Source organism: Lygodium microphyllum, chromosome 10, assembly GCF_053477565.2.
Source record: "Lygodium microphyllum isolate KBCC chromosome 10, Lygodium_microphyllum_v1.1.10, whole genome shotgun sequence".
Taxonomy (NCBI): Eukaryota; Viridiplantae; Streptophyta; class Polypodiopsida; order Schizaeales; family Lygodiaceae; genus Lygodium; species Lygodium microphyllum.
In genome coordinates, this window is record NC_141144.1 from 65,313,790 (window position 1) to 65,385,878 (window position 72,089).

At 40.5% G+C, this 72,089-nt stretch overlaps 1 protein-coding gene across 1 annotated transcript; it reads left to right on the plus strand.

Annotated features, from left to right (window-relative positions):
* Positions 1 to 26,840: 26,840 nt before the first annotated feature.
* LOC148030103 (uncharacterized) lies at positions 26,841 to 35,264 on the plus strand. Its single transcript, XM_087686364.1, has 2 exons — positions 26,841 to 28,249; positions 34,333 to 35,264. Exons 1-2 carry the CDS (start codon positions 27,325 to 27,327, stop codon positions 34,731 to 34,733), a joined length of 1,326 nt encoding a protein of 441 aa, XP_087542490.1. The 5' UTR covers positions 26,841 to 27,324; the 3' UTR covers positions 34,734 to 35,264.
* Positions 35,265 to 72,089: the final 36,825 nt, after the last annotated feature.

A 72,089-nucleotide genomic window follows, 5' to 3' on the forward strand; every position in this document is an offset into this window, starting at 1 on the left:
CATCTTTCACCCAGTCAGAGTTGTTGTTCCAGCTAGCCTTAAGCTCTTCACCTATCTTCTGTCTAGATCACCATCTAAGCTTCACACAGTGGAAGTGCACGGGTGGACAGAGCCATCTTTGTATTAGTTATTTGGAGCTAAAGAATTTACTGATTCTCCTCTTATCTGTTGTGTACTCTCTATCTCTTTCTCAGATTCTGTTCGCTGCGCCGTGTAATTTTTACATGGCATCAGAGCCCAGGGGGCTCTAGAGATCAGAGAGTGTGCAAGAGGCAAAGGCTTCAACAACAAAGAGAAACTATGTCGACTTTCGGAAGCGGTTCTAGCGCATCAGGAAGCGATGCAGGAGGTGGTGTTGCTGTACCGGCTATTCAAACACTGAGGATTCGTCCACCAACCTTCAATGAAGGCAAGTTAGATGATACAAACTACACCTTGTGGAAGTTCAAAATTACAACTATCCTTAATTCTTATGAGCTTTTGGAGACTGTGCTGGGGATTGACACAGAACCACAGCCTACCCCCGACCCATCAAATTCTAATGTGATGATTTCTCTGAATGCAGATCTTCTACGAGCTTGGAAACGAAGGAATGCAGATGCATTGTGTGCCTTAGTTACAAACTGTTCTGACAGTGTTTTGACTTTGATTCAGCATACAACCAAAGCGTCAGAGGCTTGGAATGTACTAAGGAGTCAGTATGAAACACGAAACCAAACTAGGATTCAAAACTTGGAGAATCAACTAGCAGCGGAGAAGTTTGCTGAAGGAGAGATGGCTGAACCATTCATCACTCGGATTAAGAATCTGCGTGACCAGATGGCTGGCGCTGGGATACACAAGACTAGCAAAGAGCTAGCTCGGAGGTGTCTTCGGATTTGTCCACAAAAGTTTGATGGACTAGTAACTGCCCTTAATACTCAGGTGAGACCTCAAGCTTTGACTTTTGAGGAGTTTTGTGCATTATTAATGGAGGAGTTGAGGCTGAAAGCTCGAGAAGGAAGCAACAATGGAGATGCTGCATTCTCTGCCAATGCAAAAGGCAAAGGTGGTTCCTCCACAATAAATGATGGTGACAAAAAGAAGAAGGGCGGAAAGAAGAAGTTTCAAGGAGAGTGCTTCTACTGCAAGAAGAAAGGACATGCAATTGTAGATTGTCGTGTCAAGAAGGCAGATGAAAAGAATGGTACCCTTAAAAGTAAAGGGAAAGAGACAGCCAATACGGCTGAAGCAGAGCTGGAATTATTCATGGCGACCATTGAGGAAGTGTGTTCCTTGGCGCAAGAAGAATCTACCACTGACTCATGGGTGTTGGATAGTGGGGCCTCTCGTCACATGACCAACAAGAAAGGCCTATACAGTTCTATGCAGCCTCTACAAGAATGCATCACTGTGACGGTTGGAAATGATGCTAAATGCCTAATGCGGGCACATGTACTATTTCTTTTGTTGCTGCAAATGGTGAAGTCAAAAGATTTCAAATGTGTTGTATGTTCCCGAAATTAGGAGAAATGTGTTATCAGTTGCTGCCATAATTGATCTTGGTCATGAAGTGAGGTTCAAGAAGACAGGTGCAGAAATTCTTGATAGTGCTGGCACAATTGTTGGCAAAGGAGAAAGAAGGAACAACCTGTATGAGCTAAGTGCTCTTACAGCCACTGTTGGAGTGGGTACAAGTAAGCTTTGGCATGAAAGGTTTGGACACATCGGATTTGCAATGTTGAAGGAGATGCAAAAGCAAGGTATGGTTGCTCACCTACCTACAATAACTGAATTGAAGGAACCATGTGAAGCTTGTATGATGGGCAAGCAACAAAGAAAGGCATTTCCACAAGAAAGCAAGAATAGAGCACAGGCTCCTCTAGAGTTGGTGCATGATGACTTGTGTGGTAAGATGCCTACACAGGCCTTGGGGGGATCTTCTTATTTTATGTTGATTGTCGACGACTACAGTAGGAAGATGTGGGTGTACTTCCTTCGTGATAAGGCTCAAGCTTTTGGTAAGTTTAAAGAATGGCTAAAACTTGTTGAGAATGAAATAGGGAAAAGTGTGAAGAAATTTAGAACAGATGGTGGTGGTGAGTTCAACTCAAAGGAGTTTGAAGGCTTTTGTAAGAGCAAAGGGATCAAACGTCAATTGACGATGCCTCACACACCTCAATAGAACGGTGTTGTGGAACGCAGGAATCGCACCATTGTAGAGATGGCAAGATGCATGCTAAAGGGCAAGGGATTGCCTAACCATTTTTGGGCTGAAGCTGTTAATACTGCAGTCTACATTCTAAATCAGAGCTACACAAAGGCTCTCAAGGGAAAAACACCTCATGAGGCTTACACTGGTAAGAAACCATCTGTCTCACATTTCAGAATTTTTGGATGTGAATGTTATGCACATGTTCCAGATGAGAAGAGAAACAAGTTAAAACCAAAAAGTAGAAAATGTATCTTCTTGGGTTATAGTGATGAGCAGAAGGCTTACAAATTATATAACCAAGAGGCAAAGAAGATCATCGCGAGCCGTGATGTGGTGTTCAAGGAGGAGCCACATACAGTGGAGGAGGAGAAGGCAAGTTCTTCCACTTTATCATCAAGCGAAGAAGTAGTCCACTATGAACCTGTCCCGAGAGCTATCCCTATCCTTAAGGAGGAGGAAGCATCATCTTCAGATGATGAGGAAAAAGTTCACCAACCTAACATCACCCCACCGGAAAAGCCATTGCCGCGCTGGGTGAAGCATCTCTATGACCACAATAATCCTATGTCTACATCTGTTGAGGAGAAGGTAGACGGACCAAGGAGGTCTCAGAGAATAGAGGAGCAAAGGAGGGATTCTACTCACATAGTCAATATGGCATTGATGGTTGAGATTATGAGAGAAGTAAAGGAGCCAACTGACTTAGAAGAAGCACTTGCAGATCCATCATGGAAGGCTGCTATGCAGGCGGAGTATGACAGCATAATGAAGAATGACACTTGGGAGCTAGTGGATTAACCAACAAAGCGGAAGGTTATTGGCACCAAGTGGATTTGGAAGGTAAAGTACAAGGCTGATGGTACCTTAGAAAAGTACAAAGCTAGACTGGTTGCCCAAGGATTTTCACAAGTTGAAGGGTTTGATTTTCAAGAGTCATTTGTCCCAACTGCCAGAATGACCACTATTCGCATGGTACTTGCAGTGGCTGCCCACAAGAAGTGGCCAATGTACCAAATGGATGTTAAGTCTGTGTTCTTAAATGGTGACCTCAAGGAGGAGGTGTACGTGGCTCAGCCACCAGGGTTTGAGGCCCCCATTCTGAGAACAAAGTGTGTAAGTTGAAGAAGGCATTACATGGGCTGAAACAAGCCCCCAGAGCATGGTACCAGCGGATAGGTAAGTTCTTTTTAAACCTAAACTTCAAAAGATGTGCCTCAGATGCTAACTTCTATGTTTATATGGATGGTAAAAAGTCTGTAGTGATTGTCCTATATGTGGATGACCTTCTTATTACAGGTGACTATGAATGATGGAACCTAGAACGGGCCGGCACTGGCTCGTGCACTAGCCGGACCTCTATCTCACGCGCTCAACAACCCCACTGCCTCGCGGCCAGGAGCATTGATGACACATACATTGCCTTCCTAAATGTCTTGCGTTTGTATTATGTCGTTTGTAGTCCACTCTTCTCTCACCCACTACTCCTCAGAGGGAGTCCCTTAAACATTGTCTAATGGCACAAAGCATAGACATAGGGGGTCCTCCAACGGCTAAATGCCGCCACCCCTCTGTGACTCTCCTACACCTTGGGGATTGGCCCCTCGATGCGTCACTCAACATATAAACATGTCGCACAAAATCCACTCAAGGTACCATTTAATCGTATACAGGAATATACAATTGTTCTTAATTTTCTTTCCCCTAGACCCCACGACTAGCCTATGGCTTAGGGTATCCTGTCTCTCACTCAACGTGGGTCAAGATCTTAATGAAAACAATTGCTGTGCATCCAGAATTTCTGATACCTTTAAATATTTTCATGATTTATGCATATTCTGGATGCCAAGTGCTCAAACAATTATAAAATCAATATTGTGCACATGTGGAAAACATCCTTTTAATGATTTTCAACTACCGTTCTTGTGCGCTGTTGCACGAACCTAGCACCAAGGAAACCCTCGTGCTACTAGGCTCTCATTCTATAATTATTCACCAACCTATATGGCATGCAAACAAAAACCAGCAATCTTTTCATCATTTTACTCCACATTTAGACACATTTTAACCACTCTACCCTTCCATCGATCAAATGTTGCATTGTGGTATGGATTTATAGGGCATTTTGCCATCATTTTATGTGTAGAAAGCGGAAAAAATACACTAGAACAAGAAGGTGGGGTTGAACTGAGGCAAATCCTCATGCTTCAGTCCCCACAAACATTCACAAACATTGTTCTTAATTTTCATTAATTTTCCGCACCCAAAATGTATTTTTTCCCTATTTTTGTGGTTTTTCTCTATTTTTTTGTATTTTTTCTTATTTTCTACATTATTTTATTACTGAAAATTCAAGATAGGTTATGGGCTGTGGCCCTTAGTTCCTTCTTGCAGCAAAAATGAAAATTTAGTTGGTGTTCCTATTCATTTTCCCATTTTTATGTCCAAAAACATCATTTTCCCTTGATTTTCCATATTTTACGTGTTTTAGTGTATTATTTTGAGCCACAAGATGCATATTTTTCTGATTTTTTGATTATGATCAACAAGTACTCATGGAAAACAGCAACATAAACAATTTTTAGCCCACATGAACAACATTTTATCAATCAAAAGCCATAAAATCTCAAATTTCCTTTGAAAAAATTGAATTACCGCTTATTTGCGTGTTTGGGGTTTCATGTCCATGGCTGCAAATCTGAAAATCAACAGCACTTCATGCTCATGATGATCACAAATCACCATTTCTAGCCCGTGGAGCAATCTGATCAATGCTAGACAAGCCTCCATCATTCTTTCTTCTTCCTTCCTCTTCCCACATGAATTCCCCTTAGAAGAGAGAGAGGGAGGAGAGAGAAAGAATAGATTTCTATCTCAGCATTCAGGCCATCAATTGAGGAGAGAAGGACGGCGATAGAGTCCACAAACAGAAGGGAATGAAGCCCCATAATCCATTAGGCGGGGTGTTTGTAACAACCATGATGCCCTCTCTCCATCCATGGCACATTTTTCGGCGCCCTCTATTGGCCACGTTTTTTCCTCTCTCTCATGCCCACGATTCCTCATATTGCATGCTTTTTGGTTGGGGGGTTAAAATTCCCCCAAAGGGCACCCCCTCTTTGGTCCATGTTGTGGCCACCCTTTCAAATCTTGACCAATTCTTGGCCATTTTCCCGTCCGGACTCGAAATCGAGCTCTCAAAAATCCTGGGCGTCCAGCTTGGCATCACGCATTGGCCAATAGCTCGTGTCAACCTGCACGACTGTCTAAAAAATTATGAAAAATCAACAAGTGTCGCTCGGGCACCTTTAAAGCACTTTGACGCTTAAAATCGTCCTAGATCGAGCCGCCGCCTTTGACAGTGAATATTTTTCCCTTGATATTCATAATTTTTAGCTATTTTTAGGCAATTGCCGGCACCAAAATTTCGCTCTCATTGGTGACCACGGGATAGGGTGACTCAGCCCGTCGAATCCACGAACATATCTGCACATAAACAACCAAAGGAGCATCAAGCTGATACAAAACAAATATATAATAAAACTCAACACCATGCTCCCCCTACCCCTGGACAGAACCAAGGCATGACATCCACAAGGAGTAGGTCTAGCATCATCTAATAGAAGATCCGAAGTGAGTCACTGGCCAACTGCTCCAACACAGCCAAACTGAAAAACGTATCAAAGAGGTTGCCCTAGTGGTAGTCCGAACTACTTACCAACTAAAGAAAACACAACTAGGAGCTCCTACAAGGCGACTCCTATAGCCTGATCAAGGAGTATTTTCTTCTAATACATTTCTTCTTTGAGGATTTTTATTTTATCCACGCAAGGCGACACTTAATCCTTTTCTAATGCTCACTTTTATTTTCGCTCCAACCTTCCTTGTTTTGGTATTATTTTTCCAGCAAGAAGCCACCCCTAGGAAGACAAGGTATCGACCCCGGGTCTAATTCGTCCCCAGGAACCTACCAGGCCTTCGCAAGGCAATGATCAACTGCCTATACATTTTCATTTCTTTTCTTTTCTTTGATAGGGGTTAGAACCCCTTTTTACACACCTTCGTATTTATATTCATCTTTTAGGATGTCCAGGGTTTCTTGGCATCATCATTATTATCTTCTGGCAGGCTTCTCTAACTGCCTCACTACTAACAAGAACTCCTAGGAGGGCTGCTTAGCAGGCTAGCAGAACAGGGCCACTAAGACTTCCTTCTAAAACAGGTCTTTCGATGCCTGACAATGTCTTTACAGGAGGCAGTGACTACTCCGACCTCCCTCAAACATACTTAGCCTAAACCTAGGACTTCATGCCTTGGTTGCCGGTCCCCAACAAAAGTATATCCCCTTGACAAGTACAAATACATATAACAGGAAAGAAAGGTACTCGTAAAGGAGAGATATCACCTGGATTGGCCACAAGAAGCTTCTATCGCAGCAAAGGCTCCTCCAGGCTCCACCAAATTCCACGAACCATGAAACCTGTCCAACACAACACTTAAAACAAAAACCCAATTAAGCGCACCCGCACTAGACAGGGAAATGGCCCTCTTGGCCTAATGAAATCAAACATGACTACGCATAACATCCTCCTGGAAACAACTATGATAGACAGCAAAGCATACCATTCCCAGGGGAACAGAGGCTCGTAGCCCTAAACTGGGTGCATTAAATTATGACCCATCCCTCCTGCGTATATCACAAGAGGTGTTCGCATCACATGTCGTCTAATCAATCTGTGGGTCCAAGATAGTAAAGGCAGATGAGTCTCGTCTACCCTCTGCATCACCCAGATCAACCATCGTCTGCCAAAGAGGGCATGTTCAGAAAGCATACCCCACAAACGACCAGGTCTTGTCTCACCATCAATAGATATATCGGGACAAGGGCCACAATTAAAGAAGAGGTCTTCTTCATACGCAAAATTAGCCAATGAATCGGAAAACTGATTCCAATTCCGTGGAATCAGCTGAAAAGACACTCTAACATATTCGTCTAGCAGGGCTATGGCAGTATGATGGTGCATGCAAAGGATGGGGTTTCGTACCATATACGTCCCATTGAGTTGATTTAAAACCAACTGAGAGTCCCCTTTCACCAATAACTGGCGGATACCACCCTGCTTTGCAATATTCAAATCCATAATCAGGGCTTTGTATTCTGCCATATTATTGGTAAAATTCTCCCCGAGATAAGCAACTAACTTCATGACATTGCGTCGTCGGGGGTCTCGGATGACAACTCCTACACTTCCTTTTTTACATGCACCCCTGGACGCCCCATCAAAGTACAAGGTGTACGTCCATAAAGGGTTTACATATCCCGCCATCCTGAACTCTACTCGTAATTATGGTAATCGAAATTCAGCATATTCAACGAGTGGACTGTAGGCTCCATCCCTCCATCATCATTAAATTCAACAGGGATGCTCGTCAAAATTTGTAGGCAGTGATGGCAGAAAACCTTGATCTCCCAAATAAATGTCCCGCCTTCTTGCTCAATCACCTTGTATCCTTTGCTCCACCAAATGAGCTTTCCCTGATGATACCTCTGTTCTAAATATGGGTGTTCTAAATAAGGGATCAGACGACCCATCAACCTCTATCACGATTTCCTTGCAGATGTTTGATCGATCTCTCCCAGACCTGCAAGGTAGTCATAGCATTAGTGCAATCAGAAATAATAAGGTTTAATCTTATTTTTAAATTCTATCTCCTCAAGGTCAGCTAACAAGACTGTGGATTTATTCTTTCCTATTCTAACGATCCTATAGGGCCCGTCCCATTTGGGCTCGAGCTTGCCTGGAAATAAATCACGTCGTGCATCATAATACAGAACAAGCTGTCCTTTCTTGAAGGTGTATTTCTTGGCTTTGAGGTCGTGTAGCTGCTTCATTCGGCGCTTCGCCACTTCTTGGTGCAATAAGCTCTGTAGCTTAAGCTCATCTAAATGTGCCAGTGTCATCAAGCGCTCAAAAAGTGCGTCTTCATCACTCAAAGAATGATTGATGGCAAACCGAATAGTCGGTAGCTCAATCTCTAAAGGCAAGACACACTCCTCCCCATATACTAACTTGAACGGTGTATGGCCAATGGCTCGTTTGAAGGTCGTATTATAGGCCCACACTGCCACGTATAACTTATTATCCCAATCCCGTTTCTTTTCCGATACAATTTTGACAGGATGCCCACAAGCTGCTTGTTGGTGCTTTCAACTTGCCCATTGGCTTGCGGATTATATGGGGTTGTCTTGTTATGCTTGATTTGCCACATCTCTGTCAAACCTTTGATCACCTTATTCAAGAAATGGGTTCCGCGGTCCGACACTAATTCTTTCGGCGGACCAAAACGGCATATTATCTGCTCTAAAAGGAAACTAGTAGTTTCTTTAGCGTCATCTTTCCTTGTTGCACGTGCTTCTGACCACTTTGTGAAGTAGTCAATTGCTACAATGATGTACCTCTTTTGCGTAGTCAACGTCGAAGTAATAGGACCCACAAAGTCTATTCCCCACTTCTCAAATGGAAGTATTGCCATAATAGGGGTGAGTGGTCGTTTCCTATTCTCTCGACTATCATGTCGTTGACAAATATCGCATCTCTTAACATACACAAACGCATCCTAGAAGATGGCAGGCCACCAATAACCTGCTCTTAAAGCCTTTTGTGCTGTGAGCCGTCCAGCAAAATGACCCCCGCAAGCAGAATCATGGCACTCTTCCAAAATGAATGGCACCTCATCAGGCATCACACATCGGCGATAGATGTCATCAACCCCTTGCCGATATAATGTACCTGCGATCAAGGCAAACTTTAACGCTTGCTGCTTAATTTTCCTTCTCTCAGCTTTAGATAGTTCAGATCCCGCCTCTCCCGTTGATAAATAATGCGTTATTGCAGCATACCAGGAGGGAATAGATGCCGTATCTATTTTAAATAACAACTCCATGTCACTGCCTTCAGCCACAGATTCTTTCGACTCCCCAAAGTCCACTAGACATTCCACGATGCCTTGCAACCTTGGTGGCTTACTCCTGATTTCATAATCAAATTCCTGCAAAGTGATCAACCACTTTGCTAGATGATTAGGCGGCTGTAGCTTATTCATCAATAATCGAAGCCCCTCCGCCTTCGTATAAAGCACGACTTTCTCATAGAGAATATAATGCCTGAATTTCTTGGTCCCAAAGACCATCACTAGACACAACTTCTCCATGTAGGTATAATTGATTTCGGATACCCCCAGCTTCCGACTAGCAAAAGCAACCGGGTGGTACCACTTCTCTTCCCAAATTTGGGCTAACAACTGATACTATACATGGTGCCTGCCGAAAATATATAGAACACCTCACCTCTTTTAGATGCTTTTAAAACGGGCACTCTTGCTAGCTCCTGTTTCACATCCTCGAATGCTATCTTACAAGGGTCACCCCATACAAACGAACAGCTAAAGGATAATAAATTTGTAAGCGGCAACGTTCTTTCTGCCAACGCGTTTATGAATCTACGATAATAACCAACCGAAGACAGAAAGCTATGAACTTCTTTCGGAGTGCGTGGTGGACCCATGGCAACTATAACTTTGACCTTCTCGGGGTCTGTCGCAATTCCAACCGAACTGACCACATGACCCAGCAATAGCCCATAAGGTACTCCAAAAACACACTTCCGTGGATTTAGAGCAATGCAAAATTTTCTACAGCGCTCAAAGCATTTTCTTAAAATGATCAACTACCTTCCTCTCACGGTGGCGGCCCCTAAGTCATCAATAAACACCTTCAACTCTTCAGGGGATATGTCACCGAATGTCTTATCTGCTATTCGTTGCCACGAACCAGGCGCATTGCATAAACCAAAGGCCATCACATGGTACGCAAAAGTACCAAATACAGTAATAAAAGTTGTTTTTAACTTGTCCTCTTCTGCAATTGCCATTTGGTTATATCCTGCAAAGCAATCCATAAACGAATATATTTCCCTACCCGCTAATTGATCCAAAATCTAGTCAATGAATGGCAATGGGTAGTAGTCCTTAACTATCTACTTATTCAGCTCTCTAAAGTCTACACATAATCAAATTTGATTATTTTTCTTTTTCCTGATCACGACTGGCGAACACCATTCCGTGTGTTGCACAGGAAAAATCAAACCTGCTTTCCAAAGCTTCTGTAACTCTTCAAACAGCTCGTCCCTCAGTTCGAAAGGCATACGCCTTACTTTCTACCGTACAGGACGACTGCCCTCTTTCAACGGAATTGTATGAACAGCAAGACTAGGAGGAATGCCTCTCAACTCATCATAACTCCAGGCAAAGATATCACGAAATTCCTGAATCAAGGCCACATAATCCTCCCTTTCTGCTGTATTGAGCATAGAACCTAATTTGATTGGCCGTGAATCATCAAGCGTACCAAGGTCTAGCTCGATAACATCTGCATCTCTTATACGATCTTGACCCTCTATCGGCTCGTTCAAAGTGATCTGATAGATGTCTTCCATGGTGGATCCCTCTTTGGACTCATCACTCGATGATGTCTCACTAGCTGATAAATCTTCTAATGTCTCCAATTCTGTAGAAGATAGAGGAGCTCTCTCACTCTGCGGGGACTCAGGATAAGCATCAACCACCACATGCTGGGCACCTCTACTGAATATTAGTCGACCAACAGGTATATCTACTTGGCAGTCCGCTTGCAAGATCCAAGGTCGTCCGAGTAATACTTGGTAACTTGGACGGCCTGCAAAACGAATCACCCTAAAGTCCAACAGGCATTCTACATTTGCAACAGTGACATGGACCTTAGTAATGCAGCCTTCCGGCTGCCTCAAGCTATCATCTGCCATTCTGAGGATTGTGGAGGTATCTTTCTGGATCGCAAGACCCAACCTTTCCATCAGTTCAGAACTCATAATGTTAACAGATGATCCCGTGTCGACAATGGCATAATCTACTAATATCCCATCGACATAGGCTGCAACCCTTGGGCAATGCTTCTCAGCATGCTTGAACCAGTCATCACCAACTCGCGCAATACCCAAAGGTTCTACGATATACCCGGTACGTAGGATCTTCCTAAATTCCTTGCGTACTCCTGGGGAAAGCTTAATAAGCTGTAAAAGATTCACATCCGGCTTGACTTCGCAAAGAGAGCTCGCCAAATCGAATTCATGATAGTTCGATAGAGCTCACTTTTCACGCCAAACCATCCGCTCTTTAGGTCGCTGAACCGGCTTTATTGCCTCTTTCTTAACTTTCACCTTCTTCTTTGGTGGTTCCTTATTGGCTTTACTCTCTACGGGCTTCAAAGGTCCCCCGTCCATGGCAGGATCCAAAACTTGTGTTCCTTTGTCGCCTTGTTTAGGGTTTCCGTCGACAAGCTTATCATTGTCAGCTTCTCTACCCTTTTGACCTCTTGTAAGGATAGCTCGTAGATTAGAGGTTTCAGCATCATTAACACATACAGCCTCAATCAAACTAATCCCACTACCACTGGGTAGCTCCTCCACTGCAGTCTTTGGTCGTTGAAGTATTTGTTTAGGCCCATCTTCTCGCTGGGAATCATTTCCTTGGGCACGATGATTAACAGGCCCTGGTTGCCGACTACCTCGCTGGAGGGAACTGATCTTACTCCAGCAAGTAGCTGCTAAATGGCCGGATTTTCCACAAATGTCGCACTTAACATTTGGGCAATTTCTTGGATAGTGCTTCCCACCACACCATTTGCAACTAAACCTCAACAGTGCACCCTCATCTGGGTATCTACTTCCTATCAAATTTTGTTGTTTTTTAAGGAAGTTGACATCAACGGCTATTTGCCGATATTGCTCCGTAATCATGTCGGTATAATGCTTCATCATGTCCTTTACCTCGCCAAGAACATTAGAAGCGCTAGACTCATAGCCTTGGTCATTACCATGTCGTTCCATCGGCCTAACTATTCGATTAGGCACTGGTTGTTGAGCCACAGGCATGGTATTAGAATTGACCGCCTGGCCTCCACCATTTGGAGCCATTTGATTGCCCGTAGGCATCGACATGCTAGGGGGAGCTGGTAATAAAGGGACATTCTGCATCATGTTTCCTCTCCCATTAGGGTTAGCCATCGCTATCCCTTGACCACTACTATCATTGGCCATCGCCATATTGTTTCCCAATACTAAACCCATATTCGAATTGCCTCGAGAAGCATAGGCTGCTTGTAGTCGGGATTCCACCTCTTGTGCTCGTGTAATGGCAGTATCTATATCCCCCAAGGGGACACTACTCAACTGCAATTGGATGTTAAAGTCCAAACCATGTAGGAAATATTGCAATTGGGCAGCTGCGGGGATAGGAATAGAGGTGTCCAGCTTACGAAAAACTTCTTTTATTTTCTTCGCATAAGCACGGATATCCTTGTGTGGTTCTTGGTGGGTCACGTTGAGTACACGCAACCAATATTGCCCACCCCTTTCAGGGGCAAACTCCCTTCGAAAAGTTCCATAAAATGCATCAATATTCAATATGGTTCTGGCTTCTAAACCATGATATCATATAGCGGCTCTTCCTTTGAGAGTCATATTGAAGAACATCATTAAATGTCCTTCTTCTTGAATGCAATAGTTAAACATCAGCTTTTGAAACTCCCTAATGTGGAGTTTCGCATCTTCCTCAACTAGCCCATTAAAAATGGGTAGTAGGTAACCTAGAGCCGGCAAATCCGTCGTTCCTGCTGGAATTGCAATAGGCTGCGCCATAACGAAAATTGGATTTGCACTACGAATAGGGGACAGTGGGGTTGCACCTCCCGCACTTGATGTAGACTGGATTATGGAAGGAAGGGGAGCACTAGAGCTTCCACCTCCTCCTAACTTACTGCTTGTGGCACTAAGACCACTAGATCCACTCCCTCGTTAGGGTTCAGCACCGCTACGCTTAGGGGAATATCTCCTAAAAATTTCAGCACGTCGCCTAGCTTTTTCGTCTCTCTCTTGCTTTTGGATTTCTGCTAGACGATGCTTATCGCTAAATAACGGATCAATCACAGTATCCTTTGGTATAAACTGCTAGTTAGTCCCTAGACAACCAGGATTCGAGGGCCTTCACTTTTAAGCGGCTCCCAGCAGATGCACCACTGATGAAACCTAGAACGGGCCGGCACTGGCTCGTGCACTAGCCGGACCTCTATCTCACGCGCTCAACAACCCCACGGCCTCCTGGCCAGGAGCGTTGATGACACATGCATTGCCTTCCTAAATGTCTTGCGTTTGTATTACTTTGTTTGTAGTCCACTCTTCTCTCACCCACTATTCCTCAGAGAGAGTCCCTTACACATTGCCTAATGGCACGAAGTACAGACATAGGGGGTCCTTCAACGGCGGAATGCCGCCACCCCTCTGTGACTCTCCTACACCTTGGGGATTGGCCCCTCGATGCGTCGCTCAACATATAAACATGTCGCACAAAATCCACTCAAGGTACCATTTAATCGTATACAGGAATGTACCATTGTCCTTAATTATCTTTCCCCTAGACCCCACGACTAGCCTATGGCTTAGGGTATCCTGTCTCTCACTCAACGTGGATCAAGATCCTAATGAAAACAATTAATGTGCATCCAGGATTTCTGATACCTTTAAATATTTCCATGATTTATGCATATTGTGGATGCCAAGTGCTCAAACAATTATAAAATCAATATTGTGCACATGTGGAAAATATCCTTTTAATGATTTTCAACTCCCGTTCTTATGCGGCGTTGCACGAACCTAGCACCAAGGAAACCCTCGTGCTACTAGGCTCTCATTCTATAATTATTCACCAACCTATATGGCATGCAAACAAAAACCAGCAATCTTTTCATCATTTTACTCCACATTTAGACACATTTTAACCACTCTACCCTTCCATCGATCAAATGTTGCATTGTGGTATGGATTTATAGGGCATTTTGCCATCATTTTATGTGTAGAAAGCGGAAAAAACACACTAGAACAAGAAGGTGGGGTTGAACTGAGGAAAATCCTCATGCTTCAGTCCCCACAAACATTCACAAACATTGTTCTTAATTTTCATTAATTTTCCGCACCCAAAATGCATTTTTTCCCTATTTTTGTGGTTTTTCTCTATTTTCCTTGTATTTTCCCTTATTTTCTACATTATTTTATTACTAAAAATTCAAGATAGGTTATGGGCTGTGGCCCTTAGTTCCTTCTTGCAGCAAAAATGAAAATTTAGTTGGTGTTCCTATTCATTTTCCCATTTTTATGTCCAAAAACATCATTTTCCCTTGATTTTCCATATTTTACGTGTTTTAGTGTATTATTTTGAGCCACAAGATGCATATTTTTCTGATTTTCTGATTATGATCAACAAGTACTCATGGAAAACAGCAACATAAACAATTTTTAGCCCACATGAACAACATTTTATCAATCAAAAGCCATAAAATCTCAAATTTCCTTTGAAAAAATTGAATTACCGCTTATTTGCGTGTTTCGGGTTTCATGTCAATGGCTGCAAATCTGAAAATCAGCAGCACTTCATGCTCATGATGATCACAAATCACCATTTCCAGCCCGTGGAGCAATCTGATCAATGCTGGACAAGCCTCCATCATTCTTTCTTCTTCCTTCCTCTTCCCACATGAATTCCCCCTTAGAAGAGAGAGAGGGAGGAGAGAGAAAGAATAGATTTCTATCTCAGCATTCAGGCCATCAATTGAGGAGCGAAGGACGGCGATAGAGTCCACAGACAGAAGGGAATGAAGCTCCATAATCCATTAGGCAGGGTGTTTGTAACAGCCATGATGCCCTCTCTCCATCCATGGCACATTTTTCGGCGCCCTCTGTTGGCCACGTTTTTTCCTCTCTCTCATGCCCACGATTCCTCATATTGCATGTTTTTTGGTTGGGGGGTTAAAATTCCCCCAAAGGGCACCCCTCCTTTGGTCCATGTTGTGGCCACCCTTTCAAATCTTGACCAATTCTTGGCCATTTTCCCGTCCGGACTCGGAATCGAGCTCTGAAAAATCCTGGGCGTCCAACTTGGCATCACGCATTGGCCATTAGCTCGTGTCAACCCACACGACTGTCTAAAAAATTATGAAAAATCAACAAGTATCGCTCGGGCACCTTTAAAGCACTTTGACACTTAAAATCGTCCTAGATCGAGCCGCCGCCTTTGACGGTGAATATTTTTCCCTTGATATTCATAATTTTTGGCTATTTTTAAGCAATTGCCGGCACCAAAATTCCGCTCTCAATGAAGATATGATCAACCAAACTCGAAAGGCTTTGAGTTCTGAGTTTGAAATGACAGACTTGGGCTTGCTGCACTATTGTTTGGGGATTGAAGTCTGTGGCAAGAGCCAAGAAAGATCTTCATCTCTCAGAAGAAGTATGCATGGGAGATATTGATGTGGGTGCTCAGATACTTGAAGGAAACTCTTGACTATGGTATCACATACAGTTTCGGAACTTCTCTTGTGGGGAACTGTGACTCAGATTGGGCAGGAGACAGTGATTCCAGGAAGTCAATTTCTGGTTATTGTTTCTCGTCGGGTTCAGGAATTTTCTCCTGGATTAGTAAGAAGCAGCCAACAGTGGCATTGTCTTCTACCGAAGCAGAGTACAAGGCAACTTGTTTTGCTGCATGTGAAGCAGTATGGTTGAGAAGGATTCTATGGCATATGGGAGTGCAGGATGAAGAACCAACTATGCTGAGATGTGACAATCAGAGTTGCATCGCCATTGCCAAAAATCCAGTGTTTCATGCATGCACCAAACATATAGAGATCCAGTATCACTATGTGCGTGATTTGATGGAGGATGGGATAGTGAAACTAGTCTACTATCCAACAAAGGAGAATGGAGTAGATATCTTCACCAAAGCACTTACGAAGGATCTGCTTCAAGTTCATCTTCAGAGACTCGGCATTGGGCCCAGGAGATAGTTCACCTATGGGTGGACATTGAGGGGGGGTGTTAGATATGATCAATGCCCTACCCTCATTAGGTGCCACCAATGATCCATGGTGCTCAAAGTTGTAAGGCCCCCATTATGAGGAGAAGCCAAATGTGAGCCCGAACATTGGTTGAGTCGTGACTTGTATATCAGATGAGGTCTATGTGACCGAATGGCAAAAAGGTGACCATTGTGGGTCTAATCTTTGGGTTAGACTGAGTGGTTAAGCTGGTAGCAACTCGATGGTAAAGGAAATATTCCCTGGCCTACTAGTGGAGGCTCATATGGTAGGTCGGTTAGCAGGCCCGATCAGCAGGCCGACCTAACGACCTTCGCGGACTATAAAAGGTAAACCCCTTCACAACCCCATCGATCACTCATCTTTCACCCAGTCAGAGTTGTTGTTCCAGCTAGCCTTAAGCTCTTCACCTATCTTCTGTCTAGATCGCCATCTAAGCTTCACACAGTGGAAGCGCACGGGTGGACAAAGCCATCTTTGTATCAGTTGTTTGGAGCTAAAGAATTTACTGATTCTCCTCTTATCTGTTGTGCACTCTCTATCTCTTTCTCAGATTCTGTTCGCTGCGCCGTGTAATTTTTACAATGCTCACATTGAATAAGTCGGTGTTTAGCTTAGTTGTCTTTGGTGTGAATGGTCATGTTGTGACCTTAGGTTGTCAACGCTCTTTTTAGATATGTGTTATGGATAATGAAGAAAGGTGTGTGAGCTCTCTGCTGCTCTGCAATGTTGGCTCCCTTCTCTCACTTTCATCAATGAAGATGTTTCATAATAGCATTTTTTATTTCCTCCTTGAGTTAAATTTCTTTGCTTTTTGTCACAATAGATTCCTACTTACAAGAGCTAAGGAACAAGCTAGAAAGCAAAAATATAAGAAGTTATACAATAAAGAAGACAATGATTTGGAGAAGAATTTTCAAAATCTCACACATAAGGAATTCAAACGAATGGTAAATACTTTCCTTTTCTTTCTTTTTTAGTATATTCTAACCTTTTTCCAAAAAGAACCCTCATCTTTCTAGTCTGGTGTTTACAAAAACTATTTTTGACAAACTCGATATAGAACATTCATTTTAAGACATAAGGCCAACAAGTTCATCCACCAAGGTCCATGCTGATAGACTCACCAAACCAACTAAGGCCACATGCACCACAACTACTAGCAATCCAAACTCTATCCCATAAAAAATATTTAAAGATAGTGAAAATCTTGTTCTAGTGTCAAAGCCATAGGGAGCTTTGTAGTTGAGGCTTCAGTTTCACCACTTGCTTAGTCCTTCACATATTTTCACAAATAATGCAAAATCATAGGATTCGATCCTTGTTGAAGTTGATAAGTTGACCTCATCCCTATGAATATTTTATGTCTCACTTGTTTGTTTATTCTCCTCCATATTATGTTCAAATTGGCTTAGCAATGACAAACAATCTCCTAATCTTCTTTTTTTAAATTTTGGATTATCTAATAGATTACATAACTTTAATCAACTTAGTGAGCTTTACATTTTTTGGCATCTTAGCTTTATTGGAAAAATATTTTTTGATAAATTCTTGTGTTTACAATAAAAAAATTGGAAACCTATGTTGAATGTAAGGAAAGAGGGTCCTCATCTCACCTGCTTTCATTTGTGACTCTAAAATATCCCTTCTTTGTGACCTTTTTTTTGCTCGACTTCAAATTTTTATCTTCTTCTTAAGTTCTTCGATTGGATAAATTCATTTTTAAACAAAAAATTTAACATATATTTATATGGATCAACTTGGGAATGTTGCAATAAATGTGTAATCCCACCAATGCTCACAAATTCTCACATATTGAAGCACACATCAATTTTGCAATAAATAAGTGATCTCACACTCACCTCATGATGGTCATTTGAAATATATAATTATTATGAGAGATTAGCTTAGGTAACAATGAGGCATATTTTTCTATATAAATTGATGAATAAGTCAAATATGATATAGACCACAAAGACTTTGAGGTAGTGAAAATCACAAGTACACAAATATATCTATCGATCGGTGCTTTCCCATTGCAACAACAATCATTTGACTTTGTAAATCTCTATAATTGAGGTGAGTCTCTCATCATGGGTCACATAATATGGCATGTGATTATTATACATCTATCAATTGGTGCTTTCCCATTGCAACAACAATCATTTGACCTCATACATCTCTATAACTGGGGCGAGTCTCTCATCATGGGTGACATATATGGCATGTGATGATTATACATGTCTACTAGCACAACAACTTGATTCTTTTAGTCCTTGTAATATCACTAGCTTTCTAACTCCATAATAGTTATCAATTATGGAAACTCCTCCAACATCTTCTCTATCCCCTCCACATGTCTTTCATTTGGACATAGTGGTAGTACATTATTAGATCTTGTAGTTCAAGAAATCCTAATGAATCTATAGAAGGAAACTCAAACTATTGTTAGATATGCTCAATGCCCCACCCTCATAAGGTGCCACTAATGATTCATGGTGCTCTAAGTTGTAAGGCCCCCATTATGAGGAGAAGCCATGTGTGAGCATGGACATTGGGTGAGTCTTGAATTGTATGTTAAATGAGGTTTATGTGATCGGATGGAAAAAAATGTGACCTTTGTGGATCTAGCCTCCTTTGGGTTAGATAGAGTAATTATTAATTATGTTGGTAGCAACTCAAGGCACAATGCGTTGAGTTATGAGGTGTGGGAGTTATCAACCCCTATTTTAGGGTCTAGGGGACTGTGAAAGCAGCCCCTGGGTTTAGGGGGTTCTCAAGAGGCCAACCCCCATTTGGGGGCAATGCCCTAGCCTCGATAGTAAAGGGAATATTCCCTAGCCGACTAGGGAAGGTTCATCGACAAGCCGACCAAACTACCTTCTTGGGTTATAAAAGGAAGCCCCTCTAAAGCTATCATCTATCAATCTTTTACCCAATTAGAGCTCTTCTAGCTACCCTTAAGCTCTTTGCCTATCGTCTATCTAGATCACCATCTAAGCTTCATAGTGGAAGTGCATGGATAGATAGAGCCATCTTTGTATGAGTTCATTATAGTGGAAGTGCATGGATAGATAGAGCCATCTTTGTATGAGTTCATTTAAAATTGAAGTAGTCTCTATTCTTTTTATATTTGCGATGTGTTCTCTACTCCTTGCTCATATTCTATCTTTTGTGCCATATAATTTCTACATGGTATGAGAGCCCAAGGGGCTCTAAGGAGTGAAGAGTACATGGGAGCCAAGGGCTTCAACAACGAAGAGAAGAAATGTTATCTGCTATATTAGGAAGCGGTACTGTCACATCATCAAGTGCTATTGTTGTTGTTGTACCAACAATTCAAACACTAAGGATTTGTCCACCAACCTTCAATGAAGGTAAGCTAGATGATACAAACTATACTTTGTGAAAGTTTAAAATCACAACTATCCTTTATTCCTATGAGCTTCTAGAGACAATGTTGGGTACAAAAACCACAATCCACCCCCCACCCACAAAATTAAGTGTTATGAATTCTCCAAAATGCAGATCTTCTACAAGCTTGGAAATGAAAGAACGCAAATGCATTGTGTGCCTTAGTTAGAAGTTGTTTTGACAATGTTTGACCTTGATTCAACATACAACCAAGGCATTAGAGGCTTGGAACATATTGAGGAGTTAGTACAAAACACAAAATCAAACAAGGATTTAGAACTTGGAGAATCAACAAGGAGTAAAGAAGTTTGTTGAAGGAGAGATAGTTGAAGCATTCATCACTCAGAATAGTCTATATTCTCAATCGGAGTTACACAAAGACTCTTAAGGAAAAAACTCTTCATGAGGCCTATTCTGGTAAGAAACCATCTGTCTCACATTTTAGAACTTTTGGATGTGAATGTTATGCACATGTTTTAAAGGATAAGAGTAACAAGTTAAATCCTAAAAGACAAAATGCATCTTCTTAACTTATAGTGATGAGCAAAAGGTTTACAAATTGTATGACTAGGAGGTAAAAAAGATCACAACGAGCCATGATGTGGTGTTCAAGGAGCAACCACATAAAAATAGAGGAGGAGAATATAAATTCTTCCACTTTATCATCCAACGAACAAGTAGTTCACTTATGAACCTTTTCCAAGAGATGTCCCTATACTAAAGGAGGAGGAAGCATAATCTTCAGATGACAAGGAAAAAGTTTACCAACTTGCAATCATGCCCACCGGAAAAGCCATTGCGGCAATGGATGAAGCAACTCTATGATCCTAGTAATCCTATGCCTACCACAACTGAGAAAAAGGTAGATGGACCAAGGAGATTACTAAGAATAGAGGAGCAAAAATGGATTTTTCTCACATAGTCAATATGTCCTTGATGTGGTTGAGATTATAAGAGAAGTAAAGGAGTCGACAGACTTTGAAGAAGCACTTGTGTTGATCCAGTATGGAGAGTAGCCATGCAAGTTGAGTATGACAACACAATGAAGAATGATACTTGGGAGCTAGTGGATTGGCCAAAAAAGAGGAAGATTATTGGCACCAAGTGGGTTTGGAAGGTAAAGTACAAGGCTAATGGTAGATTAGAAAGTACAAAGCCAAATTAATTGCATAGGTATTTTCATAGGTTGAAGGATTTGATTTTCAAGAGTCATTTGCTCCAACTACTAGAATGACAACTATTCGCACAATACTTGTAATAATCACTCATAAGAAGTTGACATTTTACCAAATGGATGTTAAATCAACATTCTTGAATGGTATCCTTAAGGAGGAGGCATACATGGCTCATCGAGTAGGGTTTGAGGCCCCCCATTCTAAGAACAAAGTTTGTAAGCTGAAGAAGGCATTGTATGGGCTTAAAAAACACCTAGAGCATGGTATCAACCGATAGATAAAAAATTTTAAGACTTGAATGTCAAAAGATGTGTCTCAAATGCTAACTTGTATATTTACAACAATGGTGAAAAGTCTATAGTGATTGTCTTACATGTGGATGACCTTCTTATTACAAGTGACTATGAAGATATGATCCATCAGACTCAAACAACTTTGAGCTTTGAGTTTGAAATGATAGACTTGGGTTTGTTGCACTATTGTTTGGGAGTTGAAGTCTATTGGCAAAATCTTCATCTCTCAAAAGAAGTATGTATGGGAGATCTTAAAAGCATTTGGCATGATCGAGTGTAAGGCAATAGCTATACCTATGGAGGTCAATGTGGAATTATATTGAGTGAAAGAAGATATCTATACCTATGGAGATCAATGTGACGTTATCCATTGAGGAAACATTAGCATTTTCAGACATCGGGAGATGTAGAAGATTGGTTGGTAGCCTCATCTATTTGTGTAAGACCATGATAGATATCAATTTTGTCGTTGGTGTTTTGAGTAGGTTCTCAAACAAACCACAAGAAAGTCATTGGAAAGTTGGGATGCGAGTGCTCAAATACTTGAAGGGAACTCTTGACCATGGTATCACATATAGTTTCGAAAGTGCTATTATGGGAACTATGACTTTGATTGGGCAAGTGATAAGATTCTAGAAAATCTATTTCTGTGTATTATGTCTTTAGGTTCAAGAAAATTATCTTAGATAAACAAGAAGCAACCAACTGTGGCATTGTCTTCTACTGCAGTAGAGTACAAGGCAACTTGCTTTGATGCATGTGAAGTGGTATAGTTAAGGAGGATCCTATGGCATATGGAAGTACGAGATGAAGATCCAATAGTGCTAAGATGTGACAATCAAAGTTGCATCATCATTGCCAAAGATCCAATTTTTCAACATGCACCAAACACACAGAGATCTAGTATCACTATGTGCATAACTTGATCAAGATTGGATAATAGAGTTGGTGGTCTACTATCCAATGGAGGAGAATGGAGCTAATATCTTCACCAAAGCTCTTACGAAGAATCTCCTTCAAATTCATCTTTAGAGACTTGGTGTTGGGCCGAGAATGTAGTTCACCTACGGGTGGACATTGAGGGGGGGGTGTTAGATATGTTCAATGTCCCATTGTCGTAAGGTGCCACCAATGATCTATGGTGCTCTAAGTTGTAAGGCCCCCATCATAAAGGAGAAGCCATGTGTGAGCATAGAGTTAGAGTTCTTCTAGCTACCCTTAAGCTCTTTGCCTATCATCTATCTAGATCACCATCTAAGCTTGACAGTGGAAGCGTATGGGTGGACAAAGCCATCTTTGTATTAGTTCATTTGAAATTAAATTAGTCTTTGTTCTTCTCATATTTGTTGTGTGTTCTCTACTCCTTGCTCAGATTCTATCCACTATGCCATGTAATTTCTACACAGAAGGTAAGTCCAAACCTCAAAGCTATTGTATAGCATAAGTTCAAACCTCGAAGTTAGATGGCTCTTCCTTTAATGGCACGACCATTAAAGGTGAGTCACATATTCTATCATAGACAACTTATCAATATGACTCTAGCTCTATTGTTGGTAAGGCACAATTGGAGAAAAGAGGTGGGCACAATCCATTAATTTGGAAGATTATGACTAGCTCCAAGTGTAAGCTTTCCTTCCATTAGATGAAAAATGGAAACCATGAGCCATGAGGTTACATCCAAGTGATGCCACTCATTTCCTTGCATATCTCTATCAAAGGAAAGCCATGACTCTTCTAAAAAGGCTAGAGCACTTTTTTGAGTCAATGCTTGAAAAGAATGCAATGGTCCTTTTTTGCATTTACATGATGATGATAAAGGATGTAAGTGGCCAATCAAGTGGATCACCTCAAAAGTGTTCAATAATGTATATTTGGGTTCTTTTACAATTTTACTTAACTTGGCATTCCATCCTTTAGTAGTTAATCTTTATTCAAGCGAGTGGTCTTTGAGAATTATTCATCGCTAATGTCTTGGTCTTTTAGCTTATGGTTTATCACAAATTTCATCATGTTAGCCTCTTCATTATTAGCAAAATAGATATTTCTCCATCAATGGTTTTTGTAGTTGAGAAACATAAACTTAGTAGCACATTGATCCATTCTCATCTTTGCTATCGAATGATAGACCCACCATAATAACAAGAAGACAAATTGTTATAACTCTAGGCATATTCCAAATTGCACCAAAGTAGGTAATTGTTTAAGGTGTTTTGGGTTTTTATAGATAACATTCAAAGTGGAAATCTCTTGAATTGATAAACCCAGGAATAGTTACTAAGAGATGTTCATAGCTAAATTTAGCAATAATATCTAGAGGTCTTTTATGGAATTAAACTACCTGATTTCATGATTTTTTGTGGAATACTACACCTAATTGTAAATGCTTCATACTGCACCCTAATTGTAAATGCTAAGGTCCATATAATTCAAAATTTTTCTCCCTCTTTGAAATCTTCCCCTGTCCACAAAGTAGAGGCTTCCCATTAAAAAAAAAACTTTCTTATGGGTTTTAGATAGCTCTTACACATATTTTGGAGCACACTACTTAAGAAATCCTTTTGACTTGTGTTGCCAATATTTGATGTCTACTTTGGCTATTTGGATTAAATCTCTCATGAAGTAGCTATGGTTTAGTTTAATCCCATCTATATCTGTTGAGGCCTTTTAAGTTATCGAAGTTTCTACATTTCTTGTGATTCGCCAAATTTGGATTCACAAGTGAACATAGCAAGGAATGGTTTGCAAAGCTTACATAAAAAAATTGATGATGACATACTTGCTACATTTTAGTTCTTTAGCTCTATGACTTAGCCAACTCTTGGAATTTTTTTTTCAATTTGTTTTGGCATCCACATAATTTATCTTGCTATTAATTTGGACCTAATGACCGATGCACTTCTCATCAAACAAGCTTCTTCTAAAGTGTACAAATAAACTAAGATGGTATTGTGTTCTTGCTAAATATAGAGCAATTTATATGATGTTGCTATTACCATAGTGCCTAAGCATTGCTAAAAAAGACAAAGCATTCAATATAAGTAAAACATGTATGTGTGTAGAGTATCCTTGCACATTAACATTTTATAGTGTAATACTCAATACAAGTAGGCTTGTACCCTCTGAATTGAGATGTTGCTCTTTTTCTTCCTTTTTGGGTTTTAAAAGAATCAAATGGTCAAGATTTAAAAAATGTAAACTATCATCTCCCCATTGAAAATATTCTCAAGCATCTTGTTGTTTTCCTCACTTGCTTTCATTCACTCTATTGATGTTTTGGTAATCCCCTATATATAGGTGTGTGTGCATTTGCATCTCATGCATGTGTACATTAAGGTATTTTGTTCAAATGGAAAACCATGTACATATAAATGTATGGTGGTGTGGGTGTATGTGCACACATGCACACTCACCCACACATGCACACATGCACATGCATGCATGCCTACTTGCATGTATGTTCATACAAACATATGCAAGTACATACACACAAAGGTGTCTATGTGTATATATCATATGCATATACACACAATAATTGTATATCTAAATTTGTTATTTTTCTTTTCTTTATTTCTTCTTGTTAGCATGTTCATGTTTATAGACATCCATACCTTAGTCAATATAGACAAACATGCAACAACCTTTTTGTTCTTATAGCCTTTTATAAATAATTCAATAGTATAGCCAAAAGAAACCTAGCAGCTTCTTTTCCTTGGCTTTATGAAGGTTTTGTCGAGGGACTTTGATCTATAAATATATCATGTTGTCCCAATTGTAATAACTTTTCCAAACATTTATATCTCTAGTTGTTCCACATGAAGTTGTTTGCTTTCATCTTGCTTTCATCTGTCTCTCCTTTGACATTTTAAATCTCTTTGGTTGTGTGTGTGTGTGTGTGTGTGTGTGTGTGTGTGTGTGTGTGTGTGTGTGTGTGTGTGTGTGTGTGTGTGTGTGTGTGTGTGTGTGTGTGTGTGTGTGTGTGTGTGTGTGTGTGTGTGTGTGTGTGTGTGTGTGTGTGTGTGTGTGTGTGTGTGTGTGTGTGTGTGTGTGTGTGTGTGTGTGTGTGTGTGTGTGTGTGTGTGTGTGTGTGTGTGTGTGTGTGTGTGTGTGTGTACGCGCGCACGCACACCGCCGCACACATACACACACACACACAGAGCTATAAGGAGATAAATATGCAAGGAAAAACTATTACATCAACTTAAACTTTTCTTTCTCAAAGATCAAGGAATTATGGGATGTTTTTTGTAATTGTTGCTACATTGAAATTGGAAAAAAGCTTTCCTGTACTGTGGGAGTTCCAGGGGTTTTGTGGAGTGCTTTACACTAAAGCCATGATTGTTCATATGGTGTTCTTGAAGTAGGATGATTTCTCTTTGAGTTATTTTATTTTATGGTACTCTTCAACTGTAAAAGTTAGTAAATGTTTGTGCCTATCATATCACAAATGATTGACATTCCAAAAGCCTAAGGTGTATTGGTCTCAATATTTGAGCCATCATGTGCACATTTTATTGCTTTAATCTTAACAGATTTAGCATTGATGTGTAAGCCATCCTTCACATGTGAGGATGTGCTTAGTATCAAGTGTGGGGCAATAATTACATTGACTTCACCTAGAAAGCCAAGTAGAAAACCCTTCTACTTTATGCTTTTACTCCAGTTTGAATAACTATTTTTTAGGTTCTCCAAAAGTGAATATAACTATAATATTGGCTTTAAAAAGTTTTTTCTTTGTATTTTATAGCTTATTGCCTCACAGTCTACAAGCCAAAATCTCGGTCAAAGTAGTTAAGTTAGTTATTTGTGATTGGGGGCTATAGTGCAAAAGTGTTGAAAATGGACTTCTAGGCAAGTTGTTCCTTGATAAGGATTATGCATTTGTAGATTAAGATGGACAATCCATGTTATCACTTGTTTGGGTGCAATGAGATTTGTGCCAATCATGCATGAGGTGTATAATAACTTGGCCAATATTTCCTGTGATTGTATTGCTTTGAGTATCAAGATTCTCAAACTGGTGAACTTTTTTCCGGGGGCTTGTGTGGGTTGTAGCATTTGCATTTGATTGATTGAGAGCAAGGTCTTTATGACCGATGATTGTGCAACCTTGGCCAAAGCAACCCATGAGAGAGATAGATGCATCACACATGAGACCAAAAGAAAAGGAGGTGTTTGGATGTTGGCACCTCCTTTAAGCTTGTCAATGTAAGGGGAAGAGTGTAAAATGGGAAGCAACTAGGCTAGTCTCTAGAAGGGGAACATTATATGAGAATTTTTAACTCCCACCAATTTCTTGTGGATGTGTGGGTGGGAATCTGTTGTTGTCACACATTGTAAGTTTTAAGGCATGAATGATAAAAACACTTTGGCCTTAACTGCAGGGTGCTTGGTCATATTCTTATTTTTCTGCAGATTGGCAGGGGGTGACCATGAGTGGCCATTCATAAGGAAACAGCTTTAAGGGGGGTGTAAGGGAAGGGGGAGGGGAGGGGAGGGAAAAAATTTGGCAACCTTTGTCTGGCAAACATCTTTACCATGGCCAAAAAGGCTGATGGTGTAAAGAGGACTGTTTGACCGCGGTCAAATCTGGGCTTAGGGGGAGGACCGAGGCAGGCTAAAGGGTAAGCATGACTGGGAGGGGACGGTTACAGGCCTAGGCTGTGCAGTCTGGCGACTGCTAATCTCTCTCTCTCTCTCTCTCTCTCTCTCTCGGGTATTTTCACCCCACCTTAGGCCTAGCACACACTCCCCCCCCTCCGCCCCCCCCCCTCTCTCTCTCTCTCTGCGTGTCTCCTCAGTCCCCCGCCCCTTCCTTTCGTCTTTTGCTGCCCACTTAACTCCATTGACCACCCCTGGCCTGCAATATCATTCGAGCTCCCCCGCCCCCTTCCTTAATTGTTTTCTTTTCCCCTGCCTCCAATTTGTATTTGTACTTCAAAATTTGAAGTGCGTTTGCCTGCTGCCACACCAGCTCCTGCCCCAAGCTGCCGCAGCAGGACTGTGGTCTTGGCCAACCTTTTCCTTTTGAAAGCTCACAGGTTGGCCGTTTCTCTGAGTCTCTATCCCTTCATCAGGTTTCTTCTTCCTCTCCTTCTCTCTCTCTCTCTCTCTGTTTCTCTCTGATGTCCTGAGGATGGAGGAACGGCCTCGTGTCACGTCACGGGCGACCCTCCCTGGCACTTCAGCAGAGCGTGAAGCCAGGTCCTGAGTTGCAGCTCAGTCTCTTATGGCACTGTCGCTCGAGTGAGGTTTGTGCAGCAGCGCGTAGACAGAGGAGATGCTCTTGTGGTGATGGCAGAGCCCAGCAGTTCAGCTCTTGTCGCAGCGCAGGACACAGGGGCAGCAGCAGCAGCAGCAGCAGCAGGAGGAGGAGGAGGCGCAGCTGCAGGGGGAGCAGGGGATGTAGGGGGCATGAGAGAGTATCGCAAGGGCAACTGGACATTGCACGAGACAGTGGTGCTCATAGCAGCCAAGAAGATGGACGACGAGAGGAGGCTCAAGGGGGGAGACAGAGAGAGGAACAGGACCGCAGAGCTGAGATGGAAGTGGATCGAGAACTACTGCTGGAGGCATGGCTGCCACAGGAATCAGAATCAGTGCAATGACAAGTGGGACAACTTGTTAAGGGACTACAAGAAGGTGAGGGATTATGAAATGAGGGTGGCTCAGAATCAGCAGCAGCAACAACAGCTACAGGGAGCTGGAGAGGGGAGCAGTACTAGTACTAGTCAGGGCGGAGGACAGGCTCTGCAATCTTACTGGGTCTTAGAGAAGCACGAGCGCAAGGAGAGGGGCTTGCCGTCCAATCTAGTGTCCCAGGTGTACGAGGCCCTACACGAGGTTGTAGACAAGCGCTACCCTCCTCGGCTGATTACTTCTCCTACTGCTATTGCTACTACGAGTGGTACTTCTCAGCAGCAGCAGCTACAACAGCTACCTGTTCCTCTGCATCCATTGCCTTCTAATTCTCAGCTAATGCAGCAGCAGCAAGAGCATCCCCTCTCCCAACCACAGCAGCAACAGCTGCTCCTTCAACAGCAGCAGCAGCAGCAGCAGAGTGTCTCTCTGCAAGACAAACCTACGACAATGGTACCTCCCCTTCCTCATCCATCTCTGGTTCCTGCAGCTCAAAGCAGCCTTCCCAGCACCTCCTCTCATCATCACCTCCCTCAGCATCACATGCACCACCCCCCGATCCACCATCACCCTGGCGCAGGTAATATACTCTCTTCTCTCTCTCTCTACTCAAGCACACTGTTTTTGATGGTTCACATTTGCAGAATTGTACTGTCCGTAGGAACCCTCGATTGTTGGCTCTCTGCCATGCTTAATAAGATATACATATATATTCCCCAAATGATGGATCCCAGTTGCTTCGAATCAATCCAGTGCGGTGCGCCTGAGAGACAGAGCCATGCATGCAGAGCATTCTAGAAGGGACCGTAGTCGCACTTTTCCCACACATTCAACTCAGATACACGAACTGGACTAGATGGGATGGGGCTTAGAAATACCGGAAAGGCTGGAGTGTCATGTACTCGCCTTAGCGCCCTGACGGTCCTCGTCTGTCCTGTGCTCGCGATTCAGTATTGGCGATACATCATCATCATCACACATTTTATGCTCTTGAAGTAGCAACATACTTAATGTGCGCTTTTTGCAATTTAAAGCGGGAAGTCTAGAGAAGCAAGCTAGCTACATGCCACTCTGAACTCCGCCACACGTAGGTTTTTACCTTGTGCGGCGGGTAGCGGCGCAGTCTTGCGTTGGTCCCATCACACGCACAATACGTTCTCGACTGGCGATGGAACTCACTTGATCATAACATCATTTGGTAGATATAAACGATTATGATTATATATATATATATATATATATAAATATAAATGTGGCCCATCCATTTTGTGTTCGTCGTATGTTGTCAACTTGGCAAAGTAAAGTCCGTAACCTCTCTTCTTTAGGGTACTTTGTCAATTTCTCAAAGTTTTTGTGATTGACAAAGTGAGAGGTGTATAGTATCCATCCCCACCTAGGTTAAGGTTGATTGATTAAGTCAAGTCAAGGCAACTTGGGCATGTCATGAGCCTAAGACTTGCCTAAACAAGCTTGCCTTAAAAATATGGCCTCCTCAGATACGAGGTATACGAAAAGCAAAAGCCAATGGTTCTCTCACAAAGTCCTAAATTCATAGTAGAACCCCTTAAACACCTTTGAATCTTCAAGGTCATAGTAGATCCCCTTCAACACCTTTGAATCTTGGCTGGTGAATAGACCAGGAAGAAGATGAGAGTTATTGCCACCACATATAGCACTATTTGTTTTTTCTTCCCTACAATCACATGAGTGACTTGAGAAGGTAAGGTAGCCATGATTTACCTCTTGAGATTATTGGCACTTAACAAGGCAAAAGCTTGCCCCCTACCATGGTCACATTGGGCACAAGTGTTTGTTGTATCATAGTTGGCAAGACGAAGTAAGCTAACAAGTCTCTTTGTATCTCTCTCTCTCTCCATTGGTCATCTTTCAGCTACTTGAGCATAATGGAAGCTTTTATGGCTTTTGAGCCATTGATAGTGTAGAAGTCACTTGACAAAATCTAGTAGAAAGAAGTGACGGGACTTGTAAGATTGTACCAAATTTTGATTAACCTAAATACTCACTAACCCTCACATGTCCACCATGTTTCATGCAAGACATGATCTCTCCCATGCTATTATCTTTCCATGTGTTGCACTTTGTGTTGTAAGGACAAGCATGGGGGGATCCAAGAAAGGGGGGTGTGTTAGGGAGAAGAAAAAGTATCAATGACATGGGCCAAATGTTGAGAGTCGAGCCAATGCTAGGAGGTGTGTTAGGGAGAAGACAAAGTATCAGTGACAAGGGCCAAAGGGGGGGGGGGGGGGGGGGTGTGTTAGTAGGGAGAAGACAAAGTATCGATGACATGGGCCAAATGTTGATAACACAAGAGTCGAGACAATGTTGTTGAGATTGGAGCCAATGGCAAGGGTAAGATGCCTACCATTGAGATGATGAATTTGGGATTGTTATTTAGGTTGTAATACTGGATGAGCATGGAGATGAGGGGAGACCACTAGTCTAAGTGAAGTAGTGAAAGTATTAGAAGTGGCCCTTTCTCATTGGCCATCGCCATAACTTGGTTGGACTAGAAAAGATTTTGGGGGCTGAGTAAAATAATGCTTCTCAAAATAACTTCTTATCATTAGTGTGGTTGATGTGGGATTTTAGTAAGTCCAAATAGTGGTTGTGGGGTTCAACTCTTGTATATGTTTGTAGCCTAAAGAACTTGCTTTAATATGTAAAGTACAAGTTATTCTATGATCTTCACATCTCTTGTAGTTTTTGAACCAATTGATAGGAGATGTACTACTTGATTGCAACAACCCTTTTCTTCATGGCCTTTGGTCCTCCAGTCTACCATATTAAATACTATTTTCCTAGTGGTTTTAGTGGTTATTACATGTGGATCCAACATTACAAATATGAGTTTGTTAAAGATGCTTTTATGTAGCCTAGAATCGAATTAATAGTGTGAAGGTGTAGTTATGCATGGATGAATTGTTATAAGGCTGCTAACTTTAGACACTTCAACCCATGTAGAGCTATGGTTGCAAATCTTGTTTCAAGGTTTGTCCTCATGAGATGTGAGTCAAGATTGATCAATTTGTTGTCCTTTCCATAGTATCATATCTTCTTTCAAATGAGAGGTTTGATATGAATTGGCTTCACCCAAGCCCAATCAACTTATCCATTGTCAATATGATCGAGGTTTTAAAGTTTGCAACATGCAACAAAAGTTAATCCATAAATTTGTGGTACCAACTTTGGGCGGTTACACTATTTCTACCATCACAAGAGAGTACTAATTGGATGTCTTTTGTAGGTTGAGATGGTGGTTCCACAAATCCCCTTTTCCATATAAAGCCTTATCGTCTAAGATGGTTGTATACTCTTCTAATTACATGATGATGTGATAGGTCTAGGAGAAAATCTTCAATCTTATGTGGGTAGGAGATATAATGATCCATCACATGACCAAGTTTATGATGTGAAAAGATGGATCAATTCTTAAGATTACCACACACCACCTATGTAATATCTTTCTACATGATTGAATAAGGTAGGCATATGGGTTTGGCTTGGCTTGTAATAGGAGTTTGCTTGCACTTATCCATGACTATAGTAATCATGCTTTTGGCATAAGCATATTTGGCCTCCCCTTATCTTGAAACTATTTGATGGGTTCACATGAGAACTAGTGTATCAGAGGGTGCCGAATATCTTAGAGGTCAAGTCATTGGTACTTGTTTTGATTGCTCAATAGTAGCTGACCGTACTTGCATGTGAGATTGGATGATAAACTCTTTCATCAAGACCAAGGTCAAATCATTATCAAGAAGTCGATTATTTCCACATATGTAGGATCTAATACTTCATGCAGTTAATGCTTTGGAAGGAGAGAAGTAACTCCTTATGAAAACCTTATTCCTTATTGAGAAAGGGGTTGTACATAGGAAAATAACAAAGCTCTATGATTGTATCATGATGCTTGCAAAAGATGCATGATATTGCAAGAGTTGTCATGCAAGATGCTAGTTGATGGTAAACACATTTCTATGCTTGCAAGAATGTTCGTCTCTAGCTCTTGATCCAACTAGTATGGTTCATGACACAGGGTTTTAGAAATTATTTTGTAGAACTAGTCCCTATATCTTCTCACTAAAACTTGAAAGTGTCACTTAACTTGTTTCTTTCATCAAGCTATACAACCATACACCTTTAGTAGTAGCTAGTCTTGTTTAGCGTTTACTCTACTTAGAGGTTTGTGATATGGTTCATGACACAAGGTTTTAGAAATTATTTTGTAGAATTAGTCCCTATATCTCCTCATTAAAGCTTGAAAGTGTCACTTAACTCGTTTCTAGTTAAGTGACACTTAAGAAATTATATTGTTCAATTGTTTTGAGTTGTGTTTTGTTTTCTATGACTAATGAATGCATGTGGGACTTGAGCTTACATATTGATCATGTATATAGATGATTTTTGGTGTAGCTAGAATTGTGCATTAGATGTGAAGGCTTTACTGATACACATTTTCATATATATTTTTTAAAATGTAAGAAAATATTCATTCTGTAAAGTAGTATATGCAATGCTTTCAAGGGAAATGTCAAAATGCCTTATAACTTGATTCCTCTAGTTTATCTAGGGCTATTGCAAAGATGTTGAAAAATGTGCTTTAAATTTCACCTTCACATGGCTTACTTTTGTTATATGGAGTGCCCATTAAGGTAATTGTGACACTTGTGTGCTCGTGGCTTGTAGTTTGCATGAGGTAAGAAATCGATGATTTGGAAAGTTAGATATGTTTTTCAATGATTTACTAGGCAACTATGTTAGACTTGATTGATTCTGAAAAAGGTAAAGTAGAAACCTTCTATGAATGTTCTTGAACATGATTCAACCAATAGACAACATTAAGTTATGGTATAGTATGGCTAGTAGTCTACTCTTAGGTAAGGGAGACCTCCTTTAAGGGGAGGCAATTTCATGTGTTAGTAGCCTCAACAATGATGCTAGGAAAAAGTTCTCGTAGGGCTAAGTATTGCACTTTGTCACTATTTGGTCTACGTGGGTGAAAATGTATGTGGAGAATGATGTTGGCCTAGATCTACATGGTGATGAGTATCCCCTAGGTGGGTGTGGAAAGGTGGAAAGCAAGCTTGAGTTCATCTTTGACTTGCAAAAATGGATTGTTGACGCGAAATTCATTTGTATAGTAGGTGCCATAGGCTGGGGTGGTAGTGGTATGCTTGAGACACATGTTTTTCAAACCCTTTAAAATTAAGCTCAACTATGCATGTAGTTGGCTCTTGTAAGTATTAAAAACGCATATGCCATAATCAAAAGGCCTTCACTTTATAGGCAAGATCAAACTTGAAGTAAATTTCACACTTTCAATGAGAAAAATTACATCACAATTTGCGCACTATGAAGATTTTTAGGGCCCTTGTTCAAAAGTTTAGCTTAATGCGGATTTTGTGAATTGTTGTGGCATCCATGAGTTGGATCCTTGCCTTTACCCATGGAGGCACCAAACTAGGCTGAAGGAGCCACCCACTTCTAGTACACCTAATGAAAAAGATGCATTTTTAAAAGGAGGATCACATTTTGACATATCTTTTTAGATTTGATGATATGAGTAGATACCTAGGTAATACCTTGAGGAATTGAAAGAAAGAGTCCAATATGAAATATTTGCTTTCAAACCTTACGCACAATTGTAAAAGTACACTTTTGGAGTAAGTTGCACTTGTGACCTCATAGATGTGACACTTTTTTGACAAGTCACAAATGGACACATAAGTAAGATTCTCCATGTGTTCCTTTTCTTAGAAATTGCAATGCTAGTCCCCCAAGGGATGTTCTTTTCTGCAATCTATCACACAATCGGACCTCTCTGGCATAGTAATAGCACCTTGCCTCCTTTGTGTCCATGAAAACGATTATTGAAAACTGATACAAAAACCATGAAGAAAATTGTAGGTTATCTCATAAGCTTGGGCATTTGACAAAAGCATAACTAAAGTTAGATCAAGTTTGTTAGTTTTGAAGCCTCCTCTTGGAAATGTAGATGTTAGTTTTACCCAAATTTTGCAATTTTATTAACACTTACCTCATTCTTTTGGGGATGAGCTCCACCCTCTTCATGCAAGAGAATAATATCTTCTCTATCTACTTTCTTTTTGTTTCCTATATATATATTTTCTCTCTCTCTCTCTCCACTTTGGATGCCTTCTAAGGTACCTTGGGATTGTTCTAACTTATAGTTTGATCAAGACACTTGCAAAATCTAAGCAAAAACCGCCATTCATTTGCTTTGAAGAATGTTTCTTTCTTTTTGGGTAACATTTGTGGCACTCAGCCAAGAAAGGCTATGAACGACCTAGTTTGCTTTTGATTTATTTAGTTAAGGTGGGTAGGAAGTACGCAAGGCCAAAAAATCCAGTACAAATTCCAGTTTTTCTTTTCCGAAAAGTTTTATCCTTCCATGGTTAGTCCCGGTAATACGGTTGTAAAATGTTTTCTTTCGCATTCATTTAGCTACAAAGAGGTTGGAAGGACCTACGCAAAGCGGAAAAAGAGAAGGAAAAAAAACCTAGTACAGATTCGAGTGTTCTTTTTTCTTTCCCCCCCCCCCCCCCCGAAAAGATTTATAGTTTCATTGTTTTTATTGAAAAAAAGATTTTGAGAAAGGATTTTCTGGTGGTGGTGGTGCAGGAGAGGCGTCAGAGAGCTCGGAGAGCGAAGGGAGCGAGATACCGCCATCGCCAGCGAAGAGGCAGAAGGTGGGAGGGGGGGAGCAGCAGCAGCAGCAGCAGTATTATCATCATCATTACGGGGGCGCGGGCCCGGGTGGTGGGGGCCACAGCGGGGGCGTGGGGCTGGGGCTGGGGCCCGCGGTGGCGCAGAGCACCACCGAGCTGACGCAGACGCTGCTGGCGTGCGAGGAGAAGAAGGACCGGCGGCATCGGGACCTGCTGGGCGTGGAGGAGCGGAAGCTCCACATCGAGAAGACCAAGGCCGAGATCAGCCGCGAGGGCATCGCCGGCCTCATCGCTGCCATCAACAACCTCTCTAGCGCCATCCTCAGCCTGGCCTCCTCCGACAAGCACTCTTAAAATAACTCTCACAAAGAAACCCCCGCCCCGCCCCGCCCCGTCCCGTCCCGACCCCCTTCCCTTTCTACACTATAAAAACCCTTCACCACCCACCCACATATAAGAATCTCTTCTCTCACTTCAAGGGAAAGCATTGGGCCTGATTTCCCCCCTCCCCCCCAACATACATACTTAGAATATCACGAACAACATTAGAACCCCTTTTACATGTCCCTTAATGTGCTCTATGTCCCCTCTAACCCCTCCCCACGGTACCACCCCCTCCTTGTGTGCAGCCATGGCACCCACCCATTTGCCGCCTGAGTGCATTCCTCGGCCTAATAACTGCCTCTCCCCCCTTCTTTCCACCATGTCCCTACCCAAATTTTTTGTTGTAAGTATTCCCGTGTATCTTTACATCATGGATACTCTTATCATCTCTTGTAGGGCAGAGCTCTAGACTTAGAGCGACAAGTGTGCTAATTGACCAAGCGTTCACATTCAAAACTAAAGAACAAAGCATTACCATTTGTACGTTTGCATCAAACCTTATCGAGCAATCAATGTTCCTATTTATCAACTTTGAAATAACTTATGGTTAATCACTTCAATCATAGTCAAAGCTTCACAAAGTACTCCTGGCATAAAGGTAAGATAGAGGCATTAATGCCCCTTATTAAGTGAAAGTCAAATAATGCTAATTTAGAGTAGTCTTTAGAATCTTAAGTGGCAATATTTGGCTCTTTGTGAGATCTATAGTGATATGTTTAAGGTTTTGGGTTCTACCTTGGATGGTTTGCAATCATAATTCTTACATGTAATGATCTTGCTATTGAATGTAGCGGTCTTATTATGTGTTATAGTATCCATTTCTCCTTTTATGTCCATACTATTTTTAAGTTCCACATTTTTGGTAGGACCAAGTGATATTCTTGTATGTTGCATTTCCATCCCTCATTGCTCGGTGCAGGACCATAATTAATCTTTGGATCTCGTTAAAGGAGTGCTTGGAACAACCAACAAAATATGCGTACATGGCAAAGCTTCTTGGCTTGCCTTCATTCGAAATAGATTATTATATGATGGGAAAATACATGTGTAAAGAAGACCTTTGGACCAAAACAAATGGATGAAACTTTGGTTCTTTTGCAAAGTAATAAAGTAAGATGAGAATAAGAAGAGGAATGAAAGAACAATTGAAGCAAAACAAGGAAATGAATGATGAGAATACAACACGTAATGAATAATATGGGGGAAATAATGGGGAAAACATGGGAATTATTTGTGATGTAAAGCCATATTTCTACTTGCCCTATGAAGGGAGATTTAAGGACATCATAATCTTGATGGTAGAATTGAAAAAATGGGCGCTATATTGTTGGGGCCTTTGGATAGCATATAAATGGGTTTTGTAACTAGGAATATATACAAAGATTCACACACAACAAGCTCATGCTCTCACTTTTGGTAGGCCTCCTTGCAACATGCTTATGCTAGTTTCCTTTCAAGGGATACAAATGCTTTAGGGGCTTTTAAAGGGTTTAGTGGCTATACTAGCTTAAATAGAAGGGCTTAGACAAAATGGAATGCTTTTTGGTATGATGCTTGAACTTCACATTATTATAACAACCCTTCTCCTTTTGGATTGAAGAAAGATGTAAGGAATAACATAAATCATGATCCATATTGTTGAAATGACACCCCACAAAGAAGAGGACGAGAGGAGGAACAAAACACAATTTTGACAATCTATTTTTAAAGATGATCCCTCTTTATATGACTTGGAAAAAATATGTGGTCAACTTACTCATTCCAAACTTTCTATGGACTAATTGCCAATAAATTAGAATGTAAAGGGTTATGTAATGTCCACCAAGAATGCCACATTTGGCTTAAGTGGAGATGCGCCTCTTGCTTGTAACCCCAAAAGATGGGACTTGGCAATGTGGTACTCACTATTTGCATATGCTAGTTTGGTTGGCCTTTTATCAAAGCCATCATTATCTTCAATTGAGGATTCACTTGTGGATGGCGAAGGTACAATAAGTATATATTGGGTAGGATCTCTTTATTGGATTACTTGCAACTCGAAGAGCTATTTGGCTTTGTGTCTCCCTCTTTAATGACCTCAAGTAAATGCATGGGTGCTAAATATGAACCTACATCCTTAACAAGGTTGGATAGGGATTTCTTGGAGTCCATGGTATCCTCAACATCTTGACATTAGGAGAAATATAGACTCTCTTTTTTGCCCCTTAAGGGGTTTCTCTCACCTCTCTCTCTCTCTCTCTCTCTAAAAAGAGATTCCAAAATAATATTAGAATAAGAGATCTTCTACAATCAAGCAAATCTCGTTTTTGTATTTTCAATAGATTTCACCTATTATTTTATTCTCAAACTGTAAGATAAGGTCACTTTTTCTCAAAATCCTCATAACTAAAAAAATACAATTCTATTTTCTGTAAAAACGGAGCCAATCATTTAATATACAACTCTTTAATGTCCTCATGACTTTTCAACATGAAAATATATTAGAATCATTCTCATTATTGGTTATTAAAATGGCCGAAGTTAAAAAACGATATAAAATGACGTACACATCATATTTTAAGTTTATTTTTTACCCATAGACACATTTTTGACTCGAGAGTTTCCTTGTAAATTTTTATTGTTTTTGGACAAGTATATGCTTATTTCTAGGCATTTCTTCATTCCCTCTCAAAGCTCTAGTTTTGTCTGAAATTTTGTGTACTCTTCTCATTCCCTCCAGAATATGGTTTCTTGCATACGAATTCTTTTGAAGCAACACTCAGTACTATCTACAACTCTCTCTACCCTGCTACAAGCAATCTCAGGAGTGGTGTTGATAGCATTTCCTGAAATCAAGTAATCTCTATCTACAACAATCTCTACCCTACTACAAGCAATCTTCCTCTTCAGTACTGTGCTATAAGATATCTTCCTCTTCAACAGTCTATACTACAAGCAATCAAGTGATAATGGAGGTATCTTTAATTTTTAAATCTCTGTGATGTTATTATTCTTCATAGTTGTTGTTTAATCCTTAAGTGTTAATTCATAAAGAGTGAGAGGGGCGAGAGAGAGAGAGAGAGGGAAAGAGGGTGAAGGGAGGGGGAAGAGAGAGGACGGTGTGAGATAAACTAAGAAAATAAGTGATAGAGAGTAAATTAGGGTAGAAGATAAGATGATATTGTTCTCCACTAGCCAAGCTTCTGTATAAATGTGTTTAAATATCTTTGATCCATTCTTATTTTGAGAGAGAGAGAGAGAGAGAGAGAGAGAGAGAGAGAGAGAGAGAGAGAGAGAGAGAGAGAGAGAGAGAGAGAGAGAGAATATTTTGGATAGAACAAAAGATAAGAATGGATGTTGCTTAGAGGTAGATTAAAAGCTAAGATTACAGGCAGATTAGGGGTTGATTAGGATCTATCATGACTGAAATCAAGAGAAAGAGACAAGATCCAACTGGGTAAAAAAGAACACATATATAGTGAATCAAAGGGGTGTAATGGTGTGATTTGAGCCGATCCAGATTTAACTGCATGTTGCTGGATTGATGTTGCTCCCATATATTTAGACGTTCTTGCTATTGATCAGAAAATTGGCATCGACTCCTTAGCTTACTATTAATCAAAGGGGTGTAATTGTGTAATGTTAAAATTGGCATATATTTTTCTTTACAGGATGCAGGTGCAGGACGTACCAAGAGAAAGAGAGATATTAACTTTCAATTGGAGGATTAATATGCACTAATATTCAAAAGAACTGTAGAAAGGGATGATGCAATAAGATATAGGATGCAACAAGAAATAAATGCAAGGAAAAAAAAACGTGGACCTTTGGGTTGATGACCCGATCCAGTCACTCAAAGGCCACCACAATTTGAAGGGCTTACATAATTTGTAAAGTTCATTTGTGAAGGCAATGAAGGATTGTATGGATACACATGCAGACTTGTCACACAAGGATTAGCAGGGGCTCATCAAGCCTTGACAAATATGCAAACAAGATTACAAGGGCATATGTAGTCTTTGATGGAAAAGGATAGATTATTGGCTGAGAAGGATAGGGAGAGCCAGAGCCTACAACAAGCAATGTCTGTCATTGAAGATGCTATGCAGGCTACACATGTGCAAAATATGGAGTTATAGTCTAAAGTTATGGACTTGGAGAAGGAGAATCGAAACATAAAGAGGAAGCTCACAAAAACTTTGGAGATATGGCCCACTTTAAAACCCAAAGAAGCATGTCGGCACATCCGATTAGTTAAACCAATTCACTAATTAACCAAAGAAAGTGGACAATATCATAGACATATACATGCTCAATCTGCTACAATGAGAAATATGTTCCCTCATACAGAGAATGATACTATTGCCAAAGTCCTCAGCAAGGATATGGTCAAAAATGCATTGGAAAATCATAAATTCAAGGACATTGTAGATGGTATTGCAAGTGAACATCTTAGGGATGTGTGCAACTTGTTTATTGCTATAGATGCTTAGGGATTATGTGACAAGGTGGGAATGAGTTCTAAGTCATATAGTATGCTCTATCAACAATTGGATATATGATTTAAGCAAGTCTTCAAAAATGAGCGAGTAATTCCTGTACCAAAACCATTTCACGTGAAGAAGGCTCGAAAACAACTAAATGAGAGAGTTTTAGAACTAATTGGTGAGCCAACACATCTGGAAAATACACACATACTGAAGTATGGTTCCAAAGAAGTTACATTTGTATTGAATGTATCCAATACAAAGTTCAAATTGCTATGGTCAAGTTCTACAATATGTTTATGGAAGAATGTAGAGGCAATTGTCCTCAAACTTGATGAGAGTGAGATTATTAAGGGGCAAAAACTTGAATTTGTGAGTATAACACTTATGAATTGAGCATTGGATCCCAACATCGATGAAAACCATCCTTTATACTTCAATGTACAGTTAGAGAATGAAATATTGTGGCTTGCAGCATTTGAAGTACCAAAGGAGGACCATGAAGTACTTAAAGTTTTTTTTAACCTCACTAATATACCCATTGTTATTCAACAGCAAAATAATGGAGTAATTTTACACATTGAGGGATTTGGGGACTATCAAGTTGAATGGCATCTTGCAGGTGATTTAAAAACATTGAAGTGTATGTTTGGTTTATCAAATGCAGTGAATGCAAAATTTCCGTGCATATATTATATGAAAACTAGGAAGAAAGGGAAAGATGGAAAGAAATAATGGCTTGCCAAGGTAGGAAAACAAGTTGCTCCAATACGTGATCAAAAAGTCATGAGAAATAAAATGCTAGTTCTAGTGGATCCAAAATCTAGCGCCCTATTTTGGAAATACCACTAACAAGGGTTCTTTTTTGCACATTGCATTATTTGGATAGAATAATTGAGAAGCTAGTATATAAATATATATGCTTTGCATACAAGATGTAGCTTGTGTTAGAAGCTGATGCTACATGAAAGAAGGTAGAACGAGTCCTCTCTAAAGTTGGATTGCACGGGGGCCAAGTAGAAATAAAAAAGGACGAGAAAAAATTAGAAAAGAGTGGAAATATCCCTTGTAAACCATGCTTTGGTGGACCCAAGACTAGGAAGTTTATATCTCCACCTCGAGATGAGGAAGGTAATATACTTGTAAACCAACCAGAGAAGTATGAAGCATGGAAAAAGTTGCACCTTATTGTTCCCAATTGGAGCAATGGGGGACGAACAAGAATTGCAAAGGTAGAAGTGTGGATACACCTAGATAGATTAGCAGCTCTCTTATAAAAGTGGAGGTTTAGGGATGGTGATGCGAATACATTTGAAGAGACAGTTGCTAAATTTCATAAGTCCATGGTGGAGGCATGGACTACAAACAATATAACACACTGCATGGTCAGTATTGTCACCATTACAAAAAAATATTATCATTTCGAATTAGTTTGTGTTTCTAATCTCTATTCTTGTGCAACATATACTTGAAGCACATGGTCCATACTTTGCAGATCAAGGAAGTTTGGCAGTATGGTCAACTCAAGGCATGGAATGATCTCATTGGGAAGCTCGCTGTGCTTTTCAAAAGGTAATTAATCATGGAGGTGGCATCAATGATTCCAATTCTATGGGGCAATTATTACAATTGTGGTATAGGAGATTAGAGATATGATATGAGAAAAAAGAAAAGAAGTCCAAAACCTCTCAAGCATAATTTATAAGTAGGGCAATATATGAAGTGAGAAAAGCAAGATATGAAAACAAAATAGCTAGACAATGCCACGCAGAATGGTTGGCAACCCAAGAGAGAGATGGCAAGAAATGGAGACCTAGATAAAGATAATACTTTTGATGCATTTAGAGTCCATGAGAGAGCATAGATACCCAGGATATGACACATCAATACTCGAACATGAGATGTCTTGCAAATTTTGTTTAAAATTTCGAAGGTTTGTCACCATGTTTTTCAAAGTTGATTTCGAACTATGTTTTTTGATTTTAAAACTCATTTACACCACCATAGTAAGTTTAAAAGTTTCGTACTTAAGTCAAGTCTCTCCTTTCATTTTTTCCCATTACTCTTCACTCTACCCTCCACCTTTCTATCCTTCATTATCACAACCATGGCACATTCCAAGCTTCCTATCAAGAAGGCACCTGCAAGAGCAAGAGCACAACACTCTTCCAAATCTATTGAGCATACTATGAGTGACAAAGGTCCCTTGGTGGCCGACAATGGTGGCCCTACTCCAGTTAATAATGGTGGTGCTACTGTGTCCAACAATGGTGGCCCTAGTGTGGTCAATAATGATGGTTCGCCATTGTCCAAAAATGGTGGCCCACATGCTCCAGTTGCTCCACCTCCCACTACTGCTCTAGCTGGTAATACACGTCCTCCAATACATAAGAAGCAAAGATGGAAACCAGACACAGTTGCGCTACGTGAGATAAGGAAATTCTAGAAGAGTGCCAACTTGATTATTCCTAAGACACCATTCTCTAGGTTGGTGTGAGAAATACTACAAGATTTGCAGTTAGGGCATCATCACAAGTTATTTTCAAGGAACCAGGCAATGAATGTGGGGCGATGGTCAAGCCAAGCCTTGCTTGCTCTCCAAGAAGCAACTGAAAGTTACTTGATTAATCTAATGGGTGATTCTCAAGTTTTAGCCATTCATGCCCAACGTATCACTATTAAGCCCATAGATATGGTTCTTGTTCGTAGGATCCGCAACAACAAGGATGCATTTAATCTTAATGTCAACAATATGCTTTGAGAAGCTACCTTGTAATTGGATCTATGTTAACAATATTCTTTGAGAAGCAACCTTGTAATTGGATTTATGTTTTTAGCACAAGTTTGATTGTAGATTGTAAGGATCTTAGATTTGGTTTATCTTTCCGGTAGACCTTCAAGTATTTGATAGCATTGGTCTACAAAATGGAGCTTAATTTTGCCTAGTTCTAGTTGTCCTTGGTGCAATGCACTATCTATCGTGTATTTCATGGTTTCATAATGCAAAATTTGATATTTGATATTCTATTTTGCCATGATTTGCATTGTGCGTATTTCCAAGCTTCTAATTTTGAAAGTAGTTTTGTTAAGGATAAATTCAATGCGCAATCACACACACATCAGTGATAAGTTGTACATGGGCCAATGCACCATATCTTTATTGTATTTAGCGATTTGGCAACACTATATCCGATATACGATATTCCATTTGACCCATGACTTATTTTTTGTGAATTTTTAAGTTTCCAATATTTCACGTAGTTTGATTGACAACACATTTAATATACAGTTGTGTACACTCGGTGCGGTGGTGAGTTGTTTGTTATCAGTGAAGGATAATCCAGTTAATGCATTTTCAAAAAATGATTGAACCGTCAATTTTATAAATCAAAATCTAGTGAAAATTCACCCATATGTCGGGCATCATAAAAACTCATGGATATTAAAAAATTAGCCCCATTAGAAGTCTCTAGGACACCTGTCCAAAGGTTTGCGTCAGGGACACTAAATCTAGGGATTCAAGGCCCTAGACGCAAGCCTCCAGACAGGTGTCCTAGAGACTTTTGATGAGGCTAAATTTTTTTTGGTAGTTGATGTACCCTAGGGGAGTCCATATGTAAAATTTCATGTCAATCGAATCACTGGTCATATTTTTCCAAAGCCTGGATACATTAATTCAGGTTTAAGGGCTTTTTGAAATTTTTGCTATAAGTTTAAAGTTTCACCTCATTTTACACATTTCACTTTTGAGTTTTGGGTTTTCTCTCCTAGAAGACATGCACGCACCAAGCAAGTAGCCCGAAGACACCCCCCCTAGAAATCCTATGAAGAGGCCACCTCCACCAGCTCCACCACCACCACCACCACCACCACCATTCACAAGCATCAATGGAAGCCAGGCACGGGAGTCCAAGTCCAATGTTAGTGATGGCTTCTTAACAGTCCATGAGAAAGAATGCTTGGAGTGGCTGGACGGCAGACCCAAGGGTTCAGTCCTCTACATTGCTTTTGGGACTACAGCTTGGCTGAGTACCGAAGACTTGCACGCGCTTGCTCGAGGCATAGAAGCAAGCCAAGTTCCGTTTCTGTGGGTGTTATGCTCCGATCTTCTAAACGGATCAGGGTTTGCGCCATGTCTCCCGCGGGATTTCTTGGAGAGGACCAAGGGATTGGCATACTTCACGCCCTGGGTACCTCAGACCCTGGTTCTCTCTCACCCGTCTGTCGGAGCTTTCTTGAGCCATGGTGGGTGGAACTCGACCTTAGAGGCCATATGCTTTGGTTGGCTAGCTCCACTAACTCTAACCCCCCTAGCCCATTTTAATTCCCCACATCATGCTTAGGGCACATTAAGGAAAGGACATACGTAGGGAGGTAACACTCTAGACCTATCACCCTAAGCTACATGCACCACACCTTCCTTATGCAAAAACTGGGTCCTCAAGTGTGAGACAACACCCAAGTTTGCCTGTGGTCATAGACCCAGCTCCCAGTTTCACTAGCATGAGCACAATACATCACATAGTAAGGTAGACACTCCTCCTAGGTGTAGCACACTTTTTCTCTTTTCACGCAATGCTAGATGTTGCAAAACCATCAACATTGGAGGCCCTCACAATCCACTCGACATGCCCTCGGCCTCCAACAATGCAATCATTGCTAAGTCTCTCAACCAGCAACAATCCACGCAATGCCCCATCACTAACTAGACAACCACCCTTCCAAGAACTAAGCCCTCATCACTAAAGACCTGCAAGTGCCATGGGACTAGCACTTGTTTAGGAGGAGGGTAATCTTAACCCCAGCTCAAGATGAAAGAAAAAAAAGTAAAATATGGATGTAATGGAAGAAGCAAGATAGAGAACAAGTGAGGTGTAAGGGTAGCCTTAAAATTTAAGTCAAAGGCAAAAAGTGTATTTTTAAATGCAAGGCGCCCTAGAAACTATTGTAAAAGAGCACCAAGCTCCCTCTTGTGAAAAATGTAAAAGGTACACATGCATAGGCTAAAGAATAGGGCAAGTAGAATGAAAATGGAAAAGAGGACCTTGCCACAATGGCTAGTCATGTAAAAAAGGGATGGGTGTCCAAGGGATTTTAGGGCGTGTAAATAAACTCCAAAAAGTGAACGAGAGCTCATTGTTTGGTGTGTGGCAAAGTGGACTCTTCATTTTCTCCCCTTCTCTTCTCTTGCTTGCTTACTTGTGAGTTTGAGGGAGGGAGTGTGAGTGAGTGTGTGAGGGTGAGGGATCTTGGAGGTGAAGCCCTCCACCTCTCCTGTCTTCTTATTCTCTTCTCTCATCTTGCACGTGGCTATGGAGGATAGAGCTTGGAGGAAGAGGCTTGAGGATTCTTGAGCTTGCATCATGAATTGTGGAGCTATCGGAGTTCTTGAGGGAGGAAGCAACTCAATCGGGAATCAAGGTAAGCTCACTACACTCGTAGAGAGGGATAGTGCATCGGCTATGTGAGAGGTAGCCATTAGTGCTCACTTGAAACACTTGAAGGAATAAGCAGTCCTTGGGTCTTGGCGGCGATTGAGCGAGAGCTCCCTTTACATAAGTTGCAATGAAAGAGATGGAGGTAGACTTCTTAGGATCAACAATGCCTTGAGTTTCATAATCAAATTTTGTGACATGATCACCAAGATTTCAATTACTTAAGTAAGAATAAAAGTGAAGATACAAAGTATTGTTTAAGGGGCTTGCAAGTGTCAATGGGGAGCAAGATGCGTTAGATCATTACCTAGTCAAATCCGAGGGTTTCTTGGTCATCTAAATTTTTATCAATGATTTATTGAGTCATTTGCAGTGGTAGCTTTAAACCTTAACAATCTTATTTAAAAAGAATCACGCTTATGATTGGGTTTTAGCATGCAAGTTGCATTTGAGAAATTGAAAGCTAAGTTGGTTGAAGGCCCAACTTTGGTTTCACCTAATTGGGCTAAAGAGTTTCATATTCATGCCAATGCTTCTATATGGATATAATGTTGTTCTGTGCCAAGTAGACGATAAGAACATAGATCATCCAATTTATTATGCTAGTCAAAATCTAGGTGATACGGTATCATGCCACTATGCAGACACAATGTGAAAAACTCTAGAGTGCATCGTCATTTGGTTTTCTTGTTGATCTAGAGAGTCAATGCTATATTAGTCATTAGTGTCAATGTCTGTAGTGTGCATGGTTCAAAAATACTAGATTTTTGGACAAGTTTAGCCTATTTTTGATATTTTTGATATTATTTCTTGTAAATATCCAAAAGATGTAGACAACTTCTAGAATAGGATGAAATAAAAAAGTAAGTGTCTTTCAACCATTTTTGGGCGATTTTATGTAAAAAGAAGGATTGGCAAAATTGCACAATGCATGATTGTAGTTTACAAGTAGTAAATATCACTCCAAACTAGGAGGAGTGATCTGGGAGAATTATGACCAAGTGTCCTGGTATTTTACCCCCCTTTCAGAGTCAACGAAAGCATCAAATTGTGGGGTCTGGACAACAGAGAAGAAACTACTGTTTGATGCACGTTTTTGGTCTATAAGGAATTTATCTTCTCAAGATGTAGAAATCAATTGACAGGCCTCACCTCTATGAGTATTCTTCTACATCTTCTATTTCTTCGAACCCCTTCTCTTTCATCAATTGCTACCCTTGAATCTCCTTTCACCCTACTATCTCTTACCCCTATGGTAGACTTTTGACCCCAAACCCTCCGACAGTGGTAAAACTGATGTGAAGGTCATTAGTAGGTATGTAAAGATGGGGGATTCTGTAGGTTCAAGTGGTGGTGATGCTTTACAATAGATGATTGCTTTGTTTGCAGCAACAACAATAGCAACAATTGTTGTTAGAATAGCAGATGCAAAACTTGGCAGGAAGTAGAAAGAATTGATTCCTTAACTATGAATGCATTAGAAGCAATGGGATAGGAATTGAAGTAGTTTAAGGGTCCAAATGTTTCAACCTTTATCTGGTTGTATGAAGAAAATATGTTGTTTCATGGGGTACCGCATTATGCATGGAGTCAGTATTTCTCCCGTTTGGCCATGCATGCATTGCATGATCGGATTAATGAGCTACATAGAAGAGATGCTGATTGGGCAGCTTTTAAGAAAGCTTTGAGAGAAGAGTTTTTCTTGGAAGATGCAGGATTGGTAACTAAAAAGGCATTTACAGATTGTATTGAAAAGCCCAATAAAGGGTTGACTGCTACAACTTTGCTCTGTGGATTCGAAAGTCAGTATGCACAGTTGGATGCCGATGTGAGCAGCAATCATTGGAAAGTCAAAAATTTGATTTGTTTTTAAAGGTTGCACATCCTATCTTTTAGGAGAAGCTGATTGATCATTTAGAATATGTCTCTTCTGAAACAAGGCTTGGGCTAATGTAATTGAGGCAATGCATATCTTGGTAAAGAGAGAGAGGATGAAATTAAAATGGGGTACAAACACCACACCTGCCACTACTCAAAAGGGGGTTGAAGTTGCAACCAAGGCGCCTGTGGCTATGGAAGAACAACTGGCTATATCTATTGGCTTTCAAGAATCACGTGGTGGGGGACTTGCTTGAGCTGCTGTGCCAAACACACAGTGTATACACAAGAGGAAGCTCACTCAAGAACACAAGAAGAGAGATGGAGGCCAAAACGTTTTCTTGCTAATTTTTTCTTCTTCTTACACTATACAATATACACAAAGTATAGATAAGATACAACATAAAGGAGAGTGGCCTTTTAAGTCAAAAGTGTATAACCAACTACACTAATCGACTTGCACTATATCTTTGCTAGCTGTAGGTAGGTATAACAAACTAAATATAATAAGTGATAAGTCAGTGGCCATGTGAGTATCATAATGACCACCAACGTGCTAATGTAGACGTGCGGACTCTAGACGTACTGACTCATCTAGCTAGGTAGTTCATTATCAATATCCGCACGTGTTGAGCTTGCCATCTCAACACTCTCGCTCAAGCTCAACTCTATCTCTACAACTCCAAGTAAGCTTTGGAACTTTTGAAGCTTCTCTGCACCCAATGCCTTTGTGAAAATGTCAGCTATTTGATCCTGTGTGCTAATATATACCAAGTCAATCTCTCCTACAAGTACCTTCTCTCTCACAAAGTGGTAGTCCACCTCAATGTGTTTTGTCCTAGCATGGAACACTAGATTCCTAGCTAACTATGTGATGTTCATGTTGTCACAATGAATGACAACTGGACCATCTCCCTGCATATCCAAATCACCTAATAAATTTTGCAGACATATTACCTCACATGCTATCATAGCAGCATCTCTATACTCACTGTCCGTACTCGATAAAGCAACTATAGGTTGCTTTTTGCTGCTCCATGTAACTACTACACTACCAAGGGAAAACATGAATCCACTAGTAGATCTTCTGTCTGACATGCTACCAGCCCAATCTGCATCTGTGTATCCAAAGACATGTACATCCTTACCTGCCTCATAAAAAAGTCCATAATGTAAAGTGGACTTCACATATCTCAATATATGTCTAACTGCATCCAAATGAGGCTTTCTAGGCATTTGTATAAACTGACTGACAAGGCCAACAACATAGCTCATGTCGGCCTTGTGATAGTCATGTAAATCAAACTCCCTACTATCCTCTTGAACATAGTAGGGTATTCTATCTCATCCCCAACATCGGCACTCAACTTCACATTTTGCTCCAATGGTACTAAAAGAGGCTTACATGTTGTCATACCATACTTGGATAGCATATCCAAGCCATACTGCCTTTGGGATAGCCATATACCATCATCACATCTGATCACCTCAATACTAAGAAAAGTATCTCAGCTCACCCAAATCTTTCATCTCAAACTTCTTCTTTAAGAAGTCCTTAACTTCAGCAATCCCATTTTCACGGTCACATTTACTAATCAAGCCATCCACATAGATGAGTAAGATTACCAAACCTGCATCTCTCTTTTCCACATAAAGTGAGTGATCAGTATCAGAAATACAAAATCCAATATTGACAAGATACTCTCCAATGTTGTCAGGCCATGCTCTAGGTACTTGCTTTAGCCCATAGAGCGCCTTCTTTAACCTGCACACATATGTGGGATGCTCTAAATCCTCATAACCTGTTGGCTACTCCATATACACTTCTTCTTGCAATTCACCATGCAAGAAGGCATTCTTAACATCCATTTGCTGTAAACTCCAACCTTTGGATGCTGCCAAGGAAATCACACACCTAATTGTTTTCATCCTAGCAACTAGATTAAATGTCTCTTCATAATCTACACCATATGTTTGAGCATAGCCTTTTACAACCAGCCTAGCTTATACTTGCTAACAGATGTCTCTTCATAATCTATCCCAAGTATTATTGGCTTCTAATACAGCCATCTCCTTATCCATTGCTGCATCCTAATGAGTATGACCAATAGCATCCTCAAAACAAGTGGGATCAACATCCTTAACTAGTTTGACCATATAAGCATAATGGTGAGCTGCATAACCTTCAAAGCCAAATATTTTAAGAGGGTATTTGACCTTGCTAGACCTGTGTACCATGGATCACTCAATGGAGCCTTTACATTACTATGAGCTCTCTGTACACCTAGTGTCGTGACTGAAGGAATACCAAGCTCATAATCCAAACTCTCTGAACCACTAGAATCTCCATCAAATCCCAAACGACTAGTAGATCCATCATTACCATCCAACACTTTCTTCTTTCCTTTGTCCTTCCCTGCAACACTTATAGATCCACCTGAAGATGTGGGGCTACTCCTTAGTCTCCCAAACTAAGGGCTCACTGTAGGTATAGTACCAGATGATGTTTCTGGTCCACTAGGACTCCATGATTCTTGTGTTTCTTTCTACACATAGCTATTATGATCATTATCATCATCTAATACATCACCAATAGGTGCATACCAGCTGCCCATCTCATCAAAGATAACATCCCTACTCACTCTGAACTCACATGTGACATGGTTATAACAGGGATACCATTTCTACTCAAGAGTATCCAGTAAAAATACATTTTTTTTCCTTTGGATCAAGCTTCTTCCGTAGCTCATCTGGCACATGAACATATGCAACACATCCAAATACCTTCAAGTGCGATACATCAGGCTTCTTGCAGTAAATAATTCTTCAAGAGTCATCCCATGAACTGTAGATGTGGGGGTTCTGTTCATAATATAGACATCAGTATGTACAGCTTCAAACCAAAATGTTTTGGTATATTCTTTTCAACCATTAATGCCCATGCAACTTTTGCAATATGCCTATTTTTTTCTTTTTGCAACCCCATTTTGCTATGGGGTATACTTGCAAGTAAATTACCTCTTTATCCCATGAGTCCTCAAGAAGCCACTAAACTCATTAGAGAGGTACTCTCCCCCTCCATCTGATCTTAAGCACTTCACTTTTAAGCCTATTTATGTTTCACCAACTGCCATAAAAGATTTGAAGTGCTCAAACACATCACTCTTTTCCTTCATGAAGTATATCCATAACTTCCTTGAACAGTCAATAAATGTGACAAAGTATTTGCTGCCACCAAGAGATACATTCTATGTAGGCCCCTAAACATCTATATGCACTACATCAAGTATTTTTCTACTCACTTTTTTGTCATGCGAGAAGGGTTGTCTTGCCTGCTTACCAAACTGGCATGCTTCACAGACTTTATGCAATTCTACAACTCTAAAAGAAGGCAACCTTGTAACTAATCCTCTGGAATGCATTAATTTCAGCCTTTCCACATTTTCATGTCCAATATATTTATGCCATATTTCAATATCTACAACTACTCCTTTTCCTTTAGCATACATATGTTGAGATATCGAGCTCCACTCGTGATATGCCAGGGTGACTGTTGTGCATTTATGTCACTGACTTGTCAGTTTTGCAGATGTGGTTGGTACACCGCCCATGAATAATAGCTAGATGACAGCTATCCTTATCTACTCTAGTTCGTGGCTCAGTTAGTATGCCACCTTAGTTAGTTGAGTTTGGTTTGAGATCCATATATAGGGTTCTTTTATTTCTATGTACTTGAGTTCTTTTTGGCTTACACAACTAAGAAGAGGAAAACTGTTTTCAGCCTCCACCTTTGTGTGTATTCCCCCATTGTGCAAGCAAGAAAGCTACAAGTGAGACTCATTCCTTCTCTCCCACAATCTTGACATGGTATCAGAGCCTTGTTCATGGTAAGGAGCTTACGAAAGCAAACCAAGTTCGCAGTATTCTGGTAAGAGGACCAGTGTTGCTTTCATTTTTATGTTTTGGGAGCAAGTCTTTGCAAGTAGCACAACCGAAAAGTGCAAGAGTGCATTGTCTCAGATTGAAACGCCCTTCGTGGTGTAGCAAGAGGGCAGTATATGTTGCGGGTTAGGGCTTTAGCCCTTGGTTGCTCTGTTTTTTTTATTTGAGGCCATTTCGGGGCCTATTTTGGAGGCGGAAGTTTTTTGCATGCACTCAAGAAAAGGCCTTGTTTTATGTTGTGCGACCACTGTTCTACAGGTCGGTGAAAAGTTACTGTAGAAATTGCATCGTATGCCTGTGCGCAGAGACATTGGGAGTTACAGAATCATCCTTGTTGCCTGTTGATGCAAAATCGTCACTAGGAAGTGACTGTGTGGTCAAATACCACTTTCGTCAGTTTTGTAGATTTGCCCTTGTGAGGCTGAAGCTGTGTTCTTTGCAGTGATAGGATTTTTTGCAGTGTTCTGTAATGGCGTCTGATTCTCTTTCACAGATTATCACTGAAAAGCTTGACAAGAACAACTTCCAAGCATGGAAGTTCAGAATGACGAATTTCCTTATGGGAAAGGATATTAGGAATTCGTTGCAGGAAATGAAGAAGAACCAATTCTTCTTGATGTTCCCAATCAACAGCAAATGCACGCATTTAAAGCATGGCATGAGAGAGCCAGGAAAGTTATGTACTGGCTGTCTATCAGCATTTCAGACTCTATGATTGTGCGCATTCAAGATGCAAGTACGCCAAAGGAGGCATGGGATACTTTGTCAAAAATGTATAGCACAAATATGCAAGCCAGGAAAATGCAGCTCAAGCAAGAGTTGCACAATGTGCAAAGAGAAAGTATGAGCATCAATGATTACCACATGAAGGTGAAGAAGATTGTAGATGCACTTGCTTCCATTGGGTTGCCAATGGAAGATAATGATTTAGTTTCTATGACCTTGAATGGTCTAGGAAAGGATTATGCACAGTTCCGAACATCCATTTCTGTCCGTGAAAGATTTCTTGATTTTGAGGAGTTGATTGCTTTTCTAATTTCTGAGGAGCAAAGAAATGGTGGTGCATCTTCTTCAGGAGGAACTTCAAAAGAAGCTGTCTTCTACTCAAATGCTGGAAGAGGTAGAGGCCGATCTGGAGGCCGTGGTAGAAATCAGAATATGCAGCAAACTCAAAGAAACCAATCCTATGGAGGAGGACGTGGTAACTCTAGAGGCAGGGGGAGCCAAAGAGGTCGTGGTGGATGGCAAAGAGGCCAAAATTCAAACAGCAATGTTGAATGCTACTACTGTGGTAAAATGAGTCATATGGCTAAAGGCTGCTATAAAAAGAAAAATGACATCATGAATGGAAAATTGCAACAAGGGAATTATGCATCCTCTAGTAGACAAGGCGATGACAGAAATGAGCATTTGTTTATGGTGCAACATATGACCAATTCTGTGATAAGTACAGAAGAAAGCAACAATGTGTGGTATGTTGACTCAGGTGCATCAAACCACATGACATGTCATGCAGAATGGATGTAGGATGCAAGGAAAATGGAAAAACCAGGATTTGTGGAGACTGGTGATGATATTGCACATCCTAGTGTGCAGATTGGAAAAATTCTTTTGTCTATGCAGGATGGGAAAAAGAAATACCTATCGGATGTATTTCATGTCCCAAATATCACCAAGAACCTAGTTTCTATTGGTCAAATGGTTGAGCAGGGCTTGCAGGTCAGATTTAATTCTCATGGATGCTTTGTTGAGGATATGAAAAATAAAGGTCGCTTGATAGCAAAAGGAAAGAAGAAGGGTAGAATATTTACGTTGGATGTAGACATGCTTGAATTGAGTGCAGCAATGTTTGCACATGGGACCGGTGTAGTTGCAGATATTGATATTTGGCATAAACGCATTGGTCATATTAATTTACAGTGACAGAAAAAATAAGGAAAAAATGGATTTTGAGTGCCGAAAATTAAGGAAAAATAAGATTCATGTTTATGGATGTATGGGGGGTCTGAAGTATGAGGTTTAGCCTCAGTTCAGCCCTACCTTTATGTTTTAGTGAATTTTTATATCTCTTTATACAATAAAAACATGGAAATGAACCTTAAACCAGTCAATAATGCACAACCTAAATGGGTGAGGGGGTAGAGTGTATAAAAAGTATTTAAATGCTGAATGAAATGATGAAAAGCTTGATGGTTTCTATGCATACCATTTAGGTTGGTCGATAATTAAAAATTAAGGACCTAATAGCACGGGGGTTTCTCAGTGCTAGGTTCATGCAACGCCGCATATGAGCGATAGTCAAATGCATTGAAAGAATGCTTTTGCACTAAACATAAATGCTGATTCTTCTTTGTTTGAGTACATGGGCATTCACAATTTGCATGAAGCATGAAATTTAAAAGGTATAAGACAATACCTCCTGGATGCATGGCAATTGCTTTTTAGAGGAACATGACCAACGTTGAGTGGGAGACAGGATTTTCTCTATTTTTCTTGTATGTTTTGCAATATTAAATAACTAAAAATTCAAAATGAGTTGTGGGCTATGGCCCTTAGGTTCATTTGCAGCAAAAACACAAATTTAGTTGGTGTGTCTTACTATATTTTCCATTTATATATCAAAAACACCCAATTTTCCCATATTTCACGTGTTTTACGGGTTTTACACTATTAATATCATTCATAACACTTATGATTTTCTGATTTTTTGAGCATAAACTAATCAAACTCATAGCAAACAACATTATAATGCATAATCATCCCATGGGAACAAATATTCATGAAACAAGTTGCATAAAACATCAATTTCCTTTGTAAAAATGAGATTACTGTTCTTTGCAGGTTGCGGGTTTTTATTTGCCATATCTCAGGACTGATTTCCAGCCACCATTAATTCTCATGATAGTCCACAATCAGCAATCTTCCTTCCTCTTGAACCACGGAGCAATCCGGTCTTCATTGGACAAGCATCCGTCATCCATTCTTTTTCTTCTTCTTTACCACATGAATCTGCCTTTAGGGGAGAGAGAGGGAGGAGAGAGAAAGATTGAAATCAGAATTCTTCACAGAGACCACCATTTCTCGGGCGAGAGGCAGCGATATGATTGGCATTTAGGAGGGAAGCAAGGGCAATGAGCAGTTGGGGGGGTTGTTTGCAACAGCCATGATGCCTCTCCATCCCATGAAGCGAAATTTGCGACTACTGCTCCACGCCTTCTCTCCATGTTTTTTTGCATGCCCCCTCACCCAAAATTTCATGTGACATTAAATTTTGGGCTCCCAAAGGTCACTTGCCCATTTTGGCCAAATTGTGTCCACCCCTTCGCAACTTGATCGGTTTTTTGGCCATTTCCCCGTCCGGACTCTAAATTGAGCTCTGAAAAATCTTGGGCATCCGGCTCAGCATCCGGCATTGGCCAGCTACTCTTGTCAACCCACACGACAGTCTGAAAAATTATGAAAAATCAACAAGTGTCGCTCGGGCGCCTTTAAAGCACTTTGATGCTTAAAATCGTCCTAGATCAAGCCGCCGCCTTCGACGTTGAATATTTTTTCCTTGATATTCATAATTTTAACTATTTTAAGCACTTATCGACACCAAAATTCCGCTCTCATTGGCGATCATGGGATAGGGCGACTCAGCCCGTCGAATCCCACAATAGATCTGCACATAAACAACCAAAGGAAGCATCAAGCTGATACAAAATAGATACATATTAAATATAGCACAATGCTCACCCTACCCCCTGACAGAACCAAGGCATGACATCCACAAGGAGTAGGCCTAGCATAATTTGATAGAAGGTCCCAAGCTAGTCACTGACCACCCGCTCCAACACGGCCAAACGAAAAAGAACTATCAAAGAGGTTGCCCTAAGTGGTGGTCTGAACTATCTACCTAACTAAGGACAACACAACTAGGAGCTCCTACTAGGCAAGGACTCCTATAGCCTGATCAAGAAGTATTTTCTTTTAGCACATTTCTTCTTTTAGGGTTTTATTTTTCGATACTCGAGCATGTAAAAAGGAGGGAGCTGAGCGTAATGACCCAAGGAGAATAGGGCATCGGCCTTAGGACCTGTCTCGGTACCCAAGAACCTACCAAGCCCTCGCAGGGCGACACTTAATCCTTTTCTAACGCTCACTTTTATTTTCACTCCAACCTTCCTTAATTTCTTCTTTTTCAGCAGGATGCCACCCCTAAGAAGACAAGGCATCGGCCCCGGGTCTGACTCATCCCTAGGAACCTACCAGGCCTTCGCAAGGCAATGATCAACTACTCATAAATTTTTTCCTTTTCTTTTCTTTGATAGGGGTTAGAACCCCTTTTTACACACCTTTATATATTTTAATTGCCTTTAAAATGTTCAAGGTTTTTTTTCCCCTTTATCATCTTTATTTTTTTCTGGCATGCTTCTCTAACTGCCTCACAACTAACAAGAACTCCTAGAGCGGCTGCCTAGCAGGCCAGCAGAACAGGGTCACTAGGACTCCCTTCTAAAACAGGTCTTTCAATGCTTGACAATGTCTTTACAGGAGGCAACAACTACTCAGACCTCCCTCAAACATACTGAACCTAAACCTCGGGACTTCATGCCTGGGATGCCGGTCTCCAACAAGAAACGAAAAACCCCTTTAACAAGTACGCAACCACATATAACATAAAAACCACAGTACTCATAAAGGAAAGATATCACCTGGATAGGGCCACAAGAAGCTTCCGCGCAACAAAAGGCTCCTTCCAAGCTCTTCTTCGAACCTGTCTAGCACAAAACTCAAACAAGAAACCATCAACTGTACCTGCAGTAAACAGAAAACTGGCCCTCTTGGCCTAATGAAATAAAACACTTCACTACAAAACTTGATCGGCTCTCTTGGCCTAACAACATAATATTATTGAGTTTGGAAATCTCCCAATTTCCATTTTTTGAATACTAAAAAAGTGGCACTCGAATAACATGCCCATAAGTTTCTTAAAACCATGTGATGTGACCTATCATTGGAAAGCGCTTGAAAAATGGAATCAATTGAGCTATATAGTGCTTGATTTGGAGTTATAGTGTTCAAGTTATGACAAATCCAAAGATTTGACCACGTGTCCCAAACTTATGGGAAATTCCCATTTTCCCCAATATGGTGTTTAACGAAATAAAGCATTCAAAACCTTGCAACACTGGCCCTCTTGGCCTAATGAGATCAAACAGAAGAACACCTACACATCCTTCCCTGGAATAGCACAGATATACAATAATAGGCTCCCTTCCAAGGAGGAAAAACAGGCTCGTAGCCCTAAACTAAATGCATAAGGTTATGACCCATCCCTCCTGCATAGATAGCAAGAGGCATACACATAATATGTTGTCTAATTAACGTATGGGTCCCAAATAATAACGATAGATTGGTCTCAGCTACTTTTTGCATCACCCATATCAACCATTGTCTGCCATATAGTGCATGTTCTAATAACATCCCCCACAAGCGACTGGGTCCTGTTTCATCATTGATAACAATATCCAAACTAGGACCACAATTAAAGAAGAGGTCTTCCTCATAAGAAAGATTTGCTAATGAATCTGCAAACTAATTCCAGTAACGTGGAATCAGCTGAAAAGACACTCTCTCAAACTCCTCTAGTAGGGTCATAGCAGTCCGATGATACATACAAAGAATGGGATTCTGCACTGTGTATGTCCCATCTAGCTGATTCAGGATCAACTGGGAATCCCCTTTTACTAACAATCGACAAATACCATCTTGCTTGGCAATATACAGTCCCATAATCAAGGCTTTATACTCCGCCATATTGTTAGTGAATCCTACCCCAAGATAAGCAGCTAACTTCATCGTAACTCTACGTCGGGGATCTTGGATTACTACTCCAACACTTCCTTTTTTATTAGGGCCCCTGGACGCTCCATCAAAATATAATGTATACGTCCACAATGGGTTTACACAGCCGGCCATCACAACCTCCTCTATTCGTAATTATGGTAATCAAAGTTTAACATATTGAGAGGATGAACTAACGTCTCCATCCCACCTTCTTCATTGAACTCAACAGGGATACTTGTCAACAGTTGTAAACAATGATGGCAGAAGACTTTAATCTCCCACACAAAGGTTCCGTCTTCTTGCTCAATCACTTTGTATCCTTTGCTCCACCAGATAAGTTTCCCTAGATGGTATCTTTGCTCCAGATATGGGTGCTCCAAATAAGGGATTAACCAACCCATCCACCAGCTTTTAAGCTCTTCCGCAGGTCTCAGATCATTCCTAGCATGGACTTGCAATGCATTTTCTTTGTATTAGCATACTTAGAAGTAATAAGGTTTAATCTTATTAAGATTAACCTTATTCTTAAACTCTACTCCCTGTAGATCAGCTAATAGGGCTGTAGACCTATTCTTCCCTAACCTAACAATCTTGTAGGGGCCATCCCATTTAGGTTCCAATTTCCCTGGGAACAACTCCCTATGCGCATCATAATATAAAACAAGTTGTCCCTTCTTAAAGGTATACTTCTTCGCTTTCAGGTCATGCAACTGTTTCATGCGACATTTAGCCACCTCTTGATGTAATAGGCTTTGCAACTTAATTTCATCTAGGTGTGCTAAGGTCGTAAATCGCTCGAATAGGGCGTCTTCACTACCCAAAGAATGGTTTATTGCGAATCTAATGGTCGGTAACTCAATCTCTAAGGGAAAAATGCACTCCTCACCATAAACTAGTTTGAATGGCGTGTGGCCAGTGACTCGCTTGAACGTGGTATTATATGCCCATACTACCACATGTAGCTTCTTATCCCAGTCTCGTTTCTTTTCAGATATGACTTTCGATAGGATACCCACAAGCTGCTTGTTGGTACTTTCAACTTGTCCATTTGCTTGCGGATTATAAGGAGTCGTTTTATTGTGCTTGATTTGCCAAAGCTTTTGATAACCTTGTTCAGGAAATGAGTTCCTCGGTCCGACACCAGTTCTTTCGAGGGACCAAAACGGCATATTATCTGCTCTAAAAGGAAACTAGCAGTTTCTTTAGCATCATCTTTCCTTGTTGCACGTGCTTCTGACCACTTTGTGAAGTAGTCAGTTGCTACAATAATATACCTCTTTTGCGCAGTCGACGATGGAGTAATAGGACCCACAAAGTCTATTCCCCACTTCTCAAATGGAAGTATCGCCATAATAGGGGTGAGTGGTCTTTTCCTGTTCTCTCGACTATCATGTCATTGATAAATATCGCATGTCTTAACATACGCGAACACATCCTGGAAAATGGCAGGCCACCAGTAACCTGCTCTTAAAGCCTTTTGTGCTGTAAGCCGTCCAGCAAAATGGCCTCCGCAAGCGGAATCATGGCACTCTTCCAAAATAAATGGCACCTCGTCAAGCATCACACATCGGTGATAGATGTCATCAACCCCTTTCCGATATAATGTACCTGTGATCAAAGCAAAATTTAATGCCTGCTGCTTAATTTTCCTTCTCTCAGCTTTAGAAAGTTCGGATCCAGCCTCTCCTATCGATAAATAATGCGTTATTGCAGCGTACCAGGAGGGAATAGACGCCATGTCTATCTTAAATAACAACTCCATGTCACTACCTTCAACCACAGATTCTTTCGGCTCCCCAAAGTCTACAAGACATTCCACAATACCTTGTAACCTTGGTGGCTTACTCCTGATCTCATAATCAAACTCCTGCAAAGTGATTAACCACTTCGCTAGACGATCAGGCGGCTGCAGCTTATTCATCAATAATCGAAGCCCCTCCACCTTCATATAAAGCACAACCTTCTCATAGAGGATATAGTGCCTGAATGTCTTGGTCCCAAAGACCATCGAAAGACACAACTTCTCCATGTAGGTATAATTGATCTCGGATACCCCCAGCTTCCAGCTAGCAAAAGCAATCAGGTGATACCACTTTTCTTCCCAAATTTGGGCTAAAAGCTGATACTATGTATGATGGCTGCTAAAAATATATAGAACATTTCACCTCTTTTAGGTGCTTTTAAAACGGGAGCTTTTACTAGCTCTTACTTCACATCCTTGAAAGCTACCTTACAAGGGTCACCCCATACAAACAACCAACCATATTATTTCCCAATGCTAGACCCATATGCGAATTGCCTCGAGAGGCATAGGCTGCTTGCAGACAGGATTCCACTTCTTGTGCTCACGTAATGGCAGTATATATATCCCCCAAAGAGACACTACTCAACTGCAACTGGATATTAAAGTCCAAACCATGCAAAAAATATTGCAATTGGGCAGCTGCAGGGATAGGAATAGAGGTGTTCAACTTACGGAAAACCTCTTTTAGTTTCTTCCCATAAGCACGAATATCCTAGTGTGGTTCTTGGCGGGTTACGTTAAGTACACGCAACCAATATTGCCCACCCCTTTCAGGGGCAAAATCCCTTCAAAAAGCTCCGTAAAATGAATCAATATTCAATATGGTTCCGGCTTCTAAACCATGATACCATATGACAGCACTTCCTTTGAGAGTCATGTTGAAGAACATCATTAAATGTCCTTCTTCTTGGATGCGGCAGTTAAACATCAGCTTTTGAAACTCCCTCAACTAGCCCATTAAAAATGGGTAGCGGGTAACCTAGAGCCGGCAAATCCGTCGTTCCTGCAGGAATTGCAATAGGCTGCGCCATGATGGAAATTGGATTTGCACTAGGAATAGGGGACGGTGGGGTTATCCCTCCTGCACTTGATGTAGATTACCTTATGGAAGAAAGGGGAGCACTAGAGCTTCCATCTTTTCCTAACTTGCTGCTTGTGGCACCAAGATCACTAGATCCACGCTTGATGTAGACTATCTTATGGAAGAAAGGGTTCAACACTGCCACGCTTAGGGGAATACCTCCTAAAAATTTCAGCACATCGCCTAGCTCTTTCGTCTCTCTCTTGCTTTTGGATTTCAACTAGACGATGCTTATGGATATAAAACGGATCAATCTCAGTATCCTTAGGCATAAATTGCTAACTGGTCCCTAGACAACCAGGATTCGAGGACCGCTACTTCTAAGCAGCTCCCGGCAGACGCACCAAGGTATGTGAAGCTTGTCAATTTGGAAAATAGGCAAGGAAACCATTTCCTAGACATGTTCAAGAGAGTAAGAAGCCATTGGAATTAATCCACTTTGATGTGTGGACTACTAAAGCTGCATCTCTTGGAGGCTGTCATTATTTTGTCACTTTTATTGATGACTATAGCAGAAAAGTTTGGGTGTATTTTATGAAAAAGAAAAGTGAAGTTTTTGGGCATTTCAAAACTCTTAAAGCTATGGTTGAAAAAGAAACACGCCTGCAAATAAAATGCCTAAGGTCAGATGGAGGGGGAGAGTACCTCTCAAATGAGTTTGCAAGGTTCTTGCAGGAGCATGGCATAAAGTAGCAATATTCATGTAGTCATACCCCACAACAAAATGGAATTGCAAAAAGAAAAAACAAGCATATTGGAGAGGTTTCTCATGCCATGCTCAATGAAAAAGACATGTCAGATTTTTATTGGGCTGAGGTAGTTGCTATAGCAGTCTACATAATGAACAAGACTCCCACTGTAGCAATACATGGCATGACTCCAGAGGAGAGGTATACTGGTAGGAAACCAGATATTTCTCATTTGAAAATTTTTGGTTGCATTGCCTATGTTCATATGCCACATGAGTTGAGATCCAAGTTGGATCCAAAAGCTGAGAAGTGCATCTTTATTGGTTACTCTATGCAACAAAAAGGGTATAGATGCTACAACCCTTCTATTTGTAAGTTTACAGTGAGCAGAGATGTTGTTTTTGATGAGATGAGTAGTTGGTATAAACCAGTAAATGTGATTGACAATGTAGATGCACAAAATGGTAATGCTCCACAGAATTCACAGCAATAGTCACAAGATATTAGTGGACCTGGAGAGTCCTCTAGCAGTGGTTCACATTCTTCGCCATGGACAGGCAGATTGAGATCAGGAGAATCTTCTCAAAGCAATGCAGATAGTGGTATGCAGGTATCACGAAAAGGAAAAGAGAAGGTAGATTAGCCCATGTTTGATGTGAATGCAGGTCACTCTTATGTGGATGGTGAATCCAGTGGCTCAGAACAGAGCATTGATGATGAGTTGGGTATTCCTTCTATTGTTACACCTGGAGTAAGGAAGACCAGGGATGTTTTGAGAGCACCTGGGAGTGAACCTACTTTGCGGAGGTCTACCAGAGCTAGGTATCCTATGGATAGGCTGAAATATGATGGATTTACAGCCATTCACTATACCTAGGTCAAAGTGATATAGGAACTAGAACCCACTTCTTTTGAGCAAGCCATGGGAAAAGAAAAATGGGAGAAAGCCATGGATGAAGAAATGGATGCCTTGGAAGAAAATGATACATGGGAATTGGTACCTTTGCCTAAAGATAAGAATGCAATTGGTTGTAAGTGGGCTTATAAGGTGAAACATAATGCAGATGGTTCTGTGAATAGATATAAGGCAAGATTAGTAGTCAAGGGGTATGCACAAACATACAGCATTGATTATGAAGAAACATTCAGTCCGGTTGCAAGGATGGCAACTGTAAGAGCAATCATTGCTATGGCTACATCAAAGGGATGGTCTTTACATAAGATGGATGTAAAGAATGCTTTCTTGCATGGTGATTTGCAAGAAGAGGTCTATATGGAGCAGCCACCAGGTTTTGTGCATGCTGTTCATCCTGAGTTTGTTTGCAGGTTGAAGAAAGCCCTGTATGGCTTGAAGCAAGCACCTAGAGCATGGTCTGACAAGATAGGACAATATCTTGTCACTATTGGCTTTCAAATTTCCAGGGCAGATTTCTCACTTTATGTGAGAAAAACAGAGAAAGGTATTATGCTACTTGTCATTTATGTTGATGATTTGATTATGATAGGTGATAGTGATGAAGATATCCTTCATGTGAAAATGCTATTGAAGCAAAAGTTTGAGATGAAGGATTTGGGAGAGCTGCGTTATTTCTTGGGCATTGAGGTGATTAGATCACCAAGTGGGATACGGCTCTTGCAGAGGCAGTATGGATTGGACACGCTGTCCAAATATGGGATGACAGGCTGTAAGCCTATTTCAGTTCCTTTGGAGCAGAATGTGAAGCTGAGCGTAGATGCATGTGAGCTTCTCGAAGACCCTACTATGTACAGACGCATAGTAGGAAGTTTGATTTATATGACTATTACCAGGCCAGATTTGAGCTATGCTGTTGGATTGGTAAGTCAGTTTATGCAGGCTCCAAGGAAACCGCATTTGGATGCGGCTAGCGCATACTCAGGTATGTGAAGTCCACATTGCAGTATGGACTACTTTATGAGACTGGGGTTCAGATACAGTTGTATGGATACACTGATGCTGATTGGGCTGGTAGTATTTCTGATAGAAGATCTACTAGTGGATATGTGTTCTCTTTTGGGAGTGCTGCAGTCACTTAGAGCAGCAAGAAACAGCCTACAGTTGCCTTGTCAAGCACAGAGGCTGAGTACAGGGGCGCAGCAATGGCTGCATGTGAGGTAGCTTGGTTGCATAAGCTACTTTATGATATGCATCAGCCTACAGATGGGCTAGTTGTCATTTATTGTGACAACATGAGTAGTATACACTTGGCAAATAACCCAGTCTATCATGCTAGAGCAAAGCACATTGAGGTGCATTATCACTATGTGCGGGAGAGGGTTTTACTAGGTCTTATTGATTTAGTTTATGTCAGCACAGAGGATCAGGTAGCTGACATATTCACAAAGGCATTGGGCGCAGATAAGCTGCGCAAGTTCAGAGACTTGCTTGGTGTGCAGGAATTGGGATTGAGCTCGAGGGGGAGTGTTGAGATATCGAGCTCCATGCGTGATATGCCAGGGTGACCGTTGTGCATTTATGTCACCAACTTGTCAGTTGCAGATGCGGTTGGTACACCACCCATGAATAATAGCTAGATGAAAGCTATCCTTATCTACTCTAGTTCGTGGCTCAGTTAGTATGCCACCTTAGTTAGTTGAGTTTGGTTTGAGACCCATATATAGGGTTCTTCTATTTCTATGTACTTGAGTTCTTTTTGGCTTACACAACTAAGAAGAGGAAAACTGTTTTCAGCCTCCACCTTTACGTGTATTCCCCCATTGTGCAAGCAAGAAAGCTACAAGTGAGACTCCTTCCTTCTCTCCCACAATCTTGACAACACAGCAGCATCCTTTGTAGGAATTCCAGCATCTAAAGTGAGCATGTAGCCAACTCTACTTTCTTTTGTGACCAACCTGCACTTATCATTAAAGTCTTCTACAAAACAACCTTTTGCATTGGATCAGACCTGCAACCCTTGCTCTACCATTTAGCCAACAAACACTAGATTCTTTGTGATTGATGGCACATGTAATACATCTGTCAGACTCTTTGTCTGGCCATCATACAAGGATAAGGAAACCTCTCCAATGTGTGAAATTGGGTGGGATGAATCATCACCCCTCTGCACATAGCTCGGATTTTGTAAGTCCTGCACCTCTCCAAACCATTCAACATTACTGGTCATATGATTAGATTCACCAGAATCGACATACCATACATCATCATGTTTTCCCTCTCCTGTAACTGCATTCATCATATGCTGCATAATAGATAGACGCTCATTTTTGTCTTTTTCTGTCGTGAAGACGATGCATAGTTTCTTGGATGTAATTTATCACTGCAAATATCATCCTTCTTAGTATAACAATTAGCTGCAATACAACTTTTTTCGCCACAATAATGGCAAACAATAGCAGAATTTCCAGAACCTCTATTTTGTCATCCACCTCTTCCTCTAGAGCTCCCACTGCCTCTAAAGTTTCCTCGGCCTCCTGAAACTTGCATTTCACCAAATTGCTGATTGAACATGTTTTGCTAGTTAATACCAGCATGTCCCATACCATGGCCTCTCGAAGAGGATCTACCATTATCACAAACAAGTATACAACACAACAAGCTAGTCTTCTGCAATCCTTCACAACACGTGCACAGCAATACACTAAGGAACCTTTTTCCCTGATTGCTCAATAGTACATGTAATCTGCTGCAACCTATTTGCAGATGAACCTTATGTTTGCTTCCTAGAAAACGCCTCAAAAATTACAAATTTGCAATCTGTAACCTGTGCACCCACTTTCGATCAATACAGCCGAAATCACAATGTATCCTAAAACTGTTATCCGCAACCTTACGGCTCTAAAATGGGGCCTGAAATGGCCTCAGACGCCCAAAATAACTGCGAATTGGCTCCAAAGGAATTTTTATGCAAAATATACAGTGCTCTTCTTGCACACCAAATCTCACAGCAATCTGAGATTTTCACTCTACCTTGCTTCCGATGCCTCCACAGGCACTATCCAAGAGAGAGAGTGGAAGAATGGGAGAGCTTCTTACCCGTTGCTTGCTTACTCGAACCTTGCTTCTTCTCCTTCACTTCAGCCTTCAAAATCGGCCTCTCTCAGTATACTACACCAAACACACACTGTATACACAAGAGGAAGCTCACTCAAGAACACAAGAAGAGAGATGGAGGCCAAAACATTTTCTTACTGATTTTTTCTTCTTCTTCCACACACTATACAATATACTCAAAGTATAGATAAGATAAAACATAAAGAAAATTGGCCTTCTAAGTTAACAGTGCATAACCGACTACACTAATTGACTGGTGCTATATCTTTGCCATCTATAGGTAGGTGTAACAAACTAAATATAATAAGTGATAAGTCAATGGCCATGTGAGTATCATAATGACCACCAACGTGCTAAGTGTAGACGTGCAGACTCATCTAGCCAGGGGATCCATCATCAATGTCCACACGTGTTGAGCTTGCCATCTCAACATTGGTTCGACTCTTAAAAGTGATGTTGTGGATGAATTAATCAAGGGCATGTGTGATTTGAGGCTAATTTGACAGAAATCTATGCAAAGGTTGAAAAGTTGAATGTTAAGGTAAAAGAGAAGTATCAAGCAACATCCCAAAGATGGTACAAAGAAGGATACAAGAGGAGATGCATTTGGTGTGACATTTTATAGCATGAAAAGTGAGACTATATAGCCTCCCATGAAGCAGAAGCAAAAGGTTAGTCTTTTGGAAAGATGAAAAAATACATGCAATAAAAACTCGTCTTCCAATAGAGCTAAATTTAGAAAATGGTGGCATGCAGAAGAGGTTGGAAGAGATGGTAGCAAGGACAACATTTGTTGCCATAGATGCAGCCACATATGGGTTGAGAATTGGAAGGACTAAAAAAGCTCGTAAAGGAGGTATGGCTAAAGCAAAATCTTGCATTTGGATGCAGGTATTAGATTGCACGGAAAAAAGTAAAATAACAAAGTCTGAATTGGTTGATGCAAGTGAGAGCATATTAGGGAGAACATGATGGAGTGCACTAGTGGATTCATTTTCAGCCTATGCTTATTTGGTTGAGGTTCATAATCAAGAAGCTCTTATGGAAGAAAAGAGAAGAAGAGATGAGGACATTACTAGTCCTTCCTCTTTAGGCCCATCTAAATGCATATCACGAAGTAAAATGGAGCAGCAAAAAGAGGCTGAAAACCCATACCTAAGCATGTTATGGAGGATGCATCTCAAGAGAAGAAACAAGAAGGGAAGAAAAGGGGCAAGCAGCTCGGTTACAAGTTACAATCGGATCTTGAGACTACCACAAACCTTAAAAGGTATTGGAAGATTGCATACTTGGTAGTAGAGTGGAATTCACACTTGGCAAAGTTCTTGGAATTGCGAAGTGTGAATTTCATGATGCAATCATTGATATGCCGAAGTGAAAAAGACAGTTTGATGGTAAATTTTTGCAAGCATTAATAACACAATATTAGTGAGTTTGGGAATCTCCCAATTCCCATTTTTTGAATACTAAAAAGGTGGCACCTGGATAACATGCCCATAAGTTTCTTAAAACCATATGATGTGACCTATCATTGGAAATCGCTTGAAAAATGAAATCTATTGAGGTATAGAGCACTCGATTTGGAGTTATAGTGTTTGAGTTATGAAAAATCCAAATATTTGACCACGTGTCCCAAACTTATGGGAAATTCCCATATTCCCCAATATGGTCTTTAATGCAAGTTGACAAAGACATAGAGAAAAAACTTTAGAGGGAATATGATGTTGCATGTAATGCTGACTTGGAGCATGCTGATGTTGAAAATAGGTTAAATGGGAGTATAGACAGCAAGCTTGTGCTGAAATTGGTCTTATGGGTAGCAGTAAGCATAGAGAGAAGGCTATGTATGATGGGGATGTCCATCAACAAGTACATGAAGAAGAAGATATTCATTTTATTCCAAGCAGTCATTATTCACGAAAGCATTGGGCTCATGCTACAACAAAGACAATTGTTAAAGTGGGAGAAAAAGAGATAGCTTGCATAGCTCTCTTGGATAATGGTTTTGAAATCAATGTTATGGCACGCAGCTTGTACAAAAATGGAGGTTGGACAATTGATGTAGATCCGAGATGGCACATGGGAGCAGCAAACAATTCATCAAGGGATCTTTATGCAGCTTGTCAGAACGTACTCGTGACTATTGGATATGTTAAAATAGGGTAGAAAAAGAGGTTATTTATGTTGACACTTGAGAGATGTATGAATTCATTCAAGAGTTTGCTGAGCATGAATGTTATGGAATGCAATATGGACTACAAAAGGGTTGAAGCAAGGGTGGATACAAAGTAAAAATAGTTGTAAAAATAAGGTTAAGCCAGTGGCTTTGCCTTTACCACCTGAAAGTGATGGGTTGTTGGATGAAAAAGTGACTCAATAGCCTAGTTTACGGGATCCACATGGAGTAGGACATAAATTTATAACTAAAAATTTACAAGAGATGAAAATTGGTGATACAAGTTTTCTTTTGCCTGCAGAAAGAGCTTGTTTCTTGCAGATGTTGACAAGGCATGTGAAATCCTTTGCATTTCAGCCAAATGAAATTGGATATGTTGATCCCTAGCCATAGTTGGCACCTATGGTGATCTTAACAGTACTGCATGTGCCATGGAATTTAAAGCCTATTCCAGTGCCTTGGACATATTTGCCTAAACTACTGGAGCTTTTGAATGAGAATATCAAAATGTGGATTTTGGAACCTTCTTCAACTCCATATTCGAATCGGTGGTTTACTGTTCCAAAGAATAATGGTGCTTTGAGGTTTATACAAGATTTACAATAGTTAATAAAGTCACTATAAGAAATTTTGGATTAGGCTTGATAGTGGATGAATTCGTGAAGCATTTGCAAGAAAGGCAATTTACTCTATTGGGAGATTTATATTTAGGATATGATCAGTTCTAGCTTGCATTAGAAAGTTGGGATATCACTACCATGAAGACACCGCTTGGATTGGTTAGGATATGTACGCTTCTATAGGGAGCAACCGATTCGATGGTGCATATGATGAATGCTATGCATAAAGTTTTGAGAGATTATATCCCTCAGTTGACATTATCCTTTCTTGATGATGTGTCGATAAAAGGATGTAGTATCCGTGAGAAGAATGAAGAGTTGAATGAGCAGAGATGTAGAAGGTTTGTGGTTGATCATATTGTTGATTGTGATAAGATTTTGAGCCGTCTTGAAGAAGTGCAATTGACTCTGTTAGGAGAAAAGTCGGTTTTGGAGTGGAGGAAGTATTAATTGTTGGGCACATGTGTGGACCACATGGAAGAAATCCCTCACCAGTAAAGATTGATGCCATAAGCAGGATGGAGAAGATATGTTTGAATGTATTCAATGTAAGAAGATTTTTGGGTGCATGTGTCTTTTACTTGATATGGATTCCGCATTTTGCTCATGTGGCTGAAAGTTTATATCAGCTCTTGAGAAAATGGAAAAAAATTTGGTGGGGTAAGCAACATACAAAGGTAGTTCAAAAGTCAAAGCCCCAATACTAAAGAGAGCAAATTATGAGAATGGGCAGCATATTATTCTCATCACGGATACTAGCCCAATTAGCATTGGTTGGGCAGTGGGTCAAGATGATGCTAATGGGAATAGGTATGCCATTCCGTTAAAACAGCAAGTACAATAGTCATTAATGCATGTACAATTGTCATAACATAAAATAAAACAGGTACAACTATTGTAACAAGGATTTTAGCAGTAATAAAAGAACTTATAGCCATGGAGAAGAGATGTGCAGTAGAGAGAAGCATCATCAATGTTATGCTTCAGTGAGAACACAATTTTTGGAAGAGTTATATAAGGATGATTGGCTAAAAATAGGCCAATATCTCAACCTCATGACAAAAAACATTGAGTGGTCTGAAGCTAAATTCAAAAGGATTAAAAGAATATCTTATGGGTTTTTCTTGAAAGATAGATATTTATGGAAGCATGCAAAGAAAAAGAGAGGAGCTCTAGTATGTGTGTTGGGAGATAGGGCTTCTCAACAATAGGCGATGCAGAAGTTTCATCAAAGCTTATGGGCTGGACATTGAGGAGTTTGGGGCACATTTGCCTAGATCAAAGAGAAGTATTGGTGGCAAAACATGTATAAAGATATGGAGCATTATGTGGAATCATGCAATGTCTGTCAGATGTATTCCACAGCAAAGCATAGGGATGGGTTGCAACCAACTTATCCATTTTCTATGCATTACAATTGGGTAGTTGATTTGGTTACTATGCCTACAGGTTTATGGAATATGAGATATCTTGTGCTTGCATGAGAATTGACAAATCAAGTGGAAGGTCAAGCTCTTAGTACCATGACTACTCAAACAGTTTGCAAGTTCTTATTGGAAGAAGTCTTTTGCAGGTATGGTTGTGTTGATAAAGTGGTTGCAGATAAAGGAGAATTGGATGCGGATGAGGCTCCTGACTTCTTTTCACAATTGGGTATCAAGGTGGCTTTAACTTTAGCCTACAATCTTGAAGTAAATGGAAAAAGTGAAAGAGTTCATCAGCCTATCATTAAGATATTAGCAAAGTCGTGCAAGGGTAGGATGAAAGAGTGGCCAAGAATGTTACCCTTTTCTTTATGGGCTGATAGGACCACTCATAGTGCAGTTTTACAGGCCATATGCCTACTGGATTAATGTAAGGACAATAGCCGATCATGCCTATTGAGGAGACTATTGCTACCTGGAGTGTTCTACCATGGGAAGAGGATTTGAATAGAGAAGAGTTGCTTGTTCTACACATTAAGAGTTAGAAAGAAGGCTTAAAGACATTGAGATAGCCATGGAAAAGTTGAAGAATACAAGGATCAAGAACGAGAAGAGATTTGACAAGTGACACAGACTTTGATCACAAGCTATACAAGAAGGGGACTAGATGTTGGTTTATGATAGTAGCTTGGAAAATCAGCATAGTGCCAGTCGAAAGATGGAAAAGCAATGGTTTGATCCATATGTGGCAATGTTTATTTTTGACAGTGCTACCTATGTATTAAATGAGATGGATGGGACAACTCTAAGGATTCTAATGGCTGGAAAACATCTCAAGCTCTTTAAAAGTAGGAAGTCTTTAGCATATGAGTTAAAGGGATTGGATATTGAGCATGAACATGAGAATATGGAAGAAGAAAAAGAGGTAGAAGATGAAGACATTGACATGGCAAATGATACTTCTTTTGACACTGCAGATCCATAAGACTTTGGCACATGCCGAAGGATGTGTAGGTTAAGAGGGGGTGGATATCATGCCGCTACGTGGACACAGTGTGAAAAACTCTAGAGTGAATCATCATTCAACTTTCTTATTGATCTATAGATTCAATGCCATATTAGCCATTATTATCAGTATTCGTAGTGTGGATGATTCAAAAATACTAGATTTTTGGACAAGTTTAGCCTATTTTTGATATTTTGGATATTATTTCTTATAAATATCCAAAAGTTGTAGACAACTTCTAGAATAGGATAACATGTGAAAAAAAAAGCAAGTGTCTTTCAACCATTTTTGGGGGATTTTATGCAGAAAGAAAAATTGGCAAAATCGTGTGATCGCAATTTACGAGCAGTAAACAACACTCCGAACTAGGAGAAGAAGGAGGGATCTAGGAGAATTCTGACCAAGTGTCTTGGTATTTTACCCCCCCTTTCAAAGCCAACGAAAGCATCAAATTGGGGGGTCTTGGTAGCAGAGAAGAAGCTACTGTTTGATGCAAGTTTTTTGTCTACAAGGGATTTATCTTCTCACGATGCAGAAATAAATTGACATGCTTCATCTCTATGAGTATTCTTCTACATATTCTATTTCTTCGAACCCCTTCTCTTTCATTAGTTGCTCTCCCTGAATCTCCCTTCACCCTACTATCTCTTACCCCTGTGGTACACTTTCGACCCCAAATGCCGACAACGAAGAAAAATTATATAGTGATTGAGAAAGAGTGCTTATCGATGGTGTTTGCCATTACTAAGTTTCGATATTATTTCTTGGTCATAATTTTATCTTCTCTGTCAATCATGAAGCACTGACGTACTTGTTAAATAAATTTTAACTTAGTGGTCAAGTTACAAGATGGATGTTGTTTTTTTAATAATTTGATTTTGAAGTAATTACTTGTGTCGATCGATCGCATATTCTTACAAACCATATGTCTTGTCTAATTACTGGTGATATAGAGAAGGGTGTAGATGATGAAATACATGATACTCAATTGTTTAAAGTTTCTATCACAATATTGTGGTATGTTGATATTGCTAATTTTCTTAACATGGCTAAATATCCATCAATTGCAACTAAGTATGAATGCCATCGCATTTTATTCTAGTCACGATCTTATGTTTTGATGTCATTCTATTTGTATAAATATTTTCCTCGTGAAAAAATTTATTAAAGGTGTATTTGAGAAGATAAGGTACCATGAATCTTAACTTTGTTACATGATGAACTTTATGGTGGCCATTTTGCAAGAGATTTGATAGCAAAGAAAGTGCTTTCTGTTAGTTAATATTGGTGGCCTACATTATATAAGGATGCTTATGAACATTGTTGGAAGATCGATTAAACATTCAACGATGCCATTAATCCCCATATTAGCACTTAGACCTTTTCAGAAGTGGGGTATAGATTTTGTCAGTCCCATTGATCCACCTATATGATATTGTTATAATATATATTTTTTGGTATGTGTACTTATGTAAGTGAATGGATAGAAGCTAAAGCACTTAAGTCTGATCATGAAAAATATGTCACTCCATTTCTTTATGAGAATATTATTACTCACTTTGGCTATCCACTACTAGAGTTGGTTAGTGATTGTGGATCTCATTTTTTGAATAATTTAATTTTGGAATTGATGGATCTCTATAAAATTAAACACTAGAAGTCTACCCCTTATTATCCTTCGAGCAAATGGTGCTGTAGAAGAGTTAGTAATCATATTGTGATGATAGTTTTAACCAAAATAGTAACCGATAATAGACATGATTGGGATGAGTGATTGCCAAAGGCACTCTGTGCATATCAAGCTACCTACAAATTAACAACTTATAATACACCTTTTAATTTGGTTTATGGGATTGAGATTGTCTTTCTTATTGAATCGGAAATTTTTACTTTTCATATTCCATTATGTAGTCACCTTGGAGAGTGGAAATCTCTTTCTTTTGGAACCTAAAATGGGCTCGGCGCTAGTTGTAAGGCTCTAGCATATGCTCTTCAAACAACCCCCACGGCCTTGTGACCCATGAGCATCTAGATGCTACATGTAACGTGCCCGCCCAAGCACATTTTAGCGGTCCATCGTGAAATGAATCTAAGCGTTGCTGCCCGACACTCCCAGGGAATGTTTTGGGGTTTGTCACCTAGGGTTTCCCGAGTTTGCCTTGCAACATAATGTTCACAGCTTAGGGTTTTAGCGAGCCATCAAGAAATGAATCTAAGTGTCGCCACTTGGCACTCCCAGGGAATGTTCCAAGGTTTGTCACCTAGGGTTTCCCAAGTTTGCCTTGCAACAGAACGTTCATAGCCACGAACCCACTAGGATTGACCTAAAATCTAGGATCCTAGGGTCAAGGTCTCCTAATAGCATTCTAGCATCGGGTTTTGGACATCCTACTTTACCCAAAGATACCCAATCCAAAGGACATCTATACCGCACTTGGTTCAAAGAGAATGGAAAACGAGAGGGATGCGCCACTCAACCTCTCTGCCCATAGGGCATAGTCCCATTCCGATCCCCTAAAACGGCATGAATCGGCTTCTAACTTAACAATACCTAAAGTTGAACGGAGATAAATCCTTTTGAAAAGCCTCCTAGTTCTCTCGGACCACCCTGCCGTAGGACAGACCTATTGGGGGTTCCATCTACCCACTTCTCTCGATAGGCATTCTTTAGTTATCTAATTAGGTCCTATCACATTTATGTGTGATATTTAAAATCATATTCCTTAATTAAACCTTAGGGAATACGATTCGTTCGTGTAATTTATAGCACAGACACAAAAATAGAGCAAGGAGACATTTTGACAAACAAGTTCCTTAACTTATCTTCAAGTTAATCTTTGTCTCCTACCCATACAAGAGAAATTATGTATCCCTTCTATCCAAAAAAGTACCCGATCCAAATCACATGGCACCAAAATTTCCATCCTTTATCTAGAAAAGCAT

Excerpts from the sequence above, each read along its gene's own strand:
- LOC148030103 (XM_087686364.1), top strand. The coding sequence starts at position 27,325 with ATGGCAGAGCCCAGCAGTTCAGCTCTTGTCGCAGCGCAGGACACAGGG. Across the intron at positions 28,250-34,332 it reads CCACCATCACCCTGGCGCAG|GAGAGGCGTCAGAGAGCTCG; the intron begins GTAATATACTCT and ends GTGGTGGTGCAG.